We start from the raw sequence: 72,089 nt of genomic DNA on the forward strand, positions 1-72,089 counted from the left end.
ATTAGAGAATACATGTTCTGCATTACACATAAAGCTTTATATACTAAACCTTTATGCATTTCAAAGAATAATATCATATAGATCTCAATACTATTAAGAAAGAGATCATACATTAAAGGACAAAATTTGCAGTCATCATCTCTTTGGAAAATAACAAATACCTAGAGCAGAATAATAATAAAACTACCACATAGTAAAACAAAGAATAACGAGTATTTTGAAGGTGATGTATATACATGTATTTAACCTTTAATGCTAAAAATAGAAAAAAGGAAAGGCTGAAAATCAATTTGCTGATTATTAAACTTAAGATTTTAGAAACGAATCAACACAATAAATCCAAAGTCTAAAAATTAGATAAGTAAGAGAAATTAATGAAAGAGAAAGCAGATATAATGAAGAGAATCAACAAAGAAAAGTTATTTTATTTAAAATAATTTTTTAAAGATTTTAAAAATTTATTTGGCAGAGAGAAAGAGAGAGCATGCAGTCAGAGCAGCAGGGAGAGAAAGAAACAGGCTCCCCACTGAGCAATGAGCTCCATGTGGGGCTCAATCCCAGGACCCTGGAATCATGACCTGAGCAGAAGGCAGACACTTAACCCACTGAGCCACCCTGGTGCCCCAAAAGTTAGTTATTTTAAAAGGCTAGTAATACAGATGGACCTGTGATAGTATTTATCAAGCCAAAGACAAGACACGAGAGTAATAATTTTTTATCAAAAATTCCACTGAAACATAGGTGGAATGTATAGATTTATAGAAAACTCTAAGTTACAGAAACTAACTCAGTAAGAAACAGAAATTCAGATCAGTAGTTAAAAATTTCTCTACACTGAAAACAGCAAGCCCAATTTTATCAATGAATTCTTCAAACTTTTAAAGGAAAACAGGTAATTCTAAACTTACACAAATTCTTCCAGATAATAAACAAAGAGGAAGAGCTCCACAACTTATTTTCTAATATAAGTATAATCCTTCTACCAAATGCAGATAAGAACTGTACGTGAAAGGAAAATTACGGATCGATCGTACTCAGGAACATTAATGCCAAAATGAAAAACACAGTATTATCAAATCAAATCCAATGGTTTTTATAAAAATGAAAATATATCATGATCAAATTGAACTTATCCCAGGAATAAAGTTGTTTTAACATCATAAAATCAATTAATATGTTTCACCACATTTGCACATTAAAGGACAAATACCATTTGATCATCTCTGTTGAAGCAGAAAATCATTCCATATAATTGAACATCCATTCATGATTATCTCCTTTTCCAACCTAGCAACATAAATATTTATAAAAAATTTATGGCAAACATTATTAATGATAAATTTTAGAAATAGTCTTTTTAAAATTAGGAACAAGACAGGGATTTTTATCACTCCTCCCTTTTTTTTTTTCATCATTGCATTGGAGTTTCTGACCCGTGAAATTTAAATAAGAAATAAATATAACTTTTGGGAAGAAAGAAACAAAACTTATCTACAAATAACTGTATAGAAAATCTGAACAGGTGTAGGGATAGTTTATAATTAATAAGAAAAATCAGGAAAGTGACTGAATATGAGATCAAATAAAAAATCCACTGCATTTCTAAACACCAGCAACAAGGAGAGAAAGCAACTTAAAAAAGGAACTATTTTCAATATAAACAATATTATAAAATACTTAGAAATAAGTGCAACAATTATATTGTTGGTGAAATGTTAGTATGGAGAAAATTATAAAACATTATGGAAAGACATTAAGAAAATAAATGCAGAGATATTCTCATATTCAGGGTTAGGAAGAATCAATATTGCTAAGATGTCAATTTTCTCTAAATTAAATGAGAGTTTCAGGGCAAATCCAATCAAACTCCCAAAAGAGGTTTTTGAGGAACCTGACTAGCTTATGATAATATTTGAATAGAAGATCAAGGGGTCAAGAAGAGTCAGGATATTCCTGATGAATAAGAATAAGGTTAAGAGAATTGCCCTACCAGCTACCAGATCTATTACGCTAAGCTAATTAAGAGAGTGTGGTATTTGTGCAAGGGTAAAAATTGATCAGTGGAATAGCCAGCCTAGAAATAGATCTCATACATGGAAATAAGATACATAATCGAGCTGGAGTCTTATAAATGTAACAGTGATAATTATTTATCTATGGGGGGAGAAGAAATTAGAATATTCTCTCATAACATACACAAAAATAATTTCCAGATGAATTAAATATATTAAGAAAGGTAAAAATTTACAAATAAGAGAAAAAGATTTAGAAGTGTTTCTTTATGATTGCAGGGTAGGAAAGTTTTCTAAACAAAATGCAAAAAGGATTAAGTACCTGAGAAAAGTTTAATAAATTTAACTGTAGACACAAGCTCCTTTACCTGCAGTTGCAAAATCTATACAGCTACGAAAGAGAGTTTATTTATTTTTTAGAGAGGGAGGGGGATGAGGCAGAGGGAGAAAGATTATCTTAAGCACAGCATGGGGCCCAACGGGGGTGGGGTGGGGGGGGTGGGGGGGTAGGGGGGTTGGGCGGGTGGGGGGGGGCTCAATCTCAGGACCCTGAGATCATGACCTGAGCCGAAATCAGGAGTTGGATGCTTAACCCACTGAGCCACCCAGGTCCCCCATGGAAGTTTATTTTCATATGCAACTTTATTATTTGGTGGCAAAAAAAAAAAAAAAAAAAAAGCAAAAACAAAACCAAAAAATAACCCACAAGGCTATTCGTGGTGTTTCTTTATAAAAGGAGTGAGTATGTGCCTGTTTTGCCTTGGATGTAATAATGAGCTTGACTACAGAATTTTCTCCAGACTCTGTTGAGAGTGTTCGTCATATACAGAATATGACCTATGTGATCTTTCTGGGGGGAAAAAACCCAAATCTGAAACACATCTGATTCTATGGGTTTTCAGATAAGGGACCGTAGTTCTGAATATTGAGAATGAGAAATACATCCTTTAGGATAGAAGTTACTTCTGGACTATGATGGGGAGGCAAGAGATGGGATATGAAAGGACTACATGTACTTTGAACATGATATAGGGACAGGTAATACTCAAGTAAAGGGGTTGGGGGTGGGTCATGATTTAATTTGCTTCACAACTTATATGTATATGTAAATATGTGTGTATGTGTATTTAGTATGTTATACTAAACAATACATGGTTAGAAGATGTTTTAATTCTTCATCCATTTTCATTTTTTTAAACAGATGACTTTCCCCTCCCACAAAACTGACTTCATGATTCACCAATAAGCCATAAGCTACTTTCTAGGGAGCTGAACAACTCTTGCCCTGGGAGTGCACTGGGAGTCCTGAACAATGTCTTTATTCTTTTTTTTTAAAATTTTTTATTTTATTATAAACATATAATGTATTTTTATCCCCAGGGGTACAGGTCTGTGAATCGCCAGGTTTATACACTTCGCAGCACTCACCATAGCACATACCCTCCCCAATGTCCATAACCCCACCACCCTCCCTCTATCTCCCTCCCTCTGGCCACCCTCAGTTTGTTTTGTAACATTAAGTGTCTCTTATGGTTTGTCTCCCTCCTGATCCCATCTTGTTTCATTTATTCTTTTCCTACCCCCCAACCCCCACCCCCCGCCCCACGTTGCATCTCCACTTCCTCATATCAGGGAGATCATATGATAGTTGTCTTTCTCTGACTTATTTTGCTAAGCATAATACCCTCTAGTTCCATCCATGTCAATGTCTTTATTCTTAAGCACTAAAGTGGTTGATGTTTAGTGGCTGGGTTGTCTTCATGTTATGGAACAACTTGAATTGGACCTGCTGGAAAGAAAATCTTCCTCCTTATCTCTTTGAAGGTTTTGATTTATTTCTCCTTTTTTTTTTTTTTTCCAAATGCGGACTGATTCTTCTGCAGATAACCTCACTTCTTTCCTAGCGCAGTGCTGACTATCACGCCTCCGTGTTGTGAATTTAACGCCCTTATAGAGAGCAGGCACCAAGAAGCACACATTCTTGCTAAGAAGCAGGAGAGCCATCAGGGCGGCAAGTGTGCTGGAGTTTGACAACCTTGATTCCCGCCTCCGGCAGTCTTCCTCAAGGTTTGGGCACTTAGGCTGAGAGCGGAGGTATTTAAACAGACAGCATCTGCCACCGCAGCTGGCCCTCCTGCTGCCTCTCAACGGGGAAGACATTCATCTCCCTCACATCTCCTGTGCATTAATTTAGCAAAAACAGTCTTCCTGCTGGTAAGCCAAAGTAATCAGAACACACAGGAGATAAGACTTCAAAAAGACAGTTTGGAGCCATTGGAACAATTCTACGCTTCTCTGGTGGAGACTTTGGGGCACATGCTTTGGACATACACACTGAACATGTGTAGACACCCCTTTGGAAGTTGGGATTTTTGCCCAGATAAGTGACCGTATTTATCTGAGAACTCTAGCCTCCAGTTTGAAAAGCAAATGGGAGTTTCCACATGACAGGCCCTTAGGGCAGTGGAGACTCCACAAGATGGGGATATTCTCAAAGGAAAGTAGAGTAGCCCTTTTCAAGGGAAAACTACGATGTCCTTACTTCAAAACAACTACTATTGTTTCTTTTCTCCAAAGGAAGAACATCACACAGTGATGCTCTTGAGTTTATTTATAGGCTCACCATAGGAAATAAAGCATTACTAGCCTGAAATCTAACACTTTGTCCATTTTCCTCTGAAAAGGTCAACATATTTTATATAATTTGTAATAATCTGCTTTATTAAAAACATTTATAATTAAATATTGTTTGTTTTAAAAATTACTTTAATAAACTGAATGATGAAGACGAAACAGAAAATGAAATAGAAATAAAATTAGATATCATGAAAGAAAAACTAAATTGTTTAAAACCCCTTACCAACTAATAATAAGGTCTCTAACCTCTATGGAGCTCAAAGCATTTTATTTATATTTATGTGATTTTACATCATTATTTAATGTGTGCTTCTATGGGTTCTACTCTTTATCAAAATCACGTCTAATCTTTGAAATATTTTTAAGGACATATTAGTAGAGTTCCAGATTCTCTAGGATCAAATCCCAGAAGTTCTACTTACTAAACTATATAATCTTCATCAAAATACTTAAGATTTTTGAAGTTTTCTCATTTGAAGTTTTCTCATTTCTCATCTATTTCTCATAAAATAGAATAAAAAGCATTTTTTTTTTCATAAAAAGCATGTGATTCCATAGTATTGTCATGGGAATTAAATGGGCTAACTCATATGAATGCTTAGAACTATCTGTTTGGTACATAACTAGATCCTCAGTATCTATCATCTAATATTATTATTTTCCCGTAATTACAGCACTTAAAAATGCTGATCTTATTCCATGATGCCACACTCTTCATTTGCTGATGACACATAGCTTTGTGGAAGTGTCCTGCAATAAGAAATTTAGGCCTATTTCTTTACCAGCAGAATGAAGCCACTAAGTAAATAATGCTATTAAAGTTTCCTTCATGATTTATCACTTCATTTATCAGCAGTTGCCTTCAATCTTTGCCTGTACAGTTTTGAAGAACATTGAATTTGTATTTGGGATCACAGAATATTAACAGAAGTAACATATTTTATTCTGGTCTAGTGGGGTAGGTACAGTTCTGCTCCTAACCTATTCCCAAATTTAAATGAAGCAGATTTTAATAGTTGAGCTTCTGGGAAATTTTCATTTGAATGAACAGCATCTCATCAACTGAAACAATAAAAACTTTGAAGCCTGTGCACTTAGTCTACTCATCTCGTTTATTAAAAGAGAAATGAGATGTTGAAAGGTGACAGGGCTTGTTCGCTGAAGGAGATGTGCCCTCCTTAGAAGGTATAGAATGAAAAGGAACTAAATATTATTTGTAGGTGATTTTTTTGTTCTTTATTTTGAATATTAATGAAATCCCAAGCTATGTGCATTTTTTCTAACGTTTCTGCAAATTGTAGAGAAGAAATACATTGATTGTTAAATGGAATTGTTCTCTATGTGATAATATTTATCTTTATATGCTATGTCTTTCTGTGGATTATTTCGTTTACTCTTTGAACAACCTTCTATGTAGGGTTTTTTTTTAAGATTTTATTTATTTGAGAGAGAGAAGAGAGAGGGAGAGCATGAGAACATAAGTGGGGCGGAGGGGGGTAGGAGCAGAGAGAGACAGAGAAGCAGACTTGCCCTGAGCAGGAAGCCGGATGCAGGGCTTAGTCCCAAGACTCAGGGATCATGACCAAAGCTGAAGGCAGATGCTTAATCAAATGAGCCACCCAGGTGCCCCTAGGTTTTTGTTTTGTTTTGTTTTAAGTTCTCATTTACAGATGAGGAATATGAGGTCCAGGATCAACCAGTTAAAGGTGAAGCTGTGATTCAAAGCCAGCTGACAGGCTGCAAGATCTATGCTTTTTTTTTTTTTTTTTTAATCAATTCTGTACTAAGAGAAAGACCACATAGGTCTTACCACCTGTGTCATTTGTAATGAAATTATACTGGAATCTCCTGAAGATTCATTAATCATAATCTGAAATTATTAGGATTATAATGAAGACAAAAACATGCAGTGGGAAATAAGTCATTGAAAAAATATATAATGTAAGATATAAAACATTTCACTCAAAGGAATAATCAGTGATGGGAATTTTAGGCACTACACTGTCCTGGTGGAAAAGCTCTTTTGAGTCCTCTTTACTTCTTATCACTGAAGCTATTGTTTACTCCATCCTACTTCCTAGTGTATAACTAGCCAAATACCATCTAAACCAGAGGTTTGCAAGAAAGCCTTGGTAAAATGCTCCTTTATAGGTCTTAGGTTTCTAACATTTGGCATCCCATTAACGACTTTTTTCTCTCCCTAGAAACAAATGGAATTAACAAATGGTAATTTCACCTACAGCTCTAAAATTAGTCACACTAAGATTATTGTGTATATTTCCCAGAAGATATATGCTACATGTTGTAACCATTTAATTCTCAAGATTTTCCAGTGAGAAGTTTCTCTCTCAAGTTGCAGCTTGCTATTTAATGTTATTAGAGAAAAGAGGGGCCTAACTATTGCATCCATCCTATAAAAGAAAATAGAATTTTGAGGTTAGCAGAGTGATTCATTTCTGACCTATGAAACTGGAACCTGCCTTTTTGAAGTAGTCAGAAGGTGTAGGCAAAATACATTGTCTGCAACCACCTGTCCCCCCACCTGCCAAAAACGGGGGTGGGGGAGCTAAGATCTATTCAAGCTCTTGTCATCTTCAACACTTGGTAATCCTGAAAAGCCCCAACTGTCTCCCTCATCACCACTTCATGATAAACACTATTCCCCAAAGCCTTTTCTCCCGAGGATACCGAAAATACTATTTTCTTTTACATGAAGAATACTATTTTCTTTTACATTTCTCCAGTTCTTACAAGTTACCTTAACAAAGCACAGAAGTTAGTATATCCCTGTTATATTCTGGTAGCCCTTTCATTTTTTTTTTTAAAGGAAAACATTTCTGTTACACAAATAGATAATGAATAAATAAATACTCAATTGGACATAGAATTAGCAGACTAAATGATCTGCTGGTCATCAAATATATACCCAGACTTAGGAGGCAACGCAGCCTTGACGCTTTGGAGCAGAGTCACACTGCCTTGCATTATACCTTCTAATGAAGGAATTAAGAACTTCATGCAGATGATACAGGAAATGGGATAGGGGACTATAGAATACTAGAATTCAGAATGCCTCTTGGTGAATTATGTCTCAGAATTTTTCTCAATTCTTGAAATCTCTTCTGAGTCTCCTGTCTGTCCAAAATACTGAAGTCCAAGGTGGGTACCTATTTCACAGATTTCCTTTGATATGACAAATGAATGTCTCTTGCTCTTGTTAGGACTAGATTATAGTCAGTGACTTGACTTATCTCCACCACTGAGCACACTGCCGTAGTATATTTACTAGGCAATTAGCCAACCAGTTATAGAAGTTGTTAGATTTTGTTAAGAGAGAGGACATAACTGGTGATGGCAATTAATACTAATCTTTAATTTGCCATTAATACTAATCTTTGATGGTCTTTAGAAAATGGTTAATTTTTGTAGGAAACAAATGTGGTTCTTAACCCTAATATTCCTCATATTTGGAAAGATAAATATAGTTTCAGTTTTCAAAGTTCAGCTAGAAATAGACTATTCTAAGAATTTTCAAGTTTGTCAAACTCAATTTCCTCCAGAGAATACTGCCATAACTTCAGCCAGTATTTAAATAGTAAGCAGATTACAAAACAAAACAAACAAAAAAACCCAACAACAACAATAAAAAACCCAACAACAAATGGTAGATTATAAAATCTTTTTTGTGATAGCATGCAATTGCTGCCAATTTTGGGCTACCTAGAGGAAAATTGCCATTCAGTAACAAAAGAAAAGCAGTTTATCTGTTTACTCATTGCAGGCACTGGAATCATAACTACAGTGATGATTGAAATCAGGTGCTTGTATTCCATCTACAATAAGATCCAAGGGTGGTTCTATTATAAAATTCAAGATAACTAAATGAGATTGGCTGAACTAGCGCTGAACAAGGAACTCTATAAAAGTTGTACACATTTAATGTGCATCAGACAAATAATTTACAGTGGAGTTCTGATAGTAATTTTCAGTGATTTCTCAATAAGAATTCATAAAATCATAGCCAGATAACGACAACACACATACTGCCCTCCTTTTATCTTCTTTCCAATTTATCTACTGTTTCCCTCCTCCATCAGGCAGCGGAATTGTACCTCCATGGATATGAAGGCATCTGTTTTGTTTTGCTACTTCACCCACAACAGCTAGCGCAGTATTTGGCATTTGTTTAGTTTTCAATAGGCAAGTCTCAAAGAACAGACAAATCTCTTCCTTGACCCTAATCGGCAGGCCCTGCTTACTGTTTTTCTGGTGGTATAATTCCCATTGCTATAGGCCCCGGGTCCTCTGTTTACTTTGCATGTTTCTTAGCTGATACTGATACATATTGAGGTGGTGGGGAGACTTTTAAAAGTTAACTATTCTTGTTTATTTAAAAAGCAACACTATTTCACAATAATGCTATTTTTGGAAGAACATTTTGAAAATATGCCAAAGTATACTGCAGAAAGTAAATATCCCCCATGATTTTACTGCTTACACTTAAACACTTAGTACTTCAGGGATTTTCCTTTCTGACACCTTTTGTGCATGTATGTAATAACATGTCTTTTAGTAAGCAAGTATCATAATTACAATAGAATTCAATATCATCTATGACATTTTCCTAGGTTGTTAACTATTCTCCAAATGAATGGTTTTCTAACAACTGGCTTTGGCCTTTTGTATTTATTATATCATTTACATTTTTCATAATTATTTCATAATTATTTTAACCACTCCCTATTTGTTCCACTTGTTTTCCTTGCTATTTAAAACCATGCTTTAGCTAGAGTCTCTGTACTTTTACCTCTGTATTTCTCCCGCAACCCTTCCTCAGGATAAATTCCAGAAATGGAAATTCTGAGTTAAAGTCTAAGAATATCTTAAAGCCTCTAGATGCATACTGCTACACTTCTTCCCAGAAAAATGGTCCCAGTTTTCACTGGTTGATGGCTTATGTTCTACCTGGAGATGAGCCGGTAGTCAGAGCTGGGAAAACAAAAGCATCCACTACAGTGGAGGAGTCATGAAGTCTAGCCTGCTACCTATGTCCTTCTCACAGACTTTGTTTACAGCAGCCTGGGATAGTGCTAGTTCACCATTGCATACCCATTGCTACTTGCACTTTACCTTGTTTTCTTTTTAAAGTAAAGGTCTTCCCTGTGAAATTTCTGCTAAAAATGGCTGGTTCCAAGACTGAGTTGTTATAGAGTTAGCATTTGGCCTCTTTTTGGCTGCTTGAGACTTACAGCTCTACCAAAGTGTACAAGGGCTGTATAATCAAATTCAGAGATAGGGTCATGGTTAAATTACCAGAGTCAACATTTGTGCCTAAAAAGCTATTGGGACTGTAATCTATTGTGTGTGCTTAGAGAAAATGCACATTTACTCTTTTGGAATGTCATCCAATATAATGTGCTAAATAGACTAAAGCAGACCATGCCCATCAATAATGAGTAAAGTAGGAGTGATGATTGGCAAAGTTTAAATTCATGCAATGTGAGTTTGCAAATATGTTAGATAAACAATCAAAGCTTAGAGTCCCACACCATATCATAAGGACAAATAGTGCTGAGTGTTTCAAGCTTACTGCTACCTAAAATAATAGATTAAACTATGCCATGCATGGATTTTCATTCAATTGTCCCTCCAGGATGGAGGAATAACTTGTCTATAACCCAATTGAGACCCAAAGCCTCTAGTGTCCTCTGGCATGTACCTGAGTACAGATGACATTGAATTGGGTACACAGTAAATTTAACTTTTATATTTTTAACAGAAGAGTAAAGGGGTAGTCTTTTGTTGATGTTTTTCTTTTTCTCCTCACTTATCTTCTCTACTGATGATGCTTCTCAGATGGGCAAGTGTAAAGAGGGGAAATGCCTGCTTCTGAAAGGAGGGACAGAATCATAGGTCACAGAAACACAGAATTGAGATCTGACTCAGGGGGTTCGTAAAATAATTCTCTGGGATAAAACTCTGCTGCACCAGAGTTAGAAGAATTTCAATCCTCTTCAGGCAATTCACTGATTCAACCAATATTTGCTTACTATTAAACATTGTCCTAGGGGCACCTGGGTGGCTCAGTGGGTTAAGCCGCTGCCTTCGGCTCAGGTCATGATCTCAGGGTCCTGGGATCGAGTCCCGCATCAGGCTCTCTGCTCAGCGGGGAGCCTGCTTCCCTCTCTCTCTCTCTGCCTGCTTCTCTGTCTACTTGTGATCTCTCTCTGTCAAATAACTAAATAAAATCTTTAAAAAAAAAACACATTGTCCTAAGTCCAAAGATAAAACAATGAGCAGAAAACAAACCTTTACTTGCTTTTACGTCGCTTCCCATCTAACACAGGGAAGAAGATATTTATCACCTAATTTCACACAGAAGTGTATAAATGCAACTGTGAACAGGGCCAAGATAGAGAGATCATGGAATTAACCCTGCTAAGAGAGGGAAGGTTTCCTTGAGAAAGTGACACTCGAGTTGAGAAGTAAGAGATACATAGCCATTAATTTTGTAAGGAGAGGGTAGGTGAGGATTATAGTTGAAGAAACTATGTTCAAAGGCTCTGCTCAGTCTGAAGGACTGCAAAGATCAGCATAACTTTGAAGGAGAGAGTAATGGATGTATAATATGAAATACAACTGGAGAGATAAGTAGGAGCCAGGCCACACATGGCCTCCTAGTTTATAGTATATATTTTTATTTTGAGTTTAAGAGTAACTGGGGGACCTTGAAGAATTAACCAGAAAGTTATATTATTAATTTTTTAATATGAAAAGATCACTAGTTTTACCACAGAGAACAGATGAGAAGAAGTTATGATGAATGGAGACCAGCTAGTTAGAAGATCATTGCATTAATCCAGGAGAGAGTTCTCAATAGCCTGGACTAGAGTGGTAGTGGTGTAGAAGGAGAAAGTGGACAATGTTGAGGGATATTTAGGATAAAATATGAATAGAAATTGATGAGAAAGAATATGGAATGTAGGGTGGAGGGAAATAAAAACATGTAAGTTTTTGGTTTAATTATTTGGGTGGTAGTACCATGTCCTGAGTTTTAAAACAATGGAAAATTACCAGATTCAGGGGAAAATATATATATATAGAGAGATATATATATATGTGTGTGTGTGTGTGTATATATATATATATAGGTTTTGGACATCTGTTGAAATGTCTTTGAAATTCCTGGATGAGATGTTTAGATAACTGCATATAGTACTCTGAGCTCAGGGGAAAGGTACTGGTTGGATGTAAAGTTTTCCAGTCCTGTGGGTGTTGGATATTAAGGCTGTGGATACAGATAAAGTTGCCAGAATGAAAGTTTGAGTAAGTGAGAAAACCACAAAGCATAGGCCTTATCTGCTATATTCAAAAGATCAGTATTTCTCTGATGCCGAGTGACGTGGAGCACTTGTTCATGTGTCTGTTGGCCATCTGGATGTCTTCTTTGCAGAAATGTCTGTTCATGTCCTCTGCCCATTTCTTGATTGGATTGTTTGTTCTTTGGGTGTTGAGTTTGCTAAGTTCCTTATAGATTTTGGATACTAGCCCTTTATCTGATATGTCGTTTGCAAATATCTTCTCCCATTCTGTCAGCTGTCTTTTGATTTTGTTAACTGTTTCCTTTGCTATGCAAAAGCTTTTGATCTTGATGAAATCCCAATAGTTCATTTTTGCCCTTGCTTCCCTTGCCTTTGCCGTTGTTCCTAGGAAGATGTTGCTGCGGCTGAGGTCGAAGAGGTTGCTGCCTGCATTCTCCTCAAGGATTTTGATGGATTCCTTTCTCACATTGAGGTCCTTCATCCATTTGGAGTCTATTTTCGTGTGTGGTGTAAGGAAGTGGTCCAATTTCATTTTTCTGCATGTGGCTGTCCAATTTTCCCAGCACCATTTATTGAAGAGGCTGTCTTTTTTCCATTGGACATTCTTTCCTGCTTTGTCGAAGATGAGTTGGCCATAGAGTTGAGGGTCGATTTCTGGGCTCTCTATTCTGTTCCACTGATCTATGTGTCTGTTTTTGTGCCAGTACCATGCTGTCTTGATGATGACAGCTTTGCCTCACACCAGTCAGAATGGCTAAAATTAACAAGTCAGGAAATGACAGATGCTGGAGAGGATGTGGAGAAAGGGGAACCCTCCTCCACTGTTGGTGGGAATGCAAGCTGGTGCAACCACTCTGGAAAACAGCATGGAGGTTCCTCAAAATGTTGAAAATAGAACTACACTATGACCCAGCAATTGCACTACTGGGTATTTACCCTAAAGATACAAACATAGTGATCCGAAGGGGCACGTGTACCCGAATGTTTATAGCAGCAATGTCTACAATAGCCAGACTATGGAAAGAACCTAGATGTCCATCAACAGATGAATGGATAAAGAAGATGTGGTATATATACACAATGGAATACTATGCAGCCATCAAAAGAAATGAAATCTTGCCATTTGCGACGACGTGGATGGAACTAGAGCGTATCATGCTTAGTGAAATAAGTCAATCGGAGAAAGACAACTATCATATGATCTCCCTGATATGAGGACATGGAGAAGCAACATGGGGGGGTAGGGGGATAGGAGAAGAATAAATGAAACAAGATGGGATTGGGAGGGAGACAAACCATAAATGACTCTTAAGCTCACAAAACAAACTGGGGGTTGCTGGGGGGAGGTGGGATTGGGAGAGGGGGAGCGGGCTATGGACATTGGGGAGGGGAGGCGAACCATAAGAGACTATGTACTCTGAAAAACAACCTGAGGGTTTTGAAGGGTCAGGGGTGGGAGGTTGGGGGAACAGGTGGTGGGTAATGGGGAGGGCACGTTTTGCATGGAGCACTGGGTGTTGTGCAAAAAGAATGAATACTGTTACGCTGAAAAAATAAATAAAATGGAAAAAAAAAAAAGATCATCTTTCCCCCGAAGTCAACAGATAATGAGGCTTCTTGAGTTAATTCCTAGGGCTTCTCCTCTTCTCATTTATCAAGAGATCAGAGTGAAGAGATCACATGAAGGAAAGTAGTTAATGGTGACATATTGCATCACAGGACCAAATAAGATAAAAAAATATAAGCTGAATTAAGCATTATTACAGAGGTCTGTTACTTTATTGAGAGCCATTTCACAGAAGTCATTTAACCAGATGATAGATTAGGCTGAGGAGTGAAGAAATGAAACATAAACAAAAGTTTCAGACAACCTGAGAACTCTGAATGGGAAGAAAAGTAGAGACTGGGGAAGTAGCTGCAGAGGAATAAAGAACTGCTGAGAATGAATGAAAGAAACGTAAACTGTGTAAAACTCAATGGAGAAGTTCAGTTGAGAGATGAGATGTTGAATATATAGGCAAGAGGAAAAAAGTCAGTAGCAAAACCTTCTTAATCATTCAAGAAAACAATGAGTGCATAGCAGAGGTGGTAGAGAATTCAGATTTAGCTGGGAAAAAAGACAGCTTTTTATTTTTATTTTTTTCAGGAAAAAAGAAAGCTCCAATAATTGAAAATGTAAATGGATGTTTGATACCAAGGAAATGAGGTAAATTCCCAGTTCTTTGTAAAGTTCTTATATCTTATGAAAACGTTATTTTGCTGAGTTAGGGAGAGTGGTTTTAGGAGAGTGGAAAACTTTGAACATAATTCTTAGGTGAGCATAAGAATGAATGAGCCAAACTGGAGATAGGTGATGAGATTAGGAGGTGTTGAAGGCATGATTTTAAGTTGGTGACTGCAGGTTTATGATGGAGCCAACCTGGCCTGTTGTGTGATTTTTTCTCTGATTGCATGCTGCTCCTGAAAGGGTGGCATCAAGAAAGCAGAGTCACAAACATTCAGCTATGGGGTTTCCTTAGAGGGGAATAATGAATAAAGTAGAAAGGCGATGAAATTTGTAGCATTGTCAAGAGTTTTAGTGAAACAGAGGAGCATGTATTCTAAATGGCCGCAGAAGGGAAATAAGGAAGAGGGACATAAATTGGAGGAAAGCAGAGGAAGCATTAGATTGGAGATCATGGCAAAGTCAAAGAATTGTTATAGCAGAAATAATTTTTTAAAATGAGAGAAAAAGAGTTAGTGCTCAAAGAATATATTTAAAATATATTTGAATTATTGCTTTGGACATAGAGAAGTCCAAGGTAAGATCACACTCAGTGGAGATGCAGAGACCGAGGAACTAAGATCCCAAAGTATTGGGCCAGGTGACCCAAGGGAACAAGGATGTTGTCTTGAGATGGTGAGGACTATAACAACCCAATAATCAAATTCTCTAGTGATCACTGACAGTGATCCTGACTTCAGAAGATGGCACGATTTAAGAGGTAGAGAATTTGACGTGACTGAATGATGTAAGCCTCAAAGAGTTGTTCCTTTCCCCTCCTTCTCCCCTCCCCTTCATTCCCCTTCCCAGTTTCTCCCCTCCCTCTCCTCTTCTTGAGAATGAGGAGATAATGACCTAAAAGTAGCAATGAAGAAACAAAAGAACATCAATCATACTTTCTAGATTGAGGGTATACAGGATGAGAGAAAATAATGTGATGCTATCCCTTGAGAAAACTTGAGGGCATTTTAAGTTTAAGAGCAGGTTGCAGAGACAGCAAAAAGTAGACAGCAAATTCAGAGAAGAGGCCAAAATATAGAGGAATTAACAAATTCTGAAATGGTAATTTGGTAAGGCCCACTGGCAGGGTATAAAAGATAGATAAGAGAGTCTGGGTTCAAGCAAAGAAGTATACAGTATCATGAAGATTATGATGTGGAGGAGGATTGAGAGTGAAGGTATTACATGTTGGGAATTTATTTAAGGGTTTTAATCTCAAGAACTCTCAAACAACGGCAAATACTGGGACAAGGGGCCAGCAGTTGGGTTTCTTTCATGTTGGAAGGGTCACAGCAAGACCAGAAACTAAACTCCACATGCTTTTGTTGACTGATAACTTAGAACTTCTGATTACAAACAAGAAAGCAGATAGTCACAGAATCCAAGATTCCTCTTTTTATTCCTCTTTAGAAATTACTTCCTATTCAGTTGTTCCTAGGAAGATGTTGCTGCGGCTGAGGTCGAAGAGGTTGCTGCCTGCATTCTCCTCAAGGATTTTGATGGATTCCTTTCTCACATTGAGGTCCTTCATCCATTTGGAGTCTATTTTCGTGTGTGGTGTAAGGAAGTGGTCCAATTTCATTTTTCTGCATGTGGCTGTCCAATTTTCCCAGCACCATTTATTGAAGAGGCTGTCTTTTTTCCATTGGACATTCTTTCCTGCTTTGTCGAAGATGAGTTGGCCATAGAGTTGAGGGTCGATTTCTGGGCTCTCTATTCTGTTCCACTGATCTATGTGTCTGTTTTTGTGCCAGTACCATGCTGTCTTGATGATGACAGCTTTGTAATAGAGCTTGAAGTCCGGAATTGTGATGCCACCAACTTTGGCTTTGTTCTTCAATATTCCTTTGGCTATTCGAGGTCTTTTCTGGTTCCATATAAATTTTAGGATTATTTGTTCCATTTCTTTGAAAAAAATGGATGGTATTTTGATAGGGATTGCATTAAATGTGTAGATTGCTTTAGGTAGCATAGACATTTTCACAATATTTATTCTTCCAATCCAGGAGCATGGAACATTTTTCCATTTTTTTGTGTCTTCCTCAATTTCTTTCATGAGTACTTTATAATTTTCTGTGTATAGATTCTTAGTCTCTTTGGTTAGGTTTATTCCTAGGTATCTTATAGTTTTGGGTACAATTGTGAATGGGATCGACTCCTTAATTTCTCTTTCTTCAGTCTTGTTGTTGGTGTACAGAAATGCAACTGATTTCTGTGCATTGATTTTATATCCTGACACTTTACTGAATTCCTGTACAAGTTCTAGCAGTTTTGGAGTGGAGTCTTTTGGGTTTTCCACATATAGTATCATATCATCTGCGAAGAGTGATAGTTTGACTTCTTCTTTACCAATTTGGATGCCTTTAATTTCTTTTTGTTGTCTGATTGCTGAGGCTAGGACTTCTAATACTATGTTGAATAGCAGTGGTGATAATGGACATCCCTGCCGTGTTCCTGACCTTAATGGAAAAGCTTTCAGTTTTTCTCCTATTCAGTGTGGTGAGTCTTTCTGTACGTGTGGTATTCTTCAAAAACTTCTGATTTTTATTGATTTTGATCTAATCTTTATTCTGACTTGTCCCTCTGTGTGTGTGTGTGTGTGTGTGTGTGTGTCCCCTCTGACTTCACTGTTGTCTTTACTGAATATTTAGTACGATTATGTTGATTGGACTGGTTTCTATTAGCTATTAGCTCTGTCTCTGAAGGAGCCTTCAAAATATGCAGGCTCATCTGAGCTGGATTTATGAGTATCTGTTGTGTGTGTGAAACCAAAACTGAAGTTAATTTGAAGACCATGTGGTATCAATGAAAATTACAATAAAAACTGAAGATGGATGATTAAGTCAAACCAAGAATGATGAACAGAACAACAGACAAAAGGGAGTTCAGAGTTAGGCAGTGTAATCATGCATCTGTCTTTCTTTTCTTAGAGCCTTGCACAGTGGAGGCATGAACAACTATGAGCTGACAGGATATTGGCTTGGCTTACAGAGCCCTCCCAGGTGGCTCAATGCACTAATTTCCTGCCATGCAAAGTTCTGGGATCACCCTGAAATTTTGATGCTCTCTTATTTTAGTATATCACTGTTATTTCTCCTCAAAGTTTTAAAATACATTCAGTAGCATATTATGCCACTCTTACATACATAAATATATATTACTCATGACATAATAATGTGTCTACAATATATTACTGAGTGAAAAGGATAATTTATCAAATTGATGTATGATACCATTTATGTAAAATAGTGTGTGTGTGTGTGTGTGTGTGTGTGTGTGTGTGTGGTATATGTCATAGGTACAGCAGAAAGAGCCTGGAAATGCATGTCAAACTATTTATAGTGGTTATTGCAGGTGGTGGATATGGAGCTTCATTCATAAACTTTCTGCTTTGATTTTTTTTTTTTGTCTTTTGCATCAACCAAATAATAGCATATACTTATACACATAGCTATCTTAAAATAAATCAATCTTCTTATATTGATTTTATGTCACTTTTTAAGATGACAGGCCCACAAAGGACATTGGAATCACTGATTCAGACTATATGATTTGGTGTCATAATTTTGAAAAAGGGAAAAATTTTTTGTTTTGCTTATATAAGCTGACACACATATAAACACACATGGTAATAGCTTCCTTATCTTTAAGTTATGCTCTTCTTTGAGAGTGTGAAGCACAACAGTATTTTAAGCCTGAAAGACAGGTCAATTCATGCATTTCTTTTTGTGAAAGTATGTGATGTCACATATTAGTTGGCAAAATCTGAACCAGTTTAAAAGATAAACTGTGTGACTGAAATGCTTAAAGATCTCCTAACAACTGAGCCAAATGTGTAAGAATAAAGAATGTAGAAATTTGACAAACGTTACAAAGGAAAAAGAGGATTCTAGGAATGAAAGAAAGTTAAAGTAATTAAGATATTTTCCATACTCATGAAATATTAAGTAGGTACTATGAAACCTAGAAATTCAGAGGGCAGTTTTCAGCATATGGGTGCAGCAAGGAAGAGCTAAAGAGGAGTACCTACCTAAGTTTAGGGAACAGAGTAGATATCAGGGAAGACTTAGAGGAGAAGAGACTCTTGAAGTGAACTGAAAGGATGGATGTGAGTTAGCCAGGCAACAAATTCCATTATGAGTGAATGGAATAAATAGTGTTGGTGGGAAAGGATTGTATCAATTGGGGCATTTACATGCAGTAAAGAATAATAAATGGTATTAAGATAAACAGAGATAAGCCTTGGAAGGGGTTAGAATGCTCAGCAGATAGGAGCAATATTAATCACCACAGCTTTGGGTGTGAGGTTTTCTTTATTGTTAGTGCACTCTTCATGTCCTGCCTTTGGTTTAAATTAACTTGAAGACATTATTCATTTTCCTTTTATCGCATGTCCACACAAAATTATAATTGCTGGTATTTATATTTGCTTTCTGGTGATTCTGTTTGATAGGAATTTCTTACCACCAAACACTACTTACATGTATTCCCTAAGTAAAGTTCAGTGCCTGTAATATAATATGTGGACTACATGGATATAGTGAAATGAGTAAGTATTGGCAATTGTGTGTGTTGAGAGGGCAGTTTCCAACTCCTTTGTCTTCCACTGAGAGATACAGTAAGCAGCAAATGGAGCATGCACCCTGACATCTTTACACCTCTAATAATATGGAGAGAAGAATAACTAATCTTTAGGAATAGACCACTGTTAGTCAAACAGTCTGGGAATGGGCTTTGTGATAGGTAGATTACACAGAATTGAAATGGATATTTAGCTAGTTTTAGAAGCAAAAAAATACTGGCATTCCTTAAGCTACTGAATTGTTTATTCCCCAAATGACAACTCTTTACTATTATAGTAAATGTCGTATGCCAGCACTTCACTAGAAACTTATGGGCTAAAATGATCATTGATTGAAATCTGGGACTGTAAACGGACAATATGCCTTCTCATGGCCTTCTAGTTCATGGCAGCGATGACACATTAGGGGCCAGGAAATCAGAGGCTTGGGAGTAGAGTATAACAAACCTCATAGTTCTTTTTTTTTTTTTTAAGATTTTATTCATTTATTTGACAGAGATGACAAGCAGGCAGAGAGGCAGGCAGAGAGAGCGGGGCGGGGGGGGGGGGGGAGCAGGCTCCCTGTTGAGCAGAGAGCCCAATGCGGGGCTCGATCCCAGGACCTTGGGATCATGACCTGAGCCGAAGGCAGAGGCTTTAACCCACCAAGCCACCCAGGCGCCCCCAAACCTCATGGTTCTTAACAAGGGTTGCACACCAGAATTGCCTGGATGGTCTTTTCAAATGAGTTATATTTGAGCCCACCTTCAACACCTGAATGGAGTCCAGGCATGTGCCTGTTGAAGCTGTTCCACTGTGGATGTTTATGCATAGCCCTGCTTGAGAAGTACTGATAGAGTGTATACAGACAGCAAGAGCACAATGGCAGCAAAAACAACAGCAGCTACTTTACAATTTATAAGTATATTCAATGGCAATATTTGGCCTAATTTCATAACTCAGCCAGATAAATAACATTAAACTCATTTTGCTAAAGGAGAAAGAAGCTTGGTGAAATCAAGTAAATTTTCCAGGTTTCCACTACACAGAAATAGTGGAGCTAAAGTTGATCCCAAATCTTCTGCCTTTCTAACATTAAAATCTTTGGCACCATCGGATCATGTCTGAGAATTTCCTTTTCCCACCCTGTTTACCATAGTTCCTTCATTATCTATGTCCTATTCCATGCAACACCATTCTTGAAAGCCCTGTTTCTATACAGATACATTAGAAGGAACTTGGATTTGGCAATGTAGCTTTGGGATGAGCAAATATCGGCACTGATATCACTTTGATAACTTCATAATTTCCTGACTTTTTCACAGAGCAAACGCTATACAGGGGATTTCCAGTGACATTTTAAGGGAATTCCAGACATGAGATTACTGTCATACTAATACTGAAGAAAGAATTAGTATTAAAGTCCTAATTCCTTTGTTGCCTAGTAATTACACAATTTTTTTGACCAGCTACTAACTTATGAACTCAAAGCTTTAATAATAGAGGTACAGATGTCCTTATTGAGAAATATCAACTCCCTGGAGAAATTTCTCAGAAACAAATAATTTTGTATTTCTGAATTAAGAATTTTCAAATATCAGTCAAGGATTTAAGTACATTTCTATTTATGCTGTAAAGGAGTTTATAATAATTTTTTGGAGAAACTTCTCCAGTTCTTTCACCTTTATCTTCTCTCAGAGTACAAGTTCTTCATTTTATTTTTTTTAAAGATTTTATTTATTTATTTGACAGACAGAGATCACAAGTAGGCTGAGAGGCAGGCAGAGAGAGAGAGAGGAGGAAGCAGGCTCCCCGCTGAGCAAAGAGCCCAATGTGGGGCTCGATCTCAGGAGCCTGGGAACATGACCTGAGTCGAAGCAGAAGCTTTAACCCACTGAGCCACCTAGGTGCCCCACAAATTCTTCTTTTAAGTTATTCTTGGGACACCTGGTTAACTCAGTTGGTTGAGGATCTGCTTCAGCTCAGATCCTGATCCCAGGTTTCTGGGATGGAGTTACACATAGGGTTTCTTGCTCAGCAGGGAGCCTGTTTCACCCTCTGCCTGCCTTTCCCCTTGCTTGTGCTCTTTCTCTCTCTGACAAATAAATAAGTAAAATTTTTTTAAAAAATTAGGATTTTTACTCACTCACTTTTTTTTACATGTATTATTACACTTTACATTTCTTTCTATAATCTTGCTCTTCTTTTACATGTCTTGATAACTCATTACTTTGTCCTTTTTTCCATGGGATTTATCTACATGGAATAATATCTGTTAATATAATCTTGACCTTAAAAATCCTTTTAGACAATTCTCAAAATTTCTAGAGGTAAAAGAGAACAAGTTCACAACTCAATCACAGTGACAACCAGCACAAAAAGCGAGGAGGCAGTACCTTTGAATGAGACATGTCCTAAAGGACTGACCGCAAGACTATTTTTAGGCAAGGCATTATTCAGTGGCAGCTTTAACTTAGAACTAACATAACTCCCAAGTGAAGTCTCAGATTAGCCTGATTTGTTTTTTAGCTCATCCACCTAAGAAATAACAAAATTGAGTCTATTTATCAGCTTCCAACACCTCTTTATATGTTTTTCCAACCTATTATTCAAGTTGGCTAAACTCAGGATTGTCACCACCTGACTTAAGCACTGAGAGGTGAGTTGTGGAATGATACCATTTAGTTCACATTGTGGATGTGCCTGTGGGAAATAAAACTTCGTAAAGCAAAAAGACAGCCAACTCTGACATCTGTTTATCTAAGTACCCTTTCTGATACCTATTTATCCGGATGCACTGTCTAAGGAATGTCTTGTAATATAAATGTTTTTTCTAAGGCATGGTATAAGTGAGAGAGAAGATGGAATACTTCTACTTTGTCAAATGACGACTTTCTTAAAGACTTCTTTGCTAATTTATTCAATTTATTTTTGACTGAAAAGCCAACTTTAAAGTCTTAAGTTCTGCTATGTTCTGTTCACCTTCAGCCTTTGGGTGGGCTTTGAGGACAACTGCTGAAGTTACCTAAAGGGGCAATAGCTCTACTATCCACCAACAGCACCTGCTCTTCTTTGAAAGTTAGATTCTGACAGAGAATTGAGTCAGGAGATTAGTAGTCTGTTTAGATAATGGAGCTTTATATGGAAATCAAAAGCTATATGAGTGTTAAGCCAAGGCCATCATTTCTGTTCACTAAGTAAACAATAGTCGATCTGCTAAAACAAGTTTTTAAAGATAAATTATATTAGAAGCCATATTCATCATGGTACAGATGCCTGATAAGAATATTTGTCAGGATAGCAACCATATAGAATATATTTCTTTTTAATGTAACCCTTATATCTGGCTAGAGATAGATCATGATGGTTATTATTCATTTCAGGACAAGCCATAATCACCTTAAAATGATAAGATCCTTGAAACTCTTTTGTGAGGAAAAAACTGTTGTCTGTATTTCAAGAGATGAAAGTAAAGCAAGGCAAAAATTATTCTTTTATGGGAAGTATGTAAAATGTCTTTGAATGATGCTTTATCATCATAACCACATATTGAAAGGGAAGTTCCGATGCCTAATCCAAAAAGCTGTAATAACCATAGCATAAGCAAAGACTACATGTCCTTGATTATGGTGATTATAATACAGAAACTGCCCCTGCAGTTAAACAACAAAAAGGTTTCAGTGAAAAATAATGACTGCGAAGAAGCATATTTCCATTATAAAGAGTTTAGTGGTTGTTTTTTAGCTCAGCAAAAGGTAACTACAAATGGTCTGAAAACTGCTTGAACACCTTCCAAATCTGCTCAGGTAGGAACATAAAAAACAACAGCTATGACAATTACCAGTAACTACCTGATAGGAGATAAACAACACAAAGGAAATAATAAAACTCATAGAAAACTTCAAATTTATGAGATGACAAAAAGTAAAGCTAAATATGTTTGTCATAGAAACAAATAAAAATGGGATAAAATCATTAATTTTTTTTAAAGATTTTATTTATTTATTTCACAGACAGAGATCACAAGAAGGCAGAGAGGCAGGCAGAGAGAGAGAAAGGGAAGCAGGCTCGCCACTGAGCAGAGAGCCCGATGCGGGGCTCGATCCCAGGACCCTGGGATCATGACCCGAGCCGAAGGCAGAGGCTTAACCCACTGAGCCACCCAGACACCCCGGATAAAATCATTAATTAAAAGAATAAGACTGAGTTTGGGGGGGGGGACCTATGTCGTCTGTAAGAGATGGCCCTAAAGTAATTTTACTTTAAAATCTAAAGTAAAAGGATGAGAAAAATATATAGAATGCAAAGATAAAGTGCAAGAAAGAATGAGTGAAAACATTATATCAAAACATTGAATTTGAGATTTCAAAAGAAAGCAATGTGCATAAAGTATTAGTTTATTGTAATAGAGAATTAATACAATGGTAAGATTTAAAAAATGAGAGAGAGAGAGGAGTTGGGGAGAAGAAGGAAGGAAGGAAAAACCCAAACCCAAACAAAAGTAGAGAGGGAAAACCAAGAGCTTGTTAATTTGGTAGTAACTCCAAAATAAAACCCACAATCCTCTCTTTAAAAGAAAAAGTTCAATGTAGTTCATTAACATGGGCCATAATCCAATATGACTGGTGTCCTTATAAGAAGAGGAGACCAGGATACAGAACTATACAAAAGAAAGACCAGTCAAAGACAAGAAAAGATAGACATCTGAAAGCCTAACAAAGAGGTTTCAGAGAAAACCAATCCTGTTCACACTTTGATCTTGGACTTCTGGCCTCCAGAATTGTGAGAAAATATATTTCTGCTGTTCAAGTCTTCCAGTCTGTATTCAAAAAGTCAGTTATATTTCTGTATGTCAACAATAAACATAAATTGAAATTAGATTGCAGTATCATTTTCAATAATACCAAAAATATTCAATCTTGGGGGTAAATTTGATAAAAGAGATGCCAATGTGTACAGTGAAATCTATGAAACAATCTCGAAAAGATTAGAGAAGACCTCAATAAATGAAGAGTTACACCCTGAGTGAGAAGATTCAATATTGTCATTCTCCCTAAATTTTTTATGGACTAAATGCAATACAGCCAAGATACCAGCAAACATTTTTTGTAGAAATTGACAAACTGTTTCTGAAATTTACATGGAAATACAAAGGACTTAGAATAGTCTAAACATTTTTGAAAAATAATATCATATTTAGAGGATGAAAACTACCTAATTTCAACTTATTTTTAAGTCTATAGTAATCAAAACAGTATGATATTGGAGGAAAAATAGACAAAACAATCAATGGAACAGCATACAGCGCTCAGAAATAAACCGTATGTATATTGGCAACTGAATTTTTTACAAAGATGAATTTCTATGGAAGAACAGTCTTTTCAACAAATTGTGCTAAAACTGAACAGGGGTGCCTGTGTGGCTAGTCGTTAAGCGTGAGCCTTCGGCTCAGGTCACGACTCCAGATTTCTGGGATCGAGCCCCATGTAGAGCTCCCTGCTTGGCGGGAAGCCTGCTTCTCCCTCTCCCATCCCCCTGCTTGTGTTCCCTCTCTCGCTGTGTCTCTCTTTGTCAAATAAATAAATAAAATCTTAAAAACAACAATAATAACAACTGAACAACCATATGGAAAACAACAACAGACAAATAACAACCTGTGATCCATATCTCATAACATATACAAAAAAGCAACTTTTTAAAACAGGTCCTGGACCTAAATGTAAGATCTAAAATTATAGATATTCTAGAAGAAAACAAAGGGAAAATCTTTTTGGTTTGGGATAGACCAGGGTTTCTTAAACCCAGTTCTACTGACATTTGGCGCCAGGTAATTTTTTGTTGTGGAGGGCTGTACTGTGCATTTAGGAAGTTGAGTAGCATCCCTGGCCTTTGCCCTTTAGAAGTTAGTAGTACCTTCCCAGTTGTGGCCACCAAAAATGTCTTCAGACTTGCCAAATATTCCCAAGGGAGAAAATATCTCTGGTTGAAAATCACTAGATTAGGAAAAATTTCTTAGCTATGAAAATCAAAAGCATGAACTATTAAAAAATTTTGATTAGTTATATATGAACAAAAGTTAAAGTCTTCTGCTCCTCAGAAGACACTGTAAAGAGAATGAAAAGACAAGCCACAGACTGGGAGAGAATATTTATAAATCACATATCTGAAAAAGGATTTATCTAGAGTACACAGAGAACTTTCAAAATTCCAATAATAAAAACAATGCCACCAAAATATAAAAAAGATTTGAACAGACACTTCACTAAAGAACATATACAGATGCCAGGGCACCTGGGTGGCTCAGTCAGTTAAGCAGCTGCCTTGGGCTCGGGTCATGATCCCAGGTCCTGGGATCGATGTTGGGTTTCCTGCTCAGTGGAGAGCATGCTTCTCCCTCTCCCTTTGCCTGCCACTCTGCCTACTTATGCTCTCTATCTCTCTGTCAAATAAATAAAAACCTTAAAAAAAAAAAAGATATACAGATGTGAAATAAGCACATGAAAAGAGTTCAATAACATTAGTCAACAGAGAAATGCAATTTAAAACAGAATACACAATTACATAATTATTAAAATAGCTCTAAACAGAAAGAATGGCCATAGCAAGTCATCAGTGAGGATATGGAGGAACTTGAACCCTTACACACTGCTGGTAAGAGCATAAAATGACACTCCACTGGAAAACTGTTTGGCAGTTTCTTTTTTCTTTTTTTTTTTTTTTTTCAGGATGTTTGGCAGTTTCTTAAAAAGTCACACATACACCAAGACATGATCCAGCCATTGCACTCCTTGGTATTTACCCAGGAGAAATGAAAGCATATGCCCATACAAAGACATGTATAAGATTGTTTATAGTAGCTTTATTTGTTATAGCCAAAAGAGGAAATAACTCAAATGTCCATCAACAGATAAATGGATAAACAAATTGTGTTATATCCATATGATAGAAAAGTACTCAGCAAAAAAGGGAATAAAATATTGAGGCACCTAACAACATGGATAAATCTCAGAAAATAGTGAGGCTGAGTGAAAGAAGTGAGGCAAAAAAAAAAAAAAGATACACTGTATTATTTCATTTACAGAAATCTGAGAAAATGCAAACTCACTGATAGTAATAGAAAGTTAAGATTATTGGTTACCTGAGAAGAGGTACAGGAAATGAAGAGGGTAGTGGTACAAAGAGGCACAAGAAAACTTTTTGGGGTGATAAATATGTTCACTATATTGATTGTGATGTTAGATTCATAGCTATACACAAGTATCAAAACTTATCAAGTTGTACACTTTACGTGACGTTTATTGTGTAAAATATAAAAGAGAGGGGCACCTGGGTGGCTCAGTGGGTTAAAGCCTCTGCCTCTGGCTTAGGTCATGATCCCGAGCTCCTGGGATCAAGCCCCGCCTTGGGCTCTCTGCTCAGCAGGGAGCCTGCTTCCTCCTCTCTCTCTCTCTCTACCTGCCTCTCTGCCTACTTGTGATCTCTGTCTGTCAAATAAATAAATAAAATCTTTAAAAAATATATAAAAGAGAAAGGTGCCGTTTACAAGAGCAACATGGAGTATGATTATCTGGGATAAACTTAGCAAGAAATATCAAAAACAATTATGAAGAAACTTTAAGACTGTACTGAGGATATGAAAGAAGATTTAACTAGAAAGGGACTCATCTTGCATCTTTATTATTGGATAAAAAGATTCATTATTAGAAAATGGTAAATTTCTCTAAATCAATCTATGATTTTAATGCAATGACAATATGGCTCCCAATGAAATTTTGTTTTTTAACTATGACAAGTTTATTCCAATGTTCATATACACAAAATATGTGAGAATCATCAGAAATTAAAAGAGAGAGCTATAGGAAGTTACTCTTACCTACTACATTTTAAAAGATGTAATAAAGCAGAGTAACTAAAAGAGTCAGTTGGATGCATAAATTATTAAATAGATCAATGAAGTAGACAACCAGGAACAGAACCAGGTACACACGGGAAATAAGCATATGGTAAAAGCAGCATTAAAATGGATAGAAAAACAGATAGATTATTTAATAAATGGTTTGAGATAATTAACTAGCCATCTGAAAAAGAAAATAATAGGGGTACCTGGGTGGTTCTATTGGCTAAGCATCTGCCTTTGGCTCAGGTCATGATCCCAGAGTCCTGGGATCCAGCCCAGAGTTTGGCTCCCTGCTCAGCAGGAAGTCTGTTTCTCCCTCTTCCCTGCCCCTCCACCCACTTGTGCGCATTCTCTCTCTCTCAAATAAATAAATAAATAAAATCTTTTAAAAATTAAAAATAAATTTAAAAAAAACTTTAAAAAATGAAAAAGAAAATAATAAAGCTGGAACATCACTATAGTCTTTATAAAGATAAATTCCACATTGACAAAGATGAAATGTTAAAAATATTAATGAACCAGAAGAATATATAAATGGATACTTTTATAATCTTGAAAAGTAAAGACCTTTCTTAGCCTAAAATAAAAGCCAGAAAGGTATATAACTAAAGATTTAAAATGCTGAATACATAAAAATCGAAAACTTTCACATTCCAAAAATCACCATAAACAAGGCTAAAGAAAATAAAATATCTGCAGTTAATGCGATAGGAAAAAGTTCGTAGTCAAAGCACTCTTAAAATTGAAGAGAACAGATGATTCCTGAAAAGAAATATAGGAGATACATATATATATATATATATATTTTAATCTAGATACAGGTACTTTATTTACAAATATTTAGATTAATAGTGATTAATAACATTTTGTTACATCAAATGAAGAGTACAGCAGTCTGAATAAATCCTGTCACAAAAACAATTAAGACCCACTGTAACTAACTTTGGGAATCAGGGTATTGCACCTAAACAAGCCGCAGTCTTTAGTTTGTGATTGCTACCTTATATCCCAATGGGTGGTTGATTTTTTTTTTTTTTGTAAATATATACACACATCAGCAGGTCATGGTCCCTGGGAGAGTCCCTTGTGAAGCAACAGAGTAAGCAAAATGGGTCACTGTAAGTCTTTAACGGAATGTACAAATCTACTCCAGGAATCTTGTTTTTAAAAAAGTTAAACAAAATCCCTGGGGATAAAAATACATTATATGTTTATAAAAAAATAAAAAATTAAAAAAAATTTAGAAGGCCAAAGTGGAAAAAAAAAGTTAAACAAAGACAAAAATAAAGATGAGTCCACAAATTAACCAAATCCTATTTTCTACACATTCCAGTTTTGGCTTTTATTTAACATTGACTATACAATACTCCAGTACTACCACATGTTTGCAACCCAGAAAGCCGTATTTTTTATTTTTACTTTAGTGTCTGTAAAGAGGGATTTAAAATGTGTATTTTAAACACAGCAGTTGAGCTGAGTGATTTTATAGAATATAGTAAGGTTACCTATCCTACTTCAAATAGCTTCAATTCTCCATCTGGACCATAAACTGAATCAGAAATCAATCAAAAGAAGTAAAGAACTTGGTAAAACATAAGTCTGTTGTCTAAAGAGATTGTTTCCCTTGCAATACAGTATTCTTTCAGTGGCCAAACCACCTAGTGCAAAGTAATAACTTACTTTGTATCAGCACAAACACTGAAACACCGTTAGAAACACTTTCCCTTTTACAAAACAACTTACGCCAACATGACATAAAATAGCCCCTCATACTAAGAACACAAGGGGTATCCTAAATTACTTCACTGTAGTGTTAAAAATGCACAATTTAAAATCCCTTAACAGCAGGCCTGTGGTTCTGACTGTCTGGTACACAATCTCACCCTTCCAAGAAGATAAAGGTATAAAAGCTTAAAATGTGCAATAATAAACCCAGCCTTTTTTCTTTTTCTATACAGTAAGGCAAGAAATGCAGCCTGTAATGCAAAATGTTTACAAAGAGAAAAGCAGGTTAGCACATTGTCAATTGCACAAGAACAGTTAAGAAAACCTGAGGGTTTTGAAGGGTCAGGGGTGGGAGGTTGGGGGAACAGGTGGTCGGTAATGGGGAGGGCACGTTTTGCATGGAGCACTGGGTGTTGTGCAAAAAGAACGAATACTGTTACACTGAAAAATTAAATAAAATGAAAAAAAAAAAAAAAGAAAATCAGCAGGTAAGCCACAGTGCAAAGATGGAACAGAATTTGCTAGTGTTAATCCTCTCATACTAGAGGAGCTCTTTCCAGTATAATGTCCCCAAAAGCTGCCAGCACCAGAGGGTGGAGCCAGTATTACTTGTGAACTGCAATTGTGTATTTCCTTGTGTGAAATGGAAGGGAAATATAGGAGATACACACACACACACACACACACACATTTGTATTTATATATATAAACAGGTCCTTCACCAAAGAAGAAATATAAATGGTCAGTGGATTTTATATATATATATATATTTTTTGGTCTTATTAGTAATCTAATAAACATGAGTAAATACAATAATAAGATATTACTGTCTTTCTGACCAGCAAATGCTGAAAGATTGATCAAACTCAGACTGTTAAGAGAATGGAAATTGACTTTCTCAGGTATTGTTGGAGGGAGTATGTAAACTGACACTTTTTTCCAGAACACAAATTAGAAACATATGTCAAAACTTGAAATACTCAATTACACTTCTAAGCAATTATCCAAAGTGGATAAATATGTGAGCTCAGAATTCATGAACAACGAAGTTCGCTGTTGCTGTATTTCTTCTTTTTTAAAAAACGGTTTCTTTATAGAAAAATTTTAAACATACAAGAGTACAGAGATTATGGTATAATGAACCATTAACTAAATCACCTAGTATCAACAATTACCAACATTTTGGTAATCTTGTTTCATTTGTCTACCCCTGTGCTATCATTTGAGTGCATTTTTATTTGGGTGTGGAGACTGAGGATATTAAAGTAAGCCCAAAACAATATAATAAGCTCCATAAATATTCAGTATCTATACTAACAAATAAAGACTTTGTCATAAAACGTACCTGGAATAAGCTATTAAGATTGCCTAATACCCACAACTCATGTTTAGGTTTCCTGACTTTTCTCAAAAATGTCTGTTTAGGATTGGTTTGTTTGTATTAAGATCTTAAGTTTCATATATTACATTTGGTTCACTATATCTTTTAGTTTCTTTTTTGGAAATATATAACAGTTCTTCCACTTTGTAAAAAAATGCTGTTTATTGAAGAAACTCAGTCACTTGTACTGTAAAATTTCCCACAAACAGAAGTCAGCTGATTGCTTCTCAATATGCAATTTTAAATTTTTCTTCATTTCTTTACATTTATTGTAAAATGGTAGATATATAGGCTTAATTTAAAAATTCTGACAAGAAAGTTGCTTAACGGGTGCCATGTACTTCCTGGCAAAATGACTGATTGTTCTGTTTAAGAGATGTTAAGATCCAGATGGATCCAGATGACGTCAACATCACTAATCACTAGTGATCACAAGATCACTAATTGTTTTATATCTATATTGGTAATTATATAGATTCATTATTTCATTAGCAATGACAAAACTGTGATATTCTAATTCTGTCATTCCCTTTGCATTTACTAGTTAGAATTATCTAAAGAACTTTCCCTTACTAGACTAACTGATTACACTGAAATGGATTTTGTACAGCAAAGACTGGCTTGATGCTGTCCCTTTTTTGGTTATATTTTAGAATAATCGGTTGGTTTCCAAGAAGCCTCTAATGGTGACAATTGTGTGTGTAGTACTTACATCATTATTAACTTGTGGATTTTCATATTCTCAATGTATTTCAAGCTTTTGCAGGCATTATTCCTTTGATACTCAAATAGACTCTTTCATCTTCTTAAAAAAAAAAAAAAAAAGATGCGCTTTGGGGCACATCTAAATGTCCTAGGCTAGCTTTATATATTTCTAACCCTCGACTTAGATTCACCCATTTTCCCAAGGAGCTTTGGTATTTTGGAGGAGTGAGGATGGGAAATAGTATTTAAAGATAAGAATCTGGCCACTGAGGAAGCTCAGTCCTCCTTAATTATTATTGTTGTTGCTAGGGCTCTTCCATGGACACAGCTAGAAATTAGGCATTTTTAGAAAAGATAAAGAATACTGATATGTTCAGTTTAAGTTAAGCTTATGGGACATTACTTAATTTTCTTTTTTAGACTTGTATTCGTCTTCCACTGATAATCATGGTTCCTAGATATCAATAAACTTATTTGCTCTGTCTTATAATATGCCTATAATAGCTTCAAGATAACAAAAATATTATAACTAACTGAGTATAGTTCAAGAGCACTTTGTAATTCATTTTGTCTTTAGGCTACAATGATTAAGGATTTACAGTCAAAATACTCTATTTTGGAGTCACAGTAATTAATTTTCTGTATGGTTATATAAACAAATTAGCATAGAATTATATTTAATTTTTTGTGATTTTTAACATTTTAATTTTTTATATAAGATATGTACATGGTTTGAAAGGGAAATTATAAAACCAGGTATATTTTTAAGACTAACTTCAATTCTGTCTTCTATGTCCTGTGTTTCCTCCATACGCTTATAGGTAATCATTTTTGTTAGGTTTTAGTTTGTTCTTTTAATTGCTTTCTTTTGAAAATATAAACAATATGTGTAGATGTATCCTTCCACCTTTTATACATAAAACAGCATATAAATGCTTGGAGAAGAGCAATGAATTAGGAGTTGGAAGAACTGTGTCTTGGTTTTGCCTGAACTAGCGACTGAGTATAAGATTTTGGAACACTTAAATCATCCTGTGGTTTGGTTCCCTCATCTGTAAAACAAGAGAAATTGCCCAGATTACTTTATGATATTAGGACTCTATATTAGACAATCACTCTTTCTTGGGATATACAAATAAAGACATGTAAAATTTACCACACACACAAAAATATAACTTCACCTCTTGGCACAGTTAGCTCCGTTTATCCTAAACTAAATACAGGGCCACAGTGGGAAAAATCTGGGGAACCAGTTGCCTTAAATTGATTTGAGGTATTTGTGTCTTGAATTTAGCTTTTAATTATGCAAAGGTTGTGTTATTACTACATATTTACGCATGCAAAAATGGTAAATCACAGTCCAGTTTTCATAATGAGCCTGTCCTCTCTCCCCTTCTTCCAGATAACTATTTTATAGTTTTTTCCTTCACATTAAATTCACATCTCCTTCCTCATCCACATATCAATGGATCATCTTGCTTTTTCACATTTTCCACCCCCCCCCATTTGAGGCAAATTTCCAAAAACTCCCATCATCACAACTACTTACTCATTTGCATCTATGCTTATTAACTTTCTCTTTTCTCCAGAGGCTAAGGAGGGAAGTATCCCTCCCACTAGCTAGAGCTGGCCTCCGCATATGTGCATTACAGCTTATCCTCTTTCACCTATTCACTGATCTTGCTTTTCCTCAAGCACCATCAACTTCTCACTCTCTATTTTTTCCTACCAGATAAAAAAATATGCAATTGGTCCTCCCTCAGCGCCATTTTGTGGCAGCGAAACCCACAAATAAAGGGGAGCGCCAGGGCTGCGGTGGGAGGAGGAGCGCGGGGGGCTGGGGTGGGTGGGGTATTGTGGCCTGGAGGTCTGGCCGGCCAGAGGGCAGCAGGGCCTTGGCCCATGTGACTGGGTGGCACCGGCGTGGCCTCCAGCTGGAGAGGATTCAAGATGACCGATGAGGAACCTCTTCCCAAAAAGGTTTGGCTGGATGAAACAGACTTCAAAGTTATGGCATGAGATGAGTTCATTCTAAGATGGAAACAATATGAAGCATATGTCCAAGCTTTGGAGGGCAAGTACAGACCTTAACTCTAATGATGTAACTGGGTTAAAGGAATCTGAAGAAAAATTAAAGCAACAGCAACAAGAGTCTGTGCGTAGGGAAAACATCCTTGTAATGCGACTAGCAACCAAGGAGCAAGAGATGCAGGAGTGTACTACTCAAATCCAGTACCTCACGCAAGTCCAGCAGCCTAGCGGTGCCCAACTGAGATCAACAATGGCAGACCCAGCAATCAACTTGTTTTTCCTAAAAATGAGAGGTGAGCTGGAACAGATTGAAGACAAACTGGAACAAGCCCAAAATGAACCGAGTGCCTGGAAGTTTACACCTGATAGGTAAACAAATCATACTCCCCTGTCAAGACTTCCCTGACAGTCCCACTATGAGAAAGCTGTGGTGGGACAGCCAAGTACTGGTTTCCACACCAAGACTCAGACTTTTTGAGCCCCAAAAGCCACATTCTTTTACTATCCAGCTTGTAATGGTTAATGTAAAACTTAACCAGATGAACTTAGTGTTTCAGCTTTTTCCTCTTCCCCCACCCTTGCTTCAGAGGCCTGATGGTTTCGGACTATTCCAAAGAAGTAGCCACCTCTGAAAAATTCCCCTTCTAGAATATGTAGACACTTGAGAAGTGTTTCTGTTTGAAGAAAATAGAGGGAGAAACTGAAGTCTTAAGTCTGTGGCACACTGTGTCTTCAGACAGTTTGGAGGAATGAAAGCCTAGAGATTTAAAATCATGAATTGAACTTATGTAAAATTCCAGTAAAATGTAAAAATGGACTATGCATCGCTCTTAACCTTGAGCATAGTGACCTAGAGACAGTGTATATCAGTTTTGCCAATAAGACTGTGGACTTCATGACTGTTGTTGAACTTCTGGGTCAAAACTTAAATGAGCCAAACAGGCAAAAAATTAATGGCAAAGTGTTGAATGCTTATCCAGGAGAATCAAGAGCTTGGAAGGCAGCTGTCCCAGGGACGTATCGCACAACTTGAAGCAGAGTTGGCTTAACAGAAGAAATACAGTGAGGAACTTAAAAGCAGTCAGGATAAACTGAATGACTTCATCATTCAACTTGACGAAAAAGCAGAGGGTTTGCAGAGCACCATTCTAGTTCTTCAGCAACAACTGAAAGAGACTTGCCAACAGTTGGCTCAGTACCAACAGCAGCAGTCTCAAGCTCCAGCCCCCATTACCAGCAAGAATACATCTTCTGAGCCTGAGGCCACAGGTAAAGACTGCAGTCAGCTGGCCAACGGAACAAGTAATGGCAGATCCTCCCCGCAGAGGATGTCCGGGTCTGGATTTCACAGGGAGGGCGACACAGCCGAAGATGACTTTCCTTCTTCGCCAAGGAATGGTAATAAGGCCTCCAACAGCTCAGAGGAGAGAACTGGCAGAGGGGGTAGTAGTTATGTAAATCAACTCAGTGTGGGGTATGAATGTAGACTCTCCCACAGGTAGTGAAAACTCTCTCACACACCACCCAAATGACACAGACTCCAATCATGACCCTCAAGAGGAGAAACAGTGAGTGGGAAAGGTAACCGTCCTGCGGGTTCCCACCACGTTCAGAATGGCTTGGACTCGAGTGTAAATGTACAGGGTTCAGTTTTGTAATATTTTTTTCCAGCAAATTTTTATACAGTGTCACTTAATTTGGGAGAGGATGCTGTCCAGAAAATTAATGCATACTTTTGTCACAATTTGCCTTTTTTTGTGGGTGTGGTTCCCCTCCCCACTTTTTTTCCTTCCCCTACTTTGCTTCAATACCTCTGCCACTTTGGAAATTTTCAGAGTTAATTAACTTGAATGTTCCTAAAAGGACATTTTGTGTAGGGTCAAGTTATTTTTATGTGAGTTAATGTGAAATTATAAATGGAAATCTTTCCAATGATGTCTGTATGAATCTGTGTCTCTCCTAGAACTGTGCTGTGTAAGGGCATTCTTACTCATGCTGTTATGATACTTATGCACCATTCAGACTTAGAGTAGATGGGGGTTTGTGACTGCCAAGTTTGCCCAGTATAGTAGTTTTATCACTAAAAGTTGGACTTGCTGATGGAGTCCTATAGTAGTTTCAGTGTTAGATACAGTTTTTCTACCATACATCTGTGCATTTTCTCTTTAGGTGACTGAATGTTTAAGAAATTTGTGTGCATAGTTACTCAGCTTTTATGAACTGTTGTATCTTATTAATGCATATTGCTCTGTGACTCCAGTATATCTTATCTGTACTGACCAAATCTAAATAAAGATTTATATTGTAACCACAAAAATATATATATATATTATGCATATATATATGCAATTATATATATACACATATGCAATTACTTTTCCCTTCTAAAAACACTCTCTTAAATCCCCCCCCCCCAAATACTATCCTATATCGTGGTCCCTTTGATAGCAAAACTCCTTGGAAGAGAAATCTATATGCTCACTACCTTCAACTGCTCTCCTTCCATACTTTCTCAAACATACGGGAATCTAATTTTTGCTCTCTATAAAATTTCTCTTTTGCATAACCAGATGCAATCCTCTCATCTCTACCTTCAGAATGAACTAAGAATCCCAGTACTTCTTAACTTCCCAAATTCCATTAGCCCGGCTTATGCCACTATTATTTTACACCTGTGTGATGTTAACAGAATCCAAACTGGTCCCCCTATTTCTGACCTTGATTTACCGCTATCTGTTCTCAACATAGCAGCAAGATGTATATAGCTAAAACAGATCCAGGTTTTAACAGACCTCTCCTTTCTCTGATTCGTGCCCTCTAATGGTTTCCCACCTCAGAATAAAAACCAGAATAGCTATTATGAAGCTACAAGGCTCAGACATAGCTACATTCATACATGCAGCTTCATTCATACATGTAGAATGTAGCTCACACAAAGCTACATTCCTGATTACTTTTCTGACCTCATACCCCACTGCCTTCTCTATTACTTCTCCCATTCTAGCTCTTTTCCCCAGGACTTTCCCCCCTACAACCCCAGGACCTTTGAACTTGCTTTTCCCTCTGCCTGGAATGCTCTTCCTCCAGGATCTGCATTGCTTGCCTTCTCACTTCCTTCACATCTTTACTTTCCTGACTACTCTACCTAAAACTTCAAACTTTGCCATTGTGTTAGTCAGCTCAGGCTGCCATAACAAATACCACAGACTGGGTGACTTAAAAAACAGGAATTTATTCCTCACAGTTCTGAAGACTGGAAGTTCAAGATCAAGGTGACATCAGGGTCAGTGTCTGCGAGACACCTCTTCCTGGCTGATAGAAACGCCTTCTTGCTGAGTACTCACATGGCCTTTCCTTGGTGTGTGCACATGAAGATAGAGTGCACTCTCCTGTCTTCCTCTTTTTATAAAGGCAATAATCCCATCAGGAAGCCACCCTCCTCATGATCCTATCTAAACTGAATTACCTCCCCAAAGTTCCACTTACTGAATTGATTGGAGGTGAATCTGGGGGAAACACAAACATTCATTGCATAATAGCTTTCTCCATTATATTTCATAGTCCCCAGCTTTATTTTTTCCTATACACTCATCACCTTCTAAAATAGTATATATCTTGCAGATTGTATTCCCCATTAGAATTATACCTCCATGAAAGCAAGGATTTTCAACCTTTTATTTATTGATTCTCTAGTACCTCAAAAAATGTCTGGCATGTAGTAGATGCTCAGCAAATATGTGTTGAAAAAAATAATTGCCCAGAAGGCCTTAGAAGTTCAAGTAGATGGTAAATATAAAAGAGATGTAACCTTGTAAGGGAGAATCTGCTCAACTCTGAAATAAACAATGTACTATGGGAAATCACTATATTATGTTCACATCCATAATTGTGAACATTTTAGCACTCAGTGAATTTTTGAATTAAATCCCTCTTAGAAAAAATATCTAATTGATAAAACTACAATGAATAAATTAGGCTGTCTGAAAAGGGAGTAGCGAAATAATTTAAAATCCAATGCTGATATGGGCATCTGTTTATTATAAAACAAAAGCTTTTTTCCTTTACTTTAGAATAAACAACTGTGACAAATTGGCTCAATATTTCCTTTAGTTATGCTCATAATATATTTTAAGCAACATAATAGGCTTACATTACCCATCTTGTTTTCAATATCCATATGGCAACTGTTATGTAAATGTTCTTTAAAAATAAATGATGCTGTTTAGTATACAATGTATGTTGTTTGCTACTAAAACCATGATTATGTGAAAAAAAAGAATCATTAAATCAACTGAAGAAAAGTATTAAATTCTAGGAGAACTATAAATAGGAAATAGCTGATACTATTAAACTAATGTCAGAAACACTTGAATTTATCAAGAAGGCATAACTTAGAAGTTTTAAGATGATAATAGAACACATTTTCTTTTTTCTTTTTTTTTCCCATTTTATTTATTTTTTCAGCGTAACAGTATTCATTCTTTTTGCACAACACCCAGTGCTCCATGCAAAATGTGCCCTCCCCATTACCCACCACCTGTTCCCCCAACCTCCCACCCCTGACCCTTCAAAACCCTCAGGTTGCCCCAACCTCCCACCCCTGACCCTTCAAAACCCTCAGGTTGTTTTTCAGAGTAGATGTCCATCAACAGATGAATGGATCAAGAAGATGTGGTATATATACACAATGGAATACTATGCAGCCATCAAAAGAAATGAAATCTTGCCATTTGCGACGACGTGGATGGAACTAGAGCGTATCATGCTTAGTGAAATAAGTCAATCGGAGAAAGACAACTATCATATGATCTCCCTGATATGAGGACATGGAGAAGCAACATGGGGGGGTAGGGGGATAGGAGAAGAATAAATGAAACAAGATGGGATTGGGAGGGAGACAAACCATAAATGACTCTTAAGCTCACAAAACAAACTGGGGGTTGCTGGGGGGAGGTGGGATTGGGAGAGGGGGAGCGGGCTATGGACATTGGGGAGGGGAGGCGAACCATAAGAGACTATGGACTCTAGAACACATTTTCTAAGTTTTTGGAGAAATACAGTTTATGAAAGTCACTGAAAACTAGCTGTTACAAAACTGAAATCATATGATAGGAAATTATGAGTGAGGTAACCCAGTACGTTACTTCGTTCCTCAAAAACCCAAATGAGTGTAATGAGGAGAGGAGCTCTTGTTGTTATTAATAGCTATTTTAAATATTTCAGAAAAAGCAACAAAGGGGTAGAAGTATTCTCAAAATTATTTTTCTTTTGTGGATTTCAAGCTGTAAGAATTTTGGATACTATTTGTAGCCTACTGAATTGGAAGAGGCTTATAAGATACTGTAATTACACAACAAGTCAAGCAGTTAGAGACCACACTATAGATATACCTGCATCTCAGGCAGACTCCTCTAAGGAATCCTTCAAATACTCTTTTTGAGTTAAAGGTGTTCTGCCATACTCAGTTATGGACACATAGAACCTTACCATGTAGTTTAATTCCTTTTTAAACCATGTGCAAGTGCAGATCTTGCAGGAATAAGGAGCTTTCCCATGGTCACATGAGCTAAGTTATAAGAGATCAGGACTGAAACCCATCATGTCAACCAGTTAGTTTCCTTGCTGTCATATGAGATTTTAAATCATTTTGTTACTGAATGATATTGGTCAAGTAACAACAAAGAGATTCACACATATATATATGCATAATTTTATTTTTGCAGCCTAACTTCATTCACAATGGGGACAGAACCAAGTTCATAAACATTTAATGGTAAGTTCAGAGACATGAACATTTGGTTAGCATGTGATCTTCAATTGTTTCCTAGGGCATCAAATTTTCTTAGCAGCACCAAGAACCTGGGATGATAGCGATACATGTTTTTTAAGGCTAATGAAAATGGTGGAGTCTTTTTTTTTTCCTTTTTTGGTAGCTGGCATTTAGGATCGATCAGAAGCAAATAATGACTCTGGCTGCAAGCACAAGTACTTAAAATTGCCCTATAAAGCTAGGAAACAAGAAATAGACAATAGCATATTGGCTGCCTCCCTCATTACCTCCCGCATACCAGCAGAGATAGGGTGTGAGGGGCACACCAGGATATTGTCACTGACACAACTTTTTAAAAAATCAAGAAAAGAATAAAATAAGTAAAGAGGATCTTGCTAAAAAGTATAGTTTAATCACAATTTTCAGGTTTTCTATGTTTTAATGATATGACTGTCTTTCCAAATTTTAGGGACTATGCATAAGTCTATCATGAACATCTTCTACAGACTATATTTTGCTTTTTATAATTTCTGAAGATATCCCATTAAAAATCTAAATTAAAACTAAAATTTAGTTTAAACTAAAGTGTAGTAGTGCATCAATATTGAATCTGATTTGGGGGACCCTTGTCTTCCATGCACTCTTTTTTGTTTTTTTGTTTTTTTTGTTTATTTACAGCATAACAGTGTTCATTGTTTTGGCATCACACCCAGTGCTTCATGCAGTACGTGCCCTCCCTATTACCCACCACCTGGTTCCTCAACCTCCCCCCCCCCCCCCGCCCCTTCAAAACCCTCTGGTTGTTTTTCAGAGTCCATAGTCTCTCATGGTTCATCTCCCCTTCCAGTTTCCCTCAACTCCCTCTCCTCTCCATCTCCCCATGTCCTCCATGTTATTTGTTATGCTCCACAAATAAGTGAGACCATATGATACTTGACTCTCTCTGCTTGACTTATTTCGCTCAGCATAATCTCTTCCAGTCCTGTCCATGTTGCTACAAAAGTTGGGTATTCATCCTTTCTGATGGAGGCATAATACTCCATTGTGTATATGGACCACATCTTCCTTATCCATTCATCCATTGAAGGGCATCTTGGTTCTTTCCACAGTTTGGCGACCGTGGCCATTGCTGCAATAAACATTGGGGTACAGATGGCCCTTCTTTTCACTACATCTGTATCTTTGGGCTAAATACCCAGCAGTGCAATTGCAGGGTCATAGGGAAGCTCTATTCTTAATTTCTTGAGGAATCTTCACACTGTTCTCCAAAGTGGCTGCACTAACTTGCATTCCCACCAACAGTGTAAGAGGGTTCCCCTTTCTCCACATCCTCTCCAACACACGTTGTTTCCTGTCTTGCTAATTTTGGCCATTCTAACTGGTGTCAGGTGGTATCTCAATGTTGTTTTAATTTGAATCTCCCTGCTTGAGATACCACCTGACACCAGTTAGAATGGAGGGAGATCCGGGGCGCCTGGGTGGCTCAGTGTGTTAAGCCGCTGCCTTCGGCTCAGGTCATGATCTCAGGGTCCTGGGATCGAGTCCCGCATCGGGCTCTCTGCTCAGCAGGAAGCCTGCTTCCCTCTCTCTCTCTCTGCCTGCCTCTCTATCTACTTGTGATCTCTCTCTGTCAAATAAATAAATAAAATCTTTAAAAAAAAAAAAAGAATGGAGGGAGATCCATGCACTCTTAAGAGAGCAATTCAGTAACTCCATAAAGATGAGCTTCTCCAGGTGGTGCATCTGCCTTTTGTATGTTAATACATTTTTCCGCTTATCAGAGACACAGTGATGTGGGAAACAAAGGCAGAAGAAAAATTATTCCATGTCCTTACTACCATAGAGCCCACTAACAAGTCTTTGAAACAGGCAGAGTGACATTCCTCTAGAGACTCAGGGGCCTCAATACTTTGCTAAGGGCAAAAGGCAATCCTGCCCCAAACACCCCTCCCCCCCCACCACCAGGATCCTGTAAATCTATTTTAATGTATAAAAATTCCTTTGGAAACTTCCTGTATCTCCAAACCTCTCAAGATACCTGTTGATAATCATCCCCCAAGCATATGGCCCACTGATACACATCTGAAGGGTCTCATGATTAAGGTTTTATTAGACAGTAATAAATGACCTTTTCCCAACAACAGCTAGCTCCCTCAAGGTCCTACAAACCTTGCTTCCAAAATACCTTAGAGACTTATACTACCCCTAGCCCCTTCCCAACTGGAAAGTATATAATGGGCCACTCTTCATGACCCCATTGCAGCTATTTCTGCCCATGGGTCCTGTCCCCGTGCTTCAATAAAGTCCCCTTTTGCACCAAACACATCTCAAGAATTCTTTCTTGGCCATCAGCTTGGAACCCTAATGTCTTTCCTACATCATATGGAGCCCAACATGTTTGTGGTTTGGGTCAAGGAAGTGAACTGTAAAAGCACATGAATATGGGTTGAATAGTGAAGGATCTTAATGATATCCAGGGGTGGTGGTAGGGGAGCACTGCTGATGGAATTTGTAATCCCAGTGCACACCAGGCATTGTGGTGAGGGTCCTGAGAGTGGATTAGAAAACTGAATGTCAGCCCTATGGGAATGTCCTTCTGCACAGAAAAGGAGTCTAAGAAACTTGAAACTTGCTCCCATTTGTTTTTCCCCAAACCTAGGATGTCATAAAAATTCAGGTGGCTTGCTAGATTCAAATACAAATAACAACTCTATAGACAAAGTAACAGCTTGTGATTTAAAAAAAGAAGATTAAAAAATGTTTACTCTTTCAAAAATAAATACTTTAACGTTCAAGTTGAATTTAGAGGATGAGATATGAAATAGATACTTTTATTTAAAATATTTCTTGCTTGTTCATTATATTTAAGAAAAAATAAAATAAAACAAAATTGGAGTTGTAATGAGACCACAAGTTTCAAAAGAAATGGATTTTGGAATGTAGGATGATCCATCAAGAATCGTAGGGGAAACCACAAGGACTTTTAAAATACTAGAATGAAATACTAGTGAGGACTATTGAGCTTGCCCAGGAATTCTTTCTTGGTTATAGTGCATACGCTAGATTGGTTCTTAAAACCATTTCAATCTCCTTCTAATACGCAGAGGCTAGACAAAAATCCCAGATGTGTTGGAAGTGAGGATTGCCAGATGTGACTTAAGTTCTCCCAATCAGATGCTCTCAAATGACACTTGCATTCAGAACTGAGCAAGGCGTAGGTGTGTGAGACACCAATTTTGTGGATGTTGATTTAGCAAGATTTGCATGACTCTGGGGTCAACAGTGGCAGCAGCAGGCTCTTGGACTCAGATTACAGCTAAGGCAAGAGTGACTCTGGAATCAGGAGTTGGCTCTTGAATTCCCTCCCACAAGTCATAATTTTCTTGGCAGGTCAGCTCTACCATGTGATTCTGGGAGTCATTCCTGGAGGCTCAAGTAGAGCCTGCTTCTACAGCTTTTAACAATTTTTATAAATACTTTATTCTCTGTATTAAATTATTTTCTAGTTTCCTATTTTAAATTTTTTTCCTGCTTAAAATAGCTAAAATATTTTCTATTTAAAATAGCTAAAATTGGGGCGCCTGGGTGGCTCAGTGGGTTAAATCCTCTGCCTTTGGCTCAGGTCATGATCCCGGGGTCCTGGGATCGAGTCCCGCATCGGGCTCTCTGCTTGGCAGGGAGCCTGCTTCCTCCTCTCTCTCTCTCTCTGCCTGCCTCTCTCCCTACTTGTGATCTCTATCTGTCAAATAAATAAATAAAATCTTAAAAAAAAAAAAAAGTTAAAAAAAAAAAAAGTTAAGGGGCGCCTGGGTGGCTCAGTGGATTAAGCCACTGCCTTCGGCTCAGGTCATGATCTCAGGGTCCTGGGATCGAGCCCCGCATCGGGCTCTCTGCTCTGCGGGGAGCCTGCTTCCTCCTCTCTCTCTGTCTGCCTCTCTGCCTACTTGTGATCTCTCTCTCTGTCAAATAAATAAATAAAAAAATCTTTAAAATAGCTAAAATATTTCTATTATCTGAACTTCTACATGATAGTAGACTCTATCCTTATCCTATGCTTTCAGTGTAGTTCTGCCAGAAGGGCTTAGAGCAAAGGACTAAGGAAACTGAAAATCTAGGCCCTTCCCAAATATAACTGCTCTCTTCCTATTGGGTTCCTTCTAGAATCAGAATAACCACCACCTCTTTGATCTCTGGCAACTTACCTGACCTCTTTGTGTCTGAGAATAATAATGTCTACCTCATAGAGTTATGAGAATTAAATTATGGAAGTGTGTAAACCACTTAGCATAATTCCTAATACATAGTAAGTTATCAGTAAATGAGATGTTAGCATGATTACCTCTGTAGAACTTCCGTCATTTGTAACGATCCATACATAAGAAGTGGTTTGCTTACCCTTGAGGGAAAGAACTAGGCTTCATTCATTCATCTTTCTGTCTCAAGAGCCCATCACAAACCTTGACACTTTGTAGATATTTAATGTTTCCCGACTGTTTCTAAATAGTCTATGAGTTCGCAAAGTTTTTTCAAAGTTCTCAAAGTATTTTATTCTTTTATTTTATTCTGGGAAATTAGAATACGCTTAACCCTTCATGGAATCTTACTTGAGAGGGACAGATAGAATAAAAAATCTAAAAGAAGCTTTGTATATTATCCATTCAGATCCAGCACCTCATTCATGATGCAAGTTAAGACCCAAAGTTACTATTCTGTGCTAAAGTTCACAAATCTCTAAACCTGCAACCAGTTCTCTATAGCCCCCCTATTAGGTTTTTCGATGACATAGGTAAGATATGATCATTAAATTCCTGTCCAGCCCTGAGAGTCTATAATTTTAAGAGATGAATTTTCAAAAATTGTATCATTTGGATGTATTCTCCAAACCGTATTAAAAACTTTCACACTTTTCTTAATGATATGATTGTATCTTACTTTGATTACTGAAGACTGCAACAACTGCACTCTGAAACAATACAGTGACATCACAGAGTAATTACAAGTATGTAGGGACTTCCCCTGAAACCAAATAGTTCCAGTGTTTAGAGGTCTTAGCTTTTCTTTTATCGTTTTGTGTTCAATTTCTTTTCTCACCATGAGGCATTTCGCTGTCTTTTCTTGTTGCCATCAATAATCTGGTCTCCAGAAACTCTTACCAATTTTCTTCTAATCTTCAAAGTTTCAGAAAATCAGAAGTTGGAAAAAGAGAAAATTGACTAGGAGTGAGAACTTATAGGATTTTTCTAGGGATGAATATGAATTTTTGTGGGTAGACCATTTGGTATTGGTTTTGGCCCGTTAGGGCTTGTTTTCCCCTTATTCTTCTGATTTCACTGGAGTTTTGATAATTGACATGATGACACAAACAAACTTAGGATGTGTTAGAATAATATCAACACTGAAACAGCAACTACCCACAAGATCAAATTCTAATAAATTAATTTTCTTTCTTTTTTAAGATTTCATTTATTTATTTGTCAGAGAGAGAGAAAGAGAGCATGCACAAGCAGGCAGAGTGGAAGGTAGAGGCAGAGGGAGAAGCAGGCTCTCCACTGAGCAAGGAGCCTGATGTGGAACTCTATCCCAGGACCCTGGGGTCATGACCTGAGCTAAAGGCAGCCACTTAACCGACTGAGCCACCCAGGTGTCCCATAAATTAATTTTCTATGTAATGTAAAATGCTACAGTCACTTTGAAAAATATTTTAGCAATACCTCAAAAAGTGAAATAAAAATTATCATTTGAATCAACAATTCTACTCCTAGTTTTATATCCAAGAAAAATAAAAACATGTCCATACAAAAACTTGTACAGGCATGTTCATAGCTATTATCCCTAGCAGCTAAAAGGTAGAAACAACCCAAATGTCCATCAATGATGAACGAGTAAACAAAATGTAGCATATCCATATAATGGAATATTATTTGACCATAAAAAGGAATGAAGTATTAAGACATGCTACAATATGGATAAATGTTGAAAATACATGCTGATGAAAGAAGGAGGTCACAAAAGACCAAATATCATATTATTCCTTTATATAAAATGTTCCAAATAGGCAAATTTATGAGACAGATAGAAGACCATGGTTAGCTGGGGCTGTGGGCTGGGGTGGCAGATGTTGTAAGGCAATTGTGAAAGTGATAGCTAAAAAGTAGAGAAGTTTCTTTTTGAGTGATGAAAATGTTCTGATTGTGGCAATGATTACATAATTCAAAATATACTAAGAGCACTGAATTGTATATGTAAAATGAGTGAATTGCACAGTATGTGAATTATATTTCAATAAAGCTGTTACCAAAGAAGTCTTCATGTAGCAAAATGATGATCATGTCTCCAGGTGTCATCCATCTACTTCAAACAATATTTTATTCAACAAACTTAGAGTCAGTTCTTTAAAGCTTATTGTAAAAAGATCCTGAATGTAATAGTATTTTGAAGAAAACAAAAGCTTTTCTCAAATTGCCTATTCATATAGTAGGGAATTTGGCAAAATATCACCACTCCTAATTATCACCACAGATAAATAGTAAACTTTTACATGAACGCCTTGTGTTCCACGTAATTTTTTGGTTTCATTACAAAAGACGTCACTGACTCATTGATTCTTCTCCTATCTCCTACCCCCCCATGTTGCTTCTCCATGTCCTCATATCAGGGAGATCATATGATAGTTGTCTTTCTCCGATTGACTTATTTCACTAAGCATGATACGCTCTAGTTCCATCCACATCGTCGCAAATGGCAAGATTTCATTTCTTTTGATGGCTGCATAGTATTCCATTGTGTATATATACCACATCTTCTTGATCCATTCATCTGTTGATGGACATCTACTCTGAAAAACAACCTGAGGGTTTTGAAGGGTCAGGGGTGGGAGGTTGGGGCAACCTGAGGGTTTTGAAGGGTCAGGGGTGGGAGGTTGGGGGAACAGGTGGTGGGTAATGGAGAGGGCACGTTTTGCATGGAGCACTGGGTGTTGTGTAAAAAGAATGAATACTGTTACGCTGAAAAAATAAATAAAATGAGGAAAAAAAAAAAATAAAAAAAAAAAAAAAAAAAAAAAAAAAAAAAAAGACGTCACTGACTGAAATCTCATTTACAGAGTAACGCAAACAGGATTTCTTAAATTAAAGGCAGGAAGGTTCAATAGCAGAGAGATGATTAATCAGCACAAAAGAATTCCTAACATCCTGGTCAACTCTAGTGAAGTCAGTTTGCTTTCTTTTCTTTTTCCTTGTTACTATAGAGATCAGGCAACTGCAAGCGCATGTGGTTTGGACAGGAAGCTTCTTACATTTCATCAGAAACAAAAGGCCAGAGGGCAGGGGCACTGAGTGGGAGACAGGACTGCACTGCAGAGGCCAGTCATGTTCTTGGTCCTGTCAGTGGTGGCTGGCTGATGCAGGTGACTCATTTGTATCTCATAGGCCTACTTTCCCTGTTTGTTACAAGTTTTCAAATTAGGTCCTGGAAAAAGATGTATCAGCTTATTGACCTGAGGTGCTTTTCTGAAAGTCTTCACAACAGGATTCTCACCTTCCCGCATTGTTATTAAAAATTTTTTAAAACAAGACAATAAAATGATATTCCATTATCAGCTAAGTTTAATAGGGGAAGATGGGGGAAGAATTGTTAATGGCTCAATCTGAACTGTCTAGAAGCAAATAGTTACATTAAAAATAAATGTATTTTAGCTACAATCTAGATTGTTTGAAAAATATGCAAGAAATTGATAAGAAAACCTCAAAATAATTATCTACACATCCTATTTTTATATAATCTTGGATATTTTTCTTCATATGACAAATTATGGCTGAGGGAAATGCTATCACAAGAAACTGTTTCAATGTGCATATGTGTATATCCATGTGTGTACATATGTTCATAACTCAGGCACACAGTATTTATAAGAATTCAGCTACTGCAACAGGGCAGGAAATGAAATTAGCAACATTATCAAGTAGTCTGAATGTCTCTCAGGTGATAGACTATTCAGAATTTTAAAAAATAAGGTAATTTTTAAAGTAAGAAGTATAGTTTGCTAATAAAAGCTTCATATTCATGTTGATCTTTTGCAAGAAGTTTTTTTAAGTGATTATTTAAATGCTCTGCAATGTAATGCATACCATTTTCTAGCCTTCAGTCCTGTAACACTGGGTGTCAAGCTATTATGCAGAAGTATTCTGAGACACTCCTTCCATGAAATGTCTAATGCCATTGCACCCATGTCCCATGCAGTGCAGAGAATCCATCTTCAGTTTTAACCCTAAGTATAAAGTAATTTTTGACAAAATGGATAAAACACCCCTCTAATTGGTACAGCTCTAAGGATGCTCTAAGGCATTCTTGATCCTAAATCCCCATCCCAGTTCCTCTCCCCACCTCCAGCCTAGTGTGATGATCATACAGGAAAAAGGCACATGCCAAATGTTCCACATATCTATTTTGTAATTATGTGGAGAACACTCAGGATGTAGAGCAAGAGAGTTCCATCATCACACTGACCACTTTGGGTTAGGAAACAAAAACTGAGCACATGTTACAGGCTGGTCATATGGACCCAGGTCAGTTCCAATGACCTGTGACTCAAGAGAGGAGTCCATTGCATTAGCCACACTCTGGGAGAGGTGTCCACAGTCAGTGGTAAGCTGGTTTAGAAGAACTGACTATCTTTTCTTGTTCAACTGTATATGAAGTTCCTGTTAGAGGATTGTATTTTAGCAAGGGGATTTGGCAATATAGTAGCAAATTCTTATTCTGTCTTTAAAAATCCTAAATCAGTGAGAGCAGATATTATGTGAAACTTTTATCTCATAAGGAGTTGTGGCATAGTTTCCTAATACATATATAATGTAAATGATAAATGGCGGGGGAAGGGTGCTAAGAATGATCAGGCTATACTATTGAAAGTCTGATATTTCCTAGGAAAACGTGCATTTTTCATGTTACTTTATAATATCTAGACTAATTATATCAAGAAAGTCCTATTTATTTAGGCAAATTCACAAATAATTGGAACAGTTGATTAATCCCAAGGGCTAAGTTGCATAAATCAATCAATTTATGGGACAATTGGAAATGAGGTTAGGGCAGGAACTATGTACACATTAAAAGTGAACTAATGTAAACTGAAATGCTTTAAAACAGCATACTTGCTCAACGTAAGATATTATTATAATAATTGAAGAATATTATGGGTTTTAACATCATTACTAACTCTAATGATTTAATATTAAATGCTTGCTAGTAAGAATTATGATAAATACATATTTTTGCTATATGCAGCCTTTCCTAAGGATTATGCAAATTTCCTTTGTCATGGGACTTTTAAGATTTTTTTTTTTTTTTTAAGATAGCACATGAGTGGTAGGAGAGGTAGAGGGAGAGGAAAAGAGAATGCCAAGTTGACTCTCTACTGCGTATGGAGTCTGACACAGGACTTGATCTGACAACCCTGAGTTTATGACCTGCGTCAAAATCAAGAGTTGGATGTTCAGCTGACTGAGCCACCTAGGCGCCCCAGCCATGGGGCTTTTCTTAAGTGTATAGAGAAACTTATTTTCTGTTTCCACTTGAATACAATAAAGATGTCCCCTAGTCAATAAGCCCTGGGTCAATGTCATCGCTCATTAAAAACTTTTATAATTCACTGCTTAGGAATCAGCAATTTAAATTCTGCTATTCTGAGAAACTGTGGAGAAGTAAAAATCTTTTTTTCCCCTTATTCTTCTTTTCTTTCTTTCTTTTTTTTTCCTTAGATATATGTGAAACCAGTAACATCCTTAGACTCATGAGGCTTCCAGAATATGATAGGACAGTGCGCCAAGGTACATGCATCTATTACCTCACTGGATCCTCATGCAAACTTGAGGCAGGCAGCAACTCCAGTTTACAGATGAGAAAGATGAACACTCCAAATTATCTACCCTGGTTACAAGTAGGCAGTTCATAGCTCTGTGCGTCTCCAGGTGAATCACCTCTTTGCTTCTCTCTGGATTTCTATGTGCTGTAAATACATTCTTTGCTGGAATATTGCCTTATAGTCTTATATATGGGAAAGCAGAGGAGGGAAGGAGAGCAGGGGGGAGAAGAAAATTGGTAAGAGATGCTCTGGTGTCAAGCTTCTGCTTTCAGAATTCTCCTTTATGTACTCCCTGGTTTTGTCTTCGACCTTCCTGGAATGGATGATCTCATTGTTCATGTGTGATTACTAAAAAAGTGTGATAGGCAGAACAATGACTCCAAAGATAACCAAATCAAACAGGCTGTGAAGAAGCTCTATGACATTGCTGTGTCCAAGGTCAACACCTTGATCAGGCGTGATGGAGAGAAGAAGGCATATGTTCGACTGGCCCCTGACTATGATGCTTTGGATGTTGCCAATGAAATTGGGATCACCTGAACTGAGTCTAGCTGGCTAAATCTAAATACAGTTTTTTCATCATAAAAAAAAAAAAAGTGGAGGAGGGAGGCAGAACAGATTCAGAGAGAATTTTGAAGCTGGAGGAAGGGGCCAATAGCCAAGGAATGGGAGCAGTCTCCAGAAGCTGGAAAAGGCAAAGAAACAGAATCTTTCCCGGACTCACCAAAGACAAACTATGTCCTGCCAAATTCTAATTTTAGTGACATGACATCTAAGTTGGACTTCCAAAGAACTGTAAGATAATCAAGTCTAGATTGTTTTAAGCTACCACATTTGTGTAATATATTATAGCAGCAATTAGAAAACTAATATGTAGAGCCAGTCCAGTGTTCGTTTGGGTCCAGGGGTCCAGGGGGCAGAGAGAGCATCTATCAACCTCTCCCCACTTCCTGTCCACTTGTATATTTTCTTAGAGATGGGTCACTTAGTTGAACCAAGGGAAAACAAGGGCCCATGGGGATATGCTGTGTTTCCCTAGTACAATCCAGAGCTGCTCTGACAATGAAAGACCTACTCATCCCACAAGGCCAAAAAGTACATTACGTGAGGATGCTTAGAGGACCCACACCAGCATAAAGTTGGATTCCTATCAACTATGTTTACAAGTAATACCAGGGAAGAAAGATGTGAAAGTTAGGGTAATTTTTCCATCCTCAAAAGTAAAACTTCTCGGGACACCTGGGTGGCTCAGTGGGTTAAAGCCTCTGCCTTCGGCTCGGGTCATGATCCCAGGGTCCTGGGATCGAGCCCCGCATCGGGCTCTCTGCTCAGTGGGGAGCTTGCTTCCCTTCCTCTCTCTCTGGCTGCCTCTCTGCCTACCTGTGATCTCTGTCCATCAAATAAATAAATAAAATCTTTAAAAAAAAAAGTAAAATTTCTCATGTAAAAATTTCTCAGGTAGTCCCTGTCATGTAAATAAAGGTAAGATGGTATGGCAGGTTTTCAAACTCTGCTTAAGCCAGGGTAGCATAACTGTTACAGGCTTTGGAGTCTGAGCCTGATGGATCAGAGATCAGGACCCTGCTCCACCCACTCACTGGGTGACATGAGGGATCCATGTAGTCCTGAGAGAGTTCGAGCAGAGAGCTGAAACCCAAAGGTTTCTATTACCACCTCACCCACTGAGTCAGGAATACTTACTATAAGAACTTTCTGAATTACTTTAAAATTTATAATGTACCCATGATTTCTTAATGTTAAGTTGTCTCGCACTTAAATGTAATACAGGGGTTTTGTCTATAACAGAACAAAGAAAGGAGGAGGAGGATGAGTAGAAGGAATGTAAGTGGAAAGAGCTGAGAAGAATTTGGACAGTTCTATATCCAGCTGTGGGAGAGGGCCCAGACACCCAAGCAACAGAGTGGCTGCTGGCCTCAGCTAAAGGAGAGAAAAGAGCTGAGTTGCTTAGGCCTGTGACAGTGAACCAAAGCCTGGATGCATCTGAGAAAGAGCTTTGGACCTTTTGGATACCTGAATGGAGAAGTTACTCCTTGTAGGCCATATTCTCCTTATGGGCCTATCTTATTTCATCTATTCTTTTAAAAGCTTTTTAAAAAATTATTTATTTATTTATTATAAATAATATTATATTATTATAAATAATAAATAAATATTATATTATTATAAATAATAAATAAATGATCAGAGAGAGAGATCACAAGTAGGCAGAGAGGCAGGTAGAGAGAGAGAGAGGGAAGCAGGCTCCCTGCTGAGCAGAGAGCCCGATGCGGGACTCGATCCCAGGACCCCGAGATCATGACCTGAGCCGAAGGCAGCGGCTTAACCCACTGAGCCACCCAGGCGCCCCTTATTTCATCTATTCTTAACAATTTCCTGAACAACTGATCGGTTGGATATTATTGATATTGGGAACGTGCAAAAACAAGTGAAAAAATAAAAAAAACTAAACGAAAGCACCTTCCATAAGGGTTCCCTGACTGAAGTTGATTGGGAGGGATAACTAGTAGGACCACAAGGATGTTATTACAGAAGGAGGCAGAAAAGCTGAGGACCCTTGACTCTTGTGGCAGAGATTTTGCTGAAAACTGAAATGAACTGGAGAGAGCAAAGCAGATGAAAATTACTTTCCTGTAATTAAAATTAGAAAGGATTTTGTGAAGCCTTGAGTCAGATTCCTTGAATCATCTTTGGGAGGCTAGGAGCTTCATCTTCAAAACACTAGGGTCAATTTATACCATTTTACTGAAAAAGATTAAAAAAAAATGTATTCCATGCTTTGAATCCTGGTAATGCTAACCTTAGTTTGGCTTGAAGGCTTAGAAATTCGCCTGCTTGTTTCAGTCCTGGGGGCTTTGTGGTTCAGGTCTCAGTGCCCAGGGCTCTGACCCACTCTGATTTTGGCCCTAAAGGGCAAGATCCTCATCAATGAAAGATCACTTCTGTACTCATCCATGTTCCTCAGTAGGATGAAGGGACTCTCAATGATAAGGGGGGCAGGCAATACTTGTGGTTAGAAGGGCAAGACATGAGCAGCAGATAGGAACTGATGGGAACTAATGACATTTAATAATTTTTTTAAACTTATGCTTCAACGGTTTCCTTTCCCATTTTCATGGTGACCACTTCATCCATTTATGACTTCTCTTATACCCCCAAATGAATCTCACTGTTATTAGGAGACCTAATCTCCTATCCCATGGGAAAGAGAGAATTCTTAATACCGCCCTTAATTTTCTATTAAATGTACACCAATCCCCAACCCTCTTTTCTGCTCTTCTTTGGGCAAATATTTCTTCCTCTCTAATGGCTCCTCCTCCTCTGTTATGTACATGTTCAAAATTCTCATGCCCTACAACTAAACATTCTTTACACAAGTCTCCCTTCTCCTGAGGCCACCAACCTCACTCTCCTCTCTCCTTCATCAATATAGTTCCTAAAAGGAAAGTATCTTTTTGCTTTCTATTTTCTCACCCCATTTTCACTGCTTACCCCACAGAAATTCAGTCTCTGTCCCTTCCTTTCTAGGATACTCTTCCCACGTTGGTCACTTCCATCTACTTCCCAATTGCCAGACTAGTTTGCTCATCTCCATTTTCACTGTATTTGATTTTGAAATAATTATTGCCACCATTTTGTCCCTGATATTATTTTAAGCATTGTCACCTATTCTATTCAGTCCTCAACATAACTCTGTGTATTAGGTGTTATATTCCACATTTTATACAGAAGGAAGCAGCTTTGCTTGACACCTTTAACAACTTCCTCCATCTGGTCTATCTTCCTCTCTTAGGAAAAGGAATGGACAAAGGTAAAGGAGTGAGGGAATGAGAGCAAAAGTGGTCCCCAAACCAGGTGGTGAATTGTAGTTTTATGGAAACTAAAAGAGGAAACAACTTCCTCCATCTGGACTGTCTTCCTCTCTTAGTTTCTGTAAAACTACTTTTTCCTGATTCTCCACCTGGTTTGGGGACTGCTTTTGCTCTCATTCCCTCACTCCCTTACCTTTGTCCCCTCCTTTTTTCTACCACTCAGGCACACATTTTTCTCAGTGATGTAAATCAATCCTGCATCCATATTTTTGTGCCATCTCTGTGTTCCTGATCTATATTTTCAACTGCATAATTAGTATTTCCACATTCATACTCAAGACACCAAACCTAACTTATCTTCCCAGTCACGTTTCTAGTTAAACATTTGTAGAATCTATATCACATTTTAGGTATTTGTTTGCTGCCCTGGAGACATTCAGATGAGTAAAACACAGCCCTGTCCTTGAGGAACAGGAGATGGACTTGTAAATAATTACAGTACAAAATGTAGGTATTATAATAGAGGTATCAGAAGTAGATCTTTTATAAGCAAGAGAAGGGAGCCTGTAGCTATGTGATCGCTCAAAGAAACTTTCCCAGAAGGGATGAAAACTTTTCATATGACTTTGAAGGAGATTTCTAGGAAGACAAGGGAAGAAAAAGATATTTAGTGCAAAGGGCCCAGTTTATGGATATGCACAGCGATTCCAGAGACAATGGCATACCTAAGAAAACTTATGGGTTGCTAGTTTGAATGCTTAGGGATGAGTATTCTGTACTGGGGTTGACAGTACTACCATTTATTAAATTATTTACCTGGTGTTTCCTTCCCCCAGTAAACACTATTACAGTCTGTATTATTGATTCCATTTTCCATAGGACTTCTGATCCTGTCATAATCTCCCTTTCTTCCCATGCTCACTGCCCGAGTTAAGGTTCTTATCCTAAATCACTATGGATGATTTATTGCTTGAGATCTAAGAAAAAACTCTGCCTGCACTGTTATCAAGACCTTGACCCTGTTCAAAAATAAATACGCTTACAAATCTAGATACCTTATTATACTTACGTAAAATTATACTGGTTTAAAAACATCACAATAACTTTTCTCAATATGAAAGCATTGAAAGACCTACTATATACTTTTTTTAAATTCATAGAAACTGTTCTTGTCCTCATACTTATCAATATGGAATGATCAGTGTCGGAGACCAGGCAGAAGGAGTCTGTCAAGTGGAAGAAGAATTAAAAGATCAATGAAGATGTCTCTGAGAAGCATTTTAGGAGAAGAATGTCAACGTGTCAATAAAAAGATTTGAAATATGGTGATTAACAAAGAAGCTTTGGAAGAAACTGGAAAAGTGAGATCTGTATTATTAGGAGAGAAGGGGAGAAAAGGAAATAGTGATGAAGTGATATATTTATGTACACAGGCTCCCAGCTGTGCCACATCCTGAGTTGAGATGCCTTTAACTTTTAATCCTCACCCTAACAAATGCTTTCTGTGCAATAATATTTTATATCTCTGTATCTATAATTCATTTTCAAACAGATTTATAGATTTTGTTTGATTCTCATTCTAACTTTATAGATAGGAATTATTATTGTTTAGTTCACAAATGGAATGAACTGTGGCAGTGTTTAAGAGGCTTGTTCGAGATGAAAAGAGCTGGTCAATAATCAGTAGATCTGGAGTTAGGTCTGTTATTCTAGAACTCACTATTACATGAGCCTGACTCTTAGCAATTATAGCAAGAACTAAAATTAAGTACCAAATAGGTTTATTGAAGTCTGGTCCTGAAAAATTTTGAAAATCAATGTGAAATTTGCAAATAGGCTAAGATATATTTTCAAAAAGGTGTCTGAAAATTGTTAGTCTCAATTTTTTTTAAGATTTATTTATTTATTTTAGAAGGGATGGGGAGAGAAACTCTAAGCAGACTCTGCGCTGAGTGTGGAGGCTGACGGGAGCCTCAGTCTCAAACCTGGAGACCACTACCTAAGCCAAAACCAAGAGTTGGATGCTTAACCAACTGTGCCACCCAAGTACCCCAGTCCCAATTTTTGATTATATAATTTTGTCTTCTGTGAATCTGTTTGTTCAGGCATACTCCCAATTTCATATAGCCAGCTTATTTTCTTCAAATAGGCACATATATATTAGTATCTATCACAATGCATCTCCTGATTTGGGATTTGGTATATTTGGTTATCATATAAATACTACAGGTCTTAAAAGACTTTTTGTATTGTTTACTTCCTGCCAATAGATCTCTTTTCCTCTTGTAAGCATTTAAAAAATTTAACACCTTTTTAAGAATCAGTTTGAATGAGTATAAAAGGAGAAAATGTGTGTTTCTCACAATTTCCTTTTCATGGGCTGGAGTAATAGAGCCCTGGCTAAGGGCTCAAATGCCCTCCTAGAATTTTTAGACAACTTCAAAATATCCAACATACATTAAAGAATAAGAAAAGGTTAACATCAATGATTCTTTAAATGTATCTTGTATAATTTACTAAGACTTCTGAGATTTCATAAATGTACCTGGTACAGACTCTTGTGGGTACTCTGTCAAGACTGGAACCACTGTGGCAGAACCCAAGTCTTGTGACAGTCTCATTAACCTCTCTTTCACTTGTGGCAGAGGTAGATGAGTGCTCCCCTCATTGTGAGAGCAGTCTTCTAAATGGCATGTCATTCTTCAGTCTTTAGGGGAAGAAATGCTATTCAAGGTAAAGAGGGGCCTTTAAGCCTTCTCTTTGAGCTCACTAAAATACTCTCTTTTGGAGTGGGATGTGAAACCTTCAAGGTAGCAAACAGACACAGATGTATTCTGTTGACAGAGCTTCTGAACTTTCAAAAGCTTAGTTACCTTTTCTAGCAATGCACTTCTAATAATACATGTATATTATCTAGAATTTGTTTTATGGTTTCATTGTGGGCAGGGGTATCATTTTTGCTGTGGTTTGTCAGTTTGACCTATTTGAGAGGGACTGCTGCTCATCTTTCTCTTCTTGGGATTCTTAGAAAGCTCTGTCCTAACTTTATCCATATTTGGGGGCAACTTGAAAACTTGGAAAGAGGGATGTACTAAACATTGAGGTGGTGTTTACCTCTCTCTACCTTTCCTTTATCCTACTGTATAGCTCTACTTTCAGAAAAAAATTAATATTTATACCTCAAAAATTTACTTACAATATTTCATTTTTAATTCCAAGTCAAAGGATTTGATTAGTATGTATCTGTCATCCATCCTGATTTTTTGAGGAAAAAAATGGTTCCCTTCCTAAAATGATAGTACTTGACCATGGTTTGCAAAATTATATTTAGTGATAAAATAATCCTAAATTGACTATAATTAGTTTGTGAGTTCATCCCTGATCCTTACAAGAACGTCAAAACTGAATCTGCTACCAGGGAACACAACATTTCTTAAAAGGATTCAGAAATTTTTAAAAAAATGCATTATGATGATTATGATGATTGAAATATCTCTTGAATTTGGCCCCATTAATATCTCTCTCTCTCCCTCTCTCTCTCTCATGCATGCACACACACACACACACACACACACGCACACACACACATTTTAGCTAATTCTCTAAGTATTTATTCTATGAAAATACATAATATGGTGATGACCACATAGAAAAAAATTCTTCCACAATATTTTAGACACGATAGGTATTACTACTGACAAGTATGGTGGGGATGCGGATTGGATGAAAATTACGGAACTTAAGTAACATTTTAAAAAGTAAATTAATTAATTTTCAGAGAACACAGATAACCTGAGAATAACTCAGTTAACCCTTCAGGTTTGGAAATGTAGCAGTTCTCTTAACCAACTTTGAATTAACCAGCTTGCTGACTTAACTACCACTCTCCATTCCTTTTATAAATCACACCAACTGATGGCCATGGCAGATGACGTGCTCATGGATTACTAGGTCACTCTCTGGCCTGCCCATATATTTCTGCTACTTCAAAGTGAGTCATATACTTACTAAGAGTAAGCTGTGGTTCTTAGTGCCAAAACTGTTAGTGCTAAATATATGTGACATTGAAATTATGACAATTAGTATAAATAAACCAATAAAATACAAGTTTGAAGAGTTCTGGTTTCTGTGGAATCAAAGTTACATACTTTAGAAATACTCAGTTAAAGTGAATTGTTTATATAGGTCTTGCCATATTAGGTGTGGATAGGAACACTGAAATATGGGGTGTGATTAAGGAAAGTTTTAAGACACTTCACACGTGTCTTTGCTCCACATTAGAGAAAATGAAACTAAAACTTGAGGATGATACATGACTGGTTTGGGAAAGAAATATGTGGAACTCTGATCATCTGATCCATGCTTAATAAAAAGACATTTGCTCTACTGAAAAGATTGGCAAATGAACACATATTTGTATTTTTAAAGTTAAAATGTTTACGATGTATGTATTACTTATATGCCTACTCATTTCAAACTGCTTTTTGATTAACTGAACAGCTACTGGTTCCAATCATGTTAGACAAGTGAGCACCTACCCTACCTGGGTTCAAATCAATATTCCATAAATAAGCAACCTTGGCATTTATAATATTTCTTCCTGGGATTTTTAAGGTCAACTAAGGTAGATGGGGAAAAAGATTAGTTATCTCAAGGGACAGAAACTAATAAAATTACTGCCAGCACAACACAAAGAAAATAATTATTTTTGGAATTTATTTAATAGGGGCATAAAGATTACTTCAATCAAAATAACTGCAGTAAATGCTGAGCCTCCCTTCAAAAACTGGAAAAGAAGAAACATAATGAAAAATAAATATCTGAAACACAAGATACATGCTTCAGAGAAAAGAGAGAAAAGATCAAAGAGACAGAAACCTAGAACGTGAGAGAGAAAGGGAGTAAGGGAGAGAGAGAACGAGGGGAGGAAAGAGAGGATGAGGAAGGGAAGGAAGAGAGGAAGAGAGCATGAAAACATGAAAAAATCAGAAAAAGAAAGAGAAAGAGATAGGACAATAAAATGCGTATTCAGATATTCTTTTTTTTTTTGTATTTACCCATTTTATTTATTTTTTCAGTGTAACAGTATTCATTCTTTTTGCACAACACCCAGTGCTCCATGCAAAACGTGCCCTCCCCATTACCCACCACCTGTTCCCCCAACCTCCCACCCCTGACCCTTCAAAACCCTCAGGTTGCCCCAACCTCCCACCCCTGACCATAAGAGACTATGTACTCTGAAAAACAACCTGAGGGTTTTGAAGGGTCAGGGGTATTCAGATATTCTTAAAGATCCTACCTGGTCCTCGATTTTTCTGTTTTTGTTTGTTCTGCTAGAAACTCATTTATTTATCAAGACTGGGTATAGGAGTTATTGACCTTTTCAGTAAAATCACTGTTAACATTTTTTTTTCTTTTCATCTGTTTTATTTTTTTTCCCATTTTATTTATTTTTTCAGCGTAACAGTATTCATTCTTTTTGCACAACACCCAGTGCTCCATGCAAAACGTGCCCTCCCCATTACCCACCACCTGTTCCCCCAACCTCCCACCCCTGACCCTTCAAAACCCTCAGGTTGCCCCAACCGAGCTCTGAGCACCCAAATTATAAATCACCTAACATTATAAGGAAATTTACAGTTTTGTGAGCCATTCCTTATTGTCTCATCAATCTAGAAAAACAAAAAGGTCTATCTTTGTCATAGGTTAGGTTCTCTGGGAAATAGTCCCTGAGTTGGAGATTAGCATGCTGACAATTTATTAGAGAACATTGTCAGGGTCAGCCATTATGGAAGGGATGAGGAAGAAGCAGGACTGGGTAGAGGGAGTAGTTGGACTGTGGTCCAATTACAGGAAGGTCTACCAAGGGATGTAAGACTTTATACTACCTCCATATCACCTCAATGATTAGATACAGGCTACTGCAGGAAGGAGTATGACAGTGGCAAAGCAGTTCTCTCTGATAGAGGGCAATTCCCACAGAAAACTGAAGCTGAGAGCTGTCAACTAGCAATATTCTCAGACACTGAGGGCAAAGTCCTTCAGTCCTGAAGGCCACCTAGCATCCATAACAGTCTTCAAGTTCTACTTTGGGGTCAGTGTGACTTAGTGGGAAAATCGTGGTCATTGGAGATACTCCTGGTTTCTAGTACTAACTTTATAATGAGCCATGTGGTTTTAGACATGCTATTTCACTTCTCATGGTCTGTTTCCTCATTTTAAAATGCAGGGCATAATATATACTACATGGATTTGGTGTGGGTGGGGGTAGGATAAAAGGAGTTAATGTTTATAAAAGACTGGCAAATAGGAGATGCTCAAAAAAATATTGGCTTCCTCCCACCATTTTCCAGTAGGGCAAAGTGCTTTAAATAAACAGTACATTTTTCACCTGGATAATTTTCTCTTTACATGCTCCCTATTCCATCCATCTGCCCCCTTTGGAGAAAAGAAAGTAACAATATTTGCCAAGCCATGTAATTTAACATGCGACTTTTTATGTTCCTAAAAAAGCAATTTTTATATGAAGTTTTTCTAACTAGAATAGATTTCATTTATTTCAGGGAAGAAAAAAAGCAAAATAAAAGAAATAGCCTTTTTCTTTTTTTCATTCACTGAAATCACAGAGAAATTGAAAGAGAGAGAGAGACAGAAAAAAAGTATTTGTTACCATCTAAGATGTTTTATAACCTCCTTCCCTGCTCTTAAGTATCTAGGGCTTCTGGCACATTACCCCACTCAAGCAACATTCCTTCCTCAAAGGAGTTTGTGTCTTTTTGACCAATGGCTAAGCCCTGCTGAACTTGAAACAGATATTACAGCAGTTCTCAAAGTCTGGCCCCTCAATATCAAACCGTAATGGGAGACTATGAGAGATGTAAATTCGCAGTTTGCAACCCAGATCTATTGAATGAGAACCTCCAGAGGTGGTGCCCAACAGTCTGTAGTTTAACAAGTCTGCTAGCTGACTTTAATACACACAGAGGTCTGAGAACTACTGGGATAGTGTACCAATCAGTGTTCCAGCAAGAAATAGATAGTATATTCAAGTTAGGATAACTCAAGAAAGGTTTACTAATAAAGAAAGTATTTTTAAAGATTGGCCAGGGAAGCACAGCAGATGGTGGGATATCTTGGAGACTGTAACAGCAACACTGTTACCATATCTAGGCCTGAAAGGATAAGTTCCAGTAAGAGGTTACTGGAACCCAAAATGAGAGGATCTCATGGAGATGTTCCCTTGAGAGAAGCTGAAACCTCTGGCACATAGACCAGGTCCCACAACAGAGAGCTTTTTCCTTCCTGTTTTCTGTTGGAATTCTCCACAGCAGAATCCAACCAGAAGCCAGATGGCAACAGGTCCTGAAAAGGTCAGCCTCCCAGGATAGAGAGCATGATGGTGGAAGGTGGAAGTTAATCTAAAATGGGCAAATGGAAGAGATCTGATACTAGTAATAAATCCTAAATGTCAATATTAATTCTTATTCATTTAAAAGTTCTGCTTCCCTTAATTGTAGCTTTTCCAAACAGTTACTTCTGACTTACTTTAGAAGTAATTGCCTTGTGACTCCCTGTGGGTATGCTTTACTTTTTAAAAATTATTATTGGCAAGAGTCTGAAAAATATGTGAAACTCTTGAGGCAAGTAATAAACTTGGGCTCAGAGTGCATCATTTTTCTTTTTTCCTGGTGCTTATTTATCATCATAGGTATTCCTTCATTTAAAAGAGAAAATACGCCTGTGGCAAAAATTGAAAAGTATTAGTAAGGCTATAAAGCCATAGGACTTTCAACATGCTGTTGGATATTGGCACAAAAATTTTGAAAACCAGTTTGATGCTACCTAAAACACTTGAACCTACACCCAGTGTCCCAGCAATTCCCCTTACCTCCTACACACACTGACCCAACAATTTCACTTACATTTATCCTAGATTAGTTCATATCTGCACAATTAACAAGGTGGTATTGTCTATAATAACTGGAAAATTAACACATCCTCAAAGTTCATCATCAAAAGTAGATTGTTAATGAAAAAGCAGCAAAAATAAATTGGCAATATAGTCATATCAAAGAACTGCAACAAAAATAAATGAACTGCAGGTGAGAACATCAACACTGGATAAAGCTCTCAAATGTCTTTTTATACGAAAGAAACAAGTCAATAAAGCATACATATTATTCCATTTACATAAAGTTCAGAAGTAGATAAAACCAAGCTTTATGTCATTTAGGGATGCATCTATATATGGTAAAATTAACAAGAAACAATGTAGTGGCTAACATAAAAGTCAGGATTCTAGTTATATGTGGTTAAATAGATGGTTATACCTTGCAAATCTGTTGAAACACAAATAGCCATTTAAATTTATGTTTTTTTAAATTTTTATTTATTTTTTACTTTTTAAGATTTTATTTATTCATTTGACAGAGAGGGAGAGCAAGAAAGAGCACAAGCAGGGGGAGGGGCAGGCAGAGGGAGAGCCTACTTCTCCCTGCCAAGCAAGAAGCCTGATGTGGGGCTCCATTCCAGGACCCTGGGATTATGACCTGAGTGGAAGGCAGACACTAAACCAACTGAGCCACCCAGGCACCCCACCATTTAAATTTAGATTGGCACAGTGACACATTTAAATACCTTTGCAGTATTTCACCTTGATTAAGGTACACATTTAATGTGCTAACTTTAGATTTTTCTGGTTCTTGGGGTGTTGGGGCGATACTCAATCTTCTGTACTTTCTAGAAGTGATCTTCCCCTTTGGTTGGCAACTATTTCCAATGGGTATATTTTACCCCCTTTACTTATTTCCTTTTGGAAGCTGACTTTCAGAGAAAGAGCCACACTGATTTCCTACCAGCAGTTAAATAAATTGGCTCAAGTGTAAATAACTTTTTGTTCATGTAGAGTTCTCACAATTATCACAACATTTCTTATTATGTAAATTTTCAAACACACACAAAAAAGTTAGAGAACATATAATGAATCTCCATGCACTCCTCACTCAGCCTCAACAATGATCGTTTTTCAAATGTTTTCTTCTTATAATGAAATTTAGATTTTAATAAACAACACTGACTTTCTCGAGTGCTAGTTTATGTGTAGAAGTAGAATGAACAAAGTTTTGAAATTTAATGGGTTTGAAATATGTTTCAGTTCATTGCTTACATCACTTCTGTGATTTGAAGCATTTTTAGTTATTTTTATGTAGTAGAATAAATTGCATTTTTAATAGTATCTCATATGGTTGCCTGAGGTGACATATTCTCACACTGAATTATAATTCAGTAAGAAAATATATTATTTTTCCCTAAAATCAAACAACCAGCATTCTGGATGGAATTAAGATCTAAGGCCTGAAATTTAAAATCATTATTTGGCTGATATTCAACAGTTTCTACTGAGTGGTAGTTGAGATATGATTATAACCAATAACAGAAAAAATTAACTTTCCTCTATTTGTATATATTCTCACTTTTGTTATATTAACTTTATACCTTTGGGTTATTAGAGATCAGGTATTATATTTCCACATAATAATATCAACAGATCTTTTAAACTTCTAAGTCTAAATACTTCTAACTAGTTTCAAGTACAAGGAATGGAAAGAAATGTTCCACTCTCCCACTGCAGATAGTTATCCTGCAGAAGAAAGAAGTGGACCAAAGGTGAATCTTAAAAGGCATTTTAAAATTTTAATCACAACAGTGAATTAACTAGTCATAGTAATTACTGAATTGAACCTATATAATACTCAGACATTCCCTAAATTTAATTCAGGAGCAGAGGACAAAGGAGCCCTCACAGTGTACTCTCATAAGTGCAATGAAAATAAAAATAAAGTTGCTTTTTGGTTATTATACAATAAATTCTGCTTCATATACACAGTGGTTGCACATATAAATGATCAAAGAAGGCTGGGTCTCAGTTTTTGGATAGCAGAAATCACCAAGTGGTCTTACTCACAAACTTTATCAAGTATGAAACAGATATGAGAAGAGCATCAACACAGACACCCTGAGTGATCATGTCCTCCCTACCCTCCTTTCGTTCCTCATGAGGATGCACCCATGTTGGTCTATGCCCTGCTCAGATCTATGCCAGGTCTATGCACTACTCAAGAAGAGGAATATTCTTAGTCTAAGGGGACCAAAAGGGAGAGGTACACTAGACTTTAAGCTTCACTCCTGAAAAGGTCACACTAATACCCATGTGATTGCAATTCCATGTAAGACAATAATTCTGTTATTCATCAAAATCTTGGCGCTCAAGCTTTCCACATTGCAAGTCCTGAAATCTTGCTGAACATTCTAAATGCAAAAATATCTCTTCTTTGCATATGCTGGGAGTTAAACACATTAGACAAAGAAATGCTACCTGCTGTCACAATAACTCCAAATTATGAAATAGCTCAAACATGACAGAAGTTTAGTTTTTACATAACTTTCAAAACTGGTGTTCCTGATTGGTAGGTAGCTCTTGTTCGTGTGGTGATTCGGGGCTCTGGGCTTGTTCCATTTTGTGGCTTTATCTTCAGCCCATGGCTTCCAAGACTTCTGTGTCTATTTCATTAAGCTAGCAAATAGGGAAAAGGCATGGAGGAGTTTTTATGAGCCAGACCTGAAACTGGCATCCATCACTTTTGTTTCCAGATTCTACTGGGTAGCATTAAGTCATGTGGCTACCTGCAACCTTAGTGAATAGCATAGAGAAAGAGGAAATGAGTTCTGTGGACAGCTGGCTATCTTAAACCACAATTATACACTTCTTTCTCTGTGCCTATTGGGTCCAGGTGTTTTCTATTTACCTCTACTTGTGGGCTTTCCATGAACAAAGTTGGCCATGGCCTGCCAGACAACAAAGTTAAGATATTCATTCAACTTTATGTAATTAGTTCCCCATGGCGTTTGATGTCAAGAACTAATAATATCTAATTCTTCTTGAAGAAATTGTTACATTTAAGGAAGAAACAGAAAGGGCACTAATTTTGGAGAATTAATGTAGCAGCTTAATATTTGCTCATTAGAGCCCATCATTGCCAACAGATTTTGTTCTTTGAAATAATTTTCATAATTACTTGACTAAATTCTTCCATGAAAATAAATGGTGACAATTAACTCAAATTTTGCTTTAGGATGTAGATAATTAGTGAGTCTGTGTTTTCCAAATGTCTCTGTCAAGAGGGCAGAGACGAGAATTCTAAATTCTTTCCTTGCAAAAGGGCAGCACTGAACTATACACAGAGCTGATGCTTGGAATTATGAAATCTGAATGGCACCTGGACACTCAATTTCCATGTGATTTTAGAACAGTCACTTCACTGTTCTATATAACATGATGCCACTTACAAAATACCTCTTCATATATGTTCTGAGGATCATATTAGGATGATATCAATAAAAATATTTTTGAAAACATATAGTCACTATTTGAGTTCTAGATGACATTTCTTCAACTTTCTTTTACTTACTATTAAAGATTAGAATAAGGGACAAAACATGATGCCCTGGTTAAACAGAGACCACTAACTCAGCCTCTAGCAGACCTTATTTTTATGAAGACTGTTTACTTCTGGCTATCTTCTGAATGTTACTTGGCAGTGCCTTAAAATTTCCTCTGTGCTTAAAGTGTTAGGGATGGTCTCGTTGTCTGCCCTAGGACTCTTCTACTGGAAATCTGGGCTTGTTTTACCATCATGGGCAGAGGAATTAGCTCTCCTGAATAACCTAAGGCTTCCTGTGAAGGTGCACAGAAACCCATGCTCCCTTTTGTGCTTTGAGAGTCACCAACAAGAATGTGAACATTTTAACTTAAACCTGGAGATACAGGCACATTCAGAAACAAGAATCATTTATCTGGAGTTATTAATAACAAGTAAAACTACTTCATGCCTTATGGAGTAGAGCTCTATCTCTGGGGAGGAGAATTTAATGATTTTCCTTCTGAGAAGCACTTTTCTATTGATCTCTTTACATAAACACACATATATATACTTTTTGCCTTGGGGAAAAATCAGATCAGAGAAATGAAATGTCTTAATGGACTAACACTTGAAAAATGAATTAAAGATATTAGAGTGCAACAACTCCTTTTTATGGTTCATAAAATCCCCAATATCCTTAAGAGTATCCATAGTTAATACTTTTACGAATCCCTGAGTTTACATTGTTACATTAGTTAGGTGAAATTTAAATAACTCTACTAACAAGACTGAAAAATTTTTTTTTGCTTTTCTTTAAAAAAAAATTTAATTTTCTCAAGGAGTTAATAACTGGCTTGGCTCAGGAATGTTGAAACTGTTCATAGCATTATTGTGAAAGGAACTGCAGAGCCCATAAAGGAAGAAAGAAAGAAAGAGAAAGCAAGCAAGCAATAAGAGGAATATTTTGTGTCGATTTTACTTTTGGTTTTTCCTTCTTAACATGTGCATTACTCTCAACTGGGATAAAGAACTTGCCCCAGCTTCTAGAACTCTTTCAGCAGCCAATTCCTGGAAACCTACTGTGTGCTAGACACTCTGTGGGTCACCACGTACATAGAACCAAAGTCATCTGCAAGGACCATTCTAACCTGAAGTTTGAAATTCTTCTTACAATGCTCTCAGGGCAGAATCAATCCTTAACAGTGTTTAATATGAGAAAAGAAAGAGTACTTCCAAAAGTGAAAAAAAAATATGATGATGCCAAAACTAGTCCCCAGATTTTTCCTAAAAAAAAAAAGAAAGAAAGAAAGAAAAGAAAAATAGAAAGGGAGGGAGGGAGGGAGGGAGAATGGATTCAGAATTTTTTTTTTTAAACTGCACTGAGAACTGTGTCCTTTATCCGCTGATATTTTTGAAACCAGTATTATTAACCATCAACATCATTGTCTAAATAGCTTTCATAAAAGTTAATAGTTTAGAAATAATAGCTGACAGTTAAATGTCACAATGTGAATTATAGAACAAGTGTAGACTTCTGGATATTTTTTTTCTCAAGCAAACTGCACCGTTCCCATTGAAAGGCAAAGAAAAAAGATACACTTCCAACAGGTACATTTTTTTTCCCTTTAGGCAAAATGTCTCATAAATTAAGCTTCATTGAAATGTATACCTAGATTTTGGTGTCTTCATGAACTATAAAGGCCTAAGATTATTGCCTCCAAAAGGAAAAGGAAATTAATTAATTCTAACCTTTTAAGCTGTGACTTCAATTTTCTGTGATTCCTAATTTCATTATGATTATATTGAAAATCATCCCAATATCCATTACACATTTCAACATCCATAAATTATGCTATTTCTAACTTCAGGTCAGTTGCTAATGTGTTTATCTTCTCCTTCTTGATACCTCTAATCAGTTGCCTTACCAGACTTATCAGCAATACTAACAATGAGTCAAGGTCATGTATTATCAGTCTCTGTCCCTGTAATCCAGTTCTGAGTGAGACAAGAAATCTTTAGGAGACCAGAACAAACTGCCTTCCTCTCAGTAACTCTTGCTTTGCTTCTCATATTGGCTGTCCCCTGGAGCTTAGTAGAATGGATTCAGCCTTCTGTATGGGAGAATGATCGAGTTATAGCACCTGTCACTTATTATTCAGGAGGTTATCTATCTAGCCATAGTGTTTTCCCATTTTTCTCACAATCCCATGTACTTCCCGTCAAAACTGGGCCCTTGGCCAGGCAGGAGATTATTCCTATATGCAAGAGGACACTTTCAAAATCAAGGCTATGCAAGCTGCAATCTTCACACCAGGCAGTGCTCTGTGAAATTGCATGAGAGCATCTTCCAGTGTTGATCACTGGGCTCTATTATCCCCTAAGACCTGCATGTTTTCTAGTATTTGTACTGTCTCATATGATGGGCAGGGCTGTAACCGGTATTAGATATAGCTTGCAGGTATCACCCACTTTTTAAAAAAAGATTTTATTTATTTATTTGAGAGAGAGCGCATGAGACTGGGGAGAGTCAAAAGGAGAATCAGATTCCCCCCTAAGCAGGGAGCCCAATGTGGGACTTGATCCTGGGACTCTAGGATCATAACCTGAGCTGAAGGCAGGTTATTATTCAACTGCTTATTAATTAACTGAGCCACCTAGGCACCCAGTATCACCCACTTTATATTTGCAGTTACTAATTTACACAGGGTTGGGTACTATTTCAGTAGGAAAAACATAAATAGTTCCAATGCCTGGGGCCCAGGGAGAAAACTTATGGTAAGAAAAGAGTCTGACACAATGAGTGGTATTCTGCGACAAGGTCTGAATATTGGAGAGGGAAGATGAAGCACCCAGGAGTGCCTGGGTGGCTCAACTGGTTGAGCATCAGACTCTTGATTTCAGCTCTGGTCATAGTGTCAGGGTCTTGGGATGGAGCCCCACGCTTAGCAAAGAGTCTGCTTCTCTCCCTCTTCCTTTGTCCCTCATCCCTCTCTAAAATAAACGAATGAATCTTTTTAAAAAATCATCGAAACCAAGTCCTTCCCCTAGTGTAATAGCCCCCAGGGAGAAATATGATTTTAAGGTGAGAGCAGCACCTTCAGGTCCAACAATTAAACTGTGTAACACAGCAGAAAAGGGAGACATTTCCTTTCCTCTCTCGAAGCAGCCTGAGAAAGTCCTATCACTACCAGTTTGGGAAGCAAATGAGGCCAGCATGGAAGAGTTTACAGTAGCTATAATTAGAGGCAAGAGGCACTCTGTTCTCACTCAAGGGTATGTTAAAACACTCCATGGGAAGTTCGAATAATTATTGCCTATAAAGAGTGGACTGTGCCAAGATGATTCATCCATGAGCTTGTCCTCCCACCCCATTTCTAAACATTCCCATTTCTGATGATCTCGTGCCCAGCCTTAGTCACCCACCCTACTGACCAAGACATTCTTGTCTCCTTGTCCTTGTCATTAGCAATTACTGGTCTCCTATAATGGTCAATGAACTCTGTTTTATTTAGGACTAATCCCTTCATGAGTACCATTTTCACCTGCTCTAGAACTCTGCTGTTCCAGTGACTCTCCCTCTCTTCTTTCCCCTCCCAATTCAGCATATACCAAAATCTCCAATTAAAAAAAAATTACTGGGGCACCTGGGTGGCTCAGTGGGTAAAAGCCTCTGCATTCAGCTCAGGTCACGATCCCAAGGTCCTGGGATTGAGCCCGCATCCGGCTCTCTGCTCAGCAGGGATCCTGCTTTCTCCCTCTCTTTCTTCCTGCCTCTCTGCCTACTGTGGACTCTGTCTGTCAAATAAATAAATAAAATCTTAAAAAATATTACTATTAATGTGAACCTACTTGTGCTATCGTGAGTGCTGTGAAGTGTGTAAACCTGGCGATTCACAGACCTGTACCCCTGGGGATTAAAATACATTATATGTTTATAAAAAAAAAAATTGGAGGGGGAGGCGAACCATAAGAGACTATGGACTCTGAAAAACAACCTGAGGGTTTTGAAGGGTCAGGGGTGGGAGGTTGGGGGAACAGGTGGTGGGTAATAGGGAGGGCACGTTTTGCATGGAGCACTGGGTGTTGTGCAAAAACAATGAATACTGTTACGCTGAAAAAATAAATTAAAAAAATTAAAAAAAAATATTACTATTCTACCCTTTTAACAGTAGGTCATTGTGAGCCACTACCACATTTCTCTGCTCCTCTTTATGGTTTACATCTTTTAAAAGCAATGATGCCCATTTCCTTATATAACACTTTCTTACCCCAGTCCAGTCCCCATCACTCCACAAAACTGTTCTTTTCAATTCGCAAATGATTTTCACATTACCAAGCACTGAGGTCAATTTTCAGCCCTCATTTAAATTTGCCTCTGTCACTTGCCATTATTGCTCCCTGCCTCCTTCTTAGAATACCTCTGAATTGTTGTTGCAAGGCATTGTTCTTTTTGCTTCCTACTGCTTCCTATCAGTCTCCTTGTTTGTTTGTTTGTTTCCTCTTCTTTTTTTTTTTTTTTTAAGATTTATTTATTTGACAGATAGAGATTACAAGTAGGCAGAGAGGCAGGCAGAGAGGCAGGCAGAGAGAGAGGAGGAAGCAGGCTCCCTGTGGAGCAGAGAGCCTGACCCGGGGCTCAATCCCAGGACCCTGGGATCATGACCTGAGCTGAAGGCAGAGGCTTTAACCCGCTGAGCCACCCAGGCGCCCCTGTTTCCTCTTCATGATACCTAATGTTAAGAGAACTATCTTCTATTTTCAATTGTCTTTTGTTTTCTATACTTATTCCCAGTATCCTCCTTCTTTTCCAGTGGCTTTAGATATCATTCATATGCCTAACCCCCAAATTCATATCTCCAGCCTAACCTTTTTCTTGAGTTGATTATAGAATGTCTACTGGATCAGTATATACAATGTATAACAGACACCTTAAACTTAGCAGATGCAAACTGCTTTCTGGATTTCCTCTCCTCTCTTCCCTAAACTTGTTTTTTTCCTCAGAGTTCCCCATGTCATTAAATGTCACTAAACAGAACCGGTGTTCATGGATCCTAGTTGTGCTACAAATACCAACAGAGACAGAGGGATGTAAATGGTGGTTGCACCCTCCAGTTTATTTATTCATATTTGAGGCACCAGCTTCTTAACTACCCTCCAGCCATATCTCATATTTCTAACCAATGGCTGCATTTGTGGAAGAAGAGAAACACTTTTCCACAATGTGATAAGGCTAAACCTTCCTTGTTTTGTAAGCAATCAATTGTATATCACGGAACTAATTCACACTGATCCTGATTTTGTTTGTCCTGTGTTCTGCCTTAAACATGTGACCAAGTGGTAAGTTACAGCCCAGATATTTAAGGAACACGTAATTTACTAAGTTATACCAAGGAAGTAAAAATGGCTCCAGGGGCATGTTCTGAACACTTTCGGTATTTTGTTTGTTTCTCTTTTTTAATGTTTCCTTTTTTAGTTCTCTCTCAACCCATTTACTGGAGTTCTGTTTTTCCATTTGAATTTTTTCACTTAGTATAAATTTCAGAGTCAGAACCTCCAGGAGTCTTAGTTCCTCTTGGCTCTAGGCTTATTTTCAGGACAAGTCAGTTTGCTACTGTATTTAACAAAGTATGTATTTATTTGTCTGCCATCTTGTTGCTTAAAGGATCTGGGAGATGTTCATCTAAAAGTCTGTGAGGACCATACTGGTCATGAGGGCTTTTGTGTGTATATTTTTGTTTTGTTTTGTCTACTGGCTCTGCCACGAGTATTTTGGTCTGTTCACCTGCTGCATCAAAGTAATGGCAAACTCTAAACAGCAATAAACAGAAAATTAAGAGCTTGAAAAGCATCTGGAAAATATATAACACTCTAGATATACAGACTTTAATCTTCTGATGAAACTGGAAGAGAAACAGTACCTTAGAAATTTTCCCTGATTATTTCCATTTTATTTTTTTCTCTGTGAAATTGAAGAACTAATCATACTTTATATGTAAGCTAAAACGAAAACCCTGGCATATTTATGGATATTGAAGCCTAGCTAATTTTCCTTTTATTTTGCTATGTTTATTAAGCAACATGTTAAATTTAACTTAATCAACTTTATATAGCAGGTTTCTATGTAGAATGAAGAATTTCAAAATGTGAAAAAGAACAGTTTCTTCCTTCAAAGAGCTTAAACCAGAGAAAAGGATTCACATTAGTAACTATAACATGTTTATTTCTACAAAAATACTTAGTACAGGCCTAAATATTTCTCCAGCTAGACTTTATGTATCATCAAGTTCTTCTAGTTCCTGATATTTTAAATTTTACTTTGTAATTCTTAAATTATTTGCAAATATTAATAGAGTACAACTTCAGAACATTGGGATGACGTTCTTATAATCAAAAACTACCATGGACTTAAAATATGTCTGTATTTGAGTTTTTTATCAAGCTGGTACCCCAAGCTGACAGGTTTTTAAAAAAAAAAATTAATGCATTGATAAGCTTGCCTGGTTGCTGCCAATTTCCTAATGTCAAAGTGATAGCAATAGCCCAAAATATGATGAATACTCAGATTGAATTATTCTCCTAGTTTAAATACAAAATTTCTCTTCCAAAATTATAATTTACAATTGAAAAATATATCCTTATTTGACTTTGGCTTTTAAATATATTTTAAAATATGACTTTATGATGTGACACAGAAAAATTGTGACAGACTAATTTTTTTAAATGTTGTAGGCTAATAAGACAGCCACAACCAATCATACTAATAAATGCCAATGCTGGGTTTGTACAAAATGTTGAATTCAGATGATGTCATGGTACATTGTATATATTAATTTCCACAGTTATTACAATATAAAAAAATAAGAACAACTTGCATCAAACATTGTTTTAAGCACTTCCCATGAATTAATTTCTCTAATATTGTGGTATAGGCAGAATAATAGCCCTTCAAAAATGTACAGATCCTAAATCCCAGAACATGTGAATGTGTGACATATATAGCAAAAGGGACTTTGCGAGGTAATTAAGATTATGGACCTTAAATTTATCCTGAATTATCTGGATGGACTCAATTTTATCATAACAAGCCCTTAAAAGCAGAGAACTTTCTCTGGCTGGAGATCAGAGAGATGCAGCAGAAGCAAAAGAAATTCAAAGTATGAGAGAGACTCAACCCACTATTGCTAGAGAGCCACCTGGAGAGGTGAGAAGAAATGGGTACAGCCTGTAGGATCAAAGACTGACCCCCAGCTGACAGTCGACAGTAAATGATGACTTCAGTTCTGTTACTGCAAATAACTGAAGTTGTCCAACAACCTAAATGAGCTCAGATACAGATTCATCCCCAGAACCTCCAGAAAGGAACATAGTCTTACCGATGTTGCTTTCAGGAGACTCCAAGAAGAGGATTCATTGAGTCATGCTCCACCCAGAATGCTGATCCAGAGAGCCATGAGATACAATAAATGGGTGTTCTTTAAGAAGCGAAATTTGTGATAATATGTTATGGCAACATTAGAAAATGAATACCAATTTCTATAGCAGCTTGTGAATTGTTACTATTATCCCCATTTTACACATTAGGAACCCGAGGCACAGAGATGTTAGGTAAGATATCAAGAACACCCCATGGTAGGAGAAATGAGCCATTACTTGACAGATTGTATTAAGGGTTTGTCACAGCCAAAAAAATCATCTTTGTAGTAGTCAGAAATATATTTTCATTGAAAGAAGATGTGATGTGTCTTTTGCATCCAACCTGTAACAGTTCGTTAATAGCAGTATACCAGTAGTTGTTAGTAAATTTACTAATATTTGTACATTTTCCTCAAAAAATATTTTCAACTTCATATTTACTTTTTAGAGATGCACAATTAAGTTGCTGGGCCTATCAAACTAATGAATTAATGGCCAAAGAATGAGAGCTCCTTACTGAATCAAAGACATAATAACTGAAGATAATAAAATTGAAATAACGGTTTATCATGTTCAAAACCAAAATTAAGTGGATAGACAAAGCATAAAACATTCAAATAACACAACAAATTCTTGTCATAAGAATTATTGTAAGATTTAAATGTGGTTGACCACAGCATGAGGTTCATTGTTAATTGTTACAAAGTGAGTATTTAAATCTGCTTAAACGTCCTAGATTTTTGGAATATAAATTATGTTAACATTGTCTCTTTACTTTACAAAGTGACTTGTGAGAATTATGTGCAAATATGAGCACTAAAAAGTATATCTGGCCACAAGAACAAAACCCAGTACATGCCTCTTACAAAATATCCTTATAAAATTCAAAACTATGTAAACTATATATCAACAGAGGAGACCACAAAAATGGTGGTGATTAAAATGCTATAGAGAGGGGTGCCTGGGTAGCTCAGAAGGTTAAGTGACTACCTTTGCCTCAGGTCATGATCTCAACACAATAAAAAAAAAATTGACGGCTTTAAGTATTTAAGACATTTAAACTAAATAGAAAAAAGGAAGCCTCATTTACCACTAAACATCTATAAGTTCAGATATATTGTTTCTAAATTAAAATGGCATAGAGAACTAAATTAAAATGGCTAAATTAACATGGCATCAGTTAGTTTTTATACATGACCTAATGTTAAAATCAGGCAGGCGAAAAGCAAAAATAATACAGCTTACCTTGCTAAAATTAAG

At 37.1% G+C, this 72,089-nt stretch overlaps 1 long non-coding RNA gene and 1 pseudogene across 1 annotated transcript; one reads left to right on the forward strand and one right to left on the reverse strand.

Moving 5' to 3' along the window:
* Positions 1 to 17,717: 17,717 nt before the first annotated feature.
* LOC123952024 lies at positions 17,718 to 28,576 on the reverse strand. Its single transcript, XR_006820554.1, has 3 exons — positions 28,442 to 28,576; positions 25,442 to 25,443; positions 17,718 to 17,728 (listed from the first exon to the last, which is right to left on the reverse strand). It is a non-coding gene; the product is annotated as an uncharacterized LOC123952024 (long non-coding RNA).
* A 3,869-nt stretch (positions 28,577 to 32,445) lies between these two features.
* LOC123952071 lies at positions 32,446 to 34,192 on the forward strand (annotated as a pseudogene).
* The last annotated feature ends 37,897 nt before the right edge of the window (positions 34,193 to 72,089 follow it).

Source organism: Meles meles, chromosome 10 (assembly GCF_922984935.1).
Source record: "Meles meles chromosome 10, mMelMel3.1 paternal haplotype, whole genome shotgun sequence".
Taxonomy (NCBI): Eukaryota; Metazoa; Chordata; class Mammalia; order Carnivora; family Mustelidae; genus Meles; species Meles meles.